The 72,089-nt window shown below is 43.6% G+C and overlaps 1 protein-coding gene across 1 annotated transcript; it reads right to left on the bottom strand.

The window, feature by feature from the left end:
* Positions 1 to 13,969: 13,969 nt before the first annotated feature.
* On the bottom strand, positions 13,970 to 57,254 carry LOC144248359 (3'-5' RNA helicase YTHDC2-like). Its single transcript, XM_077790444.1, has 31 exons — positions 57,080 to 57,254; positions 56,359 to 56,449; positions 55,789 to 55,982; positions 53,990 to 54,189; positions 53,218 to 53,384; positions 50,694 to 50,796; positions 49,364 to 49,520; positions 47,085 to 47,192; positions 45,839 to 45,987; positions 45,314 to 45,449; positions 44,832 to 44,958; positions 43,807 to 43,872; positions 42,844 to 43,022; positions 42,597 to 42,693; positions 42,433 to 42,520; positions 42,251 to 42,331; positions 41,722 to 41,804; positions 40,698 to 40,803; positions 40,441 to 40,560; positions 39,292 to 39,564; positions 38,697 to 38,823; positions 38,048 to 38,253; positions 37,189 to 37,384; positions 35,959 to 36,068; positions 34,227 to 34,513; positions 33,650 to 33,827; positions 31,199 to 31,261; positions 30,715 to 30,760; positions 29,566 to 29,660; positions 15,488 to 15,619; positions 13,970 to 14,017 (listed from the first exon to the last, which is right to left on the bottom strand). The coding sequence occupies exons 1-31, from the start codon at positions 57,252 to 57,254 to the stop codon at positions 13,970 to 13,972; spliced, it is 4,188 nt and encodes a 1,395-aa protein (XP_077646570.1).
* Positions 57,255 to 72,089: the final 14,835 nt, after the last annotated feature.

The raw sequence follows: 72,089 nt of genomic DNA, 5'->3' as shown, positions 1-72,089 counted from the left end.
CCAGCCCCTCAAGGACTTTCTGCTTCACAGGGGCCCACAAGTGGACACAGCACTCCCAGCTCTGGCTGCAGCGCTGCCCAGCCCAGGGGGACGGTCACTGCCCTGCTCCTGCTGCCCCACTGCTGCTGACACAGGCCAGGATGCCCTCGGCCTTCTTGGCTACCTGGCCAGGCACTGGCCACCTTCAGCTGCTCTTGACAGCATGAGCCACAAATTTTCCCATTGGACTAAAAATACAGCATCCCTGGTTCCAAGATTTCCTTCCTGTTCTAAGCAACACAAGACAGCAGTCAAGGACTTGCAGCTTCAACCCCACCTCCAGGTTCCAATGCACTTTACAAAGCTACAGACCACACCAAAAAATGCATACACAGAACCTTGCTCCTTCTACTGTCACTGCCTGCAGGAAGTCGATGGGTCCTGGCAGGACTCCAGCACTCAGCATCCTCAGGCAGCAGCAGCAAGAGCTGGCTGGTCAGAAACTTGCAGCTCTGCCTTGCTCTAAAGACAGCACCACCCACAACTGGCACTTACTGGCTCTGAAGATTCAGGCTCTGCTGTAACCACTGATGGAGCCTCACGCTCATACTCCTCAATTTGCTCCTCTTTGGTTTCGTCACCAGGAGGAGAGGGAGCCAGAACAGACACTGCTGGTGTCTCTGCCATCTGTGGCAAGAGAGAAGCATGAGGGACAGGCTGTTACCTCCAATTTATAGCCTTCTTTCTTCTCACATTTACCACCACATCTTCCAAGGAAAATTGAGAACCCTGGATTAAAATGGGATTCCAAGGCTCTCTCATGTATTAAAATTGGCTAATCCAACTGTACTGCAAATAGTTCTGAATTAAATATTCCACACTGCCTACTAAAAGGTTACAATGATCTATTTGTGTAAATGACCTTTTAATTCTTGAAATCTCTGAGATGCAAAATCGAAACTTGCAGCTCTCCCTTGCAGTAAAGACAGCAACACCCACAACTGACACTTACTGGCTCAGAAGATTCAGGTTCCAGTGTAACCACTGATGGACCCTCGTGGTCATACTGCTCAATTTGCTGCTCCTCTTTGGCTTCTTCACCAGAAGCAGATGGAACTGGGGCAGAGACCGCTGCTCCTTCGTCCATCTGTGGTAAGAGAGAAGCATGAGGGACAGGCCGTTACCTCTCATTTATAATCGAGTTTCTCCTTGGATCCACAAAAACCTCTTCAAAGATGGAATCATCGACTTTGTTATAATTGGGATTCTTAATCACTCCAACCAGATTAAAATGGGCTAACTCAACAGAACTCTATTTGATGAACTCTATGAATTTGATAGTCCTCCCTGGCTGATATCAGCAAGCAACTGTGCCTTCGCGCAAAGGAGCATTTGGCACTTGAGAGCTTCAAACTGGAGAAATAGGAGATACCATGGCCTTTGCAATTGCTGCAGCAGACATGGAAAACTCAAACTGGATCAGAATCCCATCCAGTGCATGAAAAGGGCAGGAAAACTTTGTGCAGAAGCAGCTTTACTTGCTGGAAAGAGAGAAAACAAGCAGGGCCTCTCCTGCTAGCAGAGCAACAAACCAGAAATCAAAAGTGTCCCCTCCTCTGGCAGCTAAAACACTTGGAGGCAGTGAGGGCATGTTTGGCAGGGAAACAGCCCTGGTGGTGAGCACTGTCCCATATGGATCTACGGAAGTGTGCCAGAAGGTCCCTCACGAGGCTCTCGTTGTCCAGGCTGAAACTCCCTCAGCACCTCCTCCTTGGCCTTGTGCTCCACAGCCTTCCCCAGCTCCCGTGTCCTTCCCTGCACACGCTCCAGCCCCTCAAGGACTTTCTGCTTCACAGGGGCCCACAAGTGGACACAGCACTCCCAGCTCTGGCCGCAGCGCTGCCCAGCCCAGGGGGATGGTCACTGCCCTGCTCCTGCTGCCCCACTGCTGCTGACACAGGCCACGATGCCCTCGGCCTTCTTGGCTACCTGGCCAGGCGCTGGCCCACCTTCAGCTGCTCTTGACCGGCACCCCTGGGTCCTTTTGGCCCACACAGGTACCCAGCCACGAAGTTGCCTGTTTGATTTCAAATACAGCATCTCCGGTTCCAAGATGTCCTGCCTCTTCTCAGCAACACAAGACAGCAGTCAAGGACTTGCAGCTTCACCCCCACCCTAGGCCCTAATGCCAGTTCCAAAATCTGCAGGCATCATTGCAAAAGGCATCCACAGGAAATTGCTGCTTCTGCTTTTTGCCACACAAGAAGCCTTCCCAATGAGGCACTTGGTTTCTTTGGCCATACCCGACAAGAATGGCACCCCACATGTTCCTGGACAACACAATCATCTTCATGCAGCTTAGCAAAAGTCAAAAGACAATGTACAAGAGAAGAACTATTGCAGAGAACTGCAGATCACTTCCACAAGCCAAACACACCTTTCCACAAAGGGAAAACAAACAAACCAAGCCCTGCCACTTGCAGCACTACGTCCTGTGCCTTTGGCCACAGCAATGCAGAAGCCCAGAGACAGAACTTCCCTGAGCTGAGCAGCCAGAAGCTCAGCCAGAACCCCCAGCTCTTCAGTGCCTCAAGGTGACAGGTCAAAATCCAATTTGTTGCTGGAGGTCACTGCCTGCAGGAAATCGCTGGCTCCTGGCAGGACTGCAGCACTCAGCATCCTCAGGCAGCAACAGCAAGAGCTGGCTGGTCAGAAACTTGCAGCTCTGCCTTGCACTAAAGACAACACCACCCACAACTGGCACTTACTGGCTCCGAGCTGTCGGGCTCCGGTATGACCATTGATGGAGCCTCGTGGTCATACTCCTCAATTTGCTCCTCTTTGGCTTCTTCCTCAGAAGCAGAGGGAGCCAGGGCAGACACTGCTGTTGCCTCTGTCATCTGTGGCAAGAGATAAGCATGAGAACAGGGCATTATCTATGATTTATAACCTCCTATCTTCTCACATCTACCACCATATCATCCAGGAAAAATTGAGAAACTTTGATTGCAATGGGATTCTTAGGCACTCTCATGGTGTTGAATTTGGCTAGTCCAACTGTAATGCAAATTGCTCTGAATTAGTATTCCACCCTGTCTGCTATCATGTTACAATGATCTGATTCTGTAACTGACAATTTAAATCTGAAAGCTTTGCAATACAAAAGCAAAACTTGCAGCACTGCCTTGCACTAAAGACAGCACCACCCACAACTGGCACTTACTGGCTCTGAACTGTCAGGCTCTGGTGTGACCACTGATGGAGCCTCGTGGTCATACTCCGCAATTTGCTGCTCTTTGGCTTCTTCACCAGGAGCAGAGGGAGCCGGGGCAGAGACCGCTGTTCCTTCGTCCATCTGTGGCAAGAGAGAAGCATGATGGACAGCCATTACCTATCATTTATAGCCTCCTTTCTCCTTGTATCCACAACAACCTCTTTGAAGGAGAAATTATCAACTTTGTTAGCATTGGGAATCTAAGGCACTCTGACCAGAATAAACTGGACTAACCCAACAGAACTCTATTTAATGCACTCTATGTATTTGATAGTCCTTTCTGGCTCCTATCTGCATGCAACTGTGCCTCTGCACAAAGGAGCTTTTGTCTCTTTAAAGCCCTGAAATGGAAAAGTAGGAAACAGCCAGCAAGGCCTTTGCTATTGCTGCAGCAGACACAGAAAACTCAGACTGGATCAGAATCGCATCCAGTGCGTAAAAAGTGCAGGAAACTTTGTGCAGAAGCATCTGCGCTTGTTGCAAAGAGAGAAAACAAGCAGAGCTTCACCTCCTAGCAAAGCAACAAACCACAAGTCAAAAGTGTCCCCTCCTCTGGCGGCTAAAACACTTGGAGGCAGTGAGGGCATGTTTGGCAGAAAAACAGCCCTGGTGGTGAGCACTGTCACGTATAGATCCATGGAAGTGTGCGTGAAAGTTTCTCTTGAGGCTCCTGTTGTTAAGGCTGAAACTCCCTCAGCACCTCCTCCTTGGCCTTGTGCTCCACAGCCTTCCCCAGCTCCCGTGTCCTTCCCTGCACACGCTCCAGCCCCTCAAGGACTTTCTGCTTCACAGGGGCCCACAAGTGGACACAGCACTCCCAGCTCTGGCCGCAGCGCTGCCCAGCCCAGGGGGACGGTCACTGCCCTGCTCCTGCTGCCCCACTGCTGCTGACACAGGCCAGGATGCCCTTGGCCTTCTTGGCTACCTGGCCAGGCGCTGGCCCACCTTCAGCTGCTCTTGACCGGCACCCCTGGGTCCTTTTGGCCCACACAGGTACCCAGCCACGAAGTTGCCTGTTTGATTTCAAATACAGCATCTCCGGTTCCAAGATGTCCTGCCTCTTCTCAGCAACACAAGACAGCCGTCAAGGACTTGCAGCTTCACCCCCACCCTAGGCCCTAATGCCAGTTCCAAGGCTGCGGCTTCATTGCAAAAGGCATCCACAGGAAATTGCTGCTTCTGCTTTTTGCCACAAAGAAACCTTCCCAATGAGGCACTTGGTTTCTTTGGCCATACCCGACAAGAATGGCACCCCACATGTTCCTGGACAACACAATCATCTTCATGCAGCTTAGCAAAAGTCAAGAGAGAATGTACAGGAGAAGAACTACTCCAGAACATTGCAGATCACTTCCACAAGCCAAACACACCTTTCCACAAAGGGAAAACAAACAAACCAAGCCCTGCCACTTGCAGCACTACGTCCTGTGCCTTTGGTGACAGGTCAAAATCCAATTTGTAGCTGGAGGTCACTGCCTGCAGGAAATCGCTGGCTCCTGGCAGGACTGCAGCACTCAGCATCCTCAGGCAGCAACAGCAAGAGCTGGCTGGTCAGAAACTTGCAGCTCTGCCTTGCACTAAAGACAGCACCACCCACAACTGGCACTTACTGGCTCCGAGCTGTCGGGCTCCGGTATGACCATTGATGGAGACTCGCGGTCATACTCCTCAATTTGCTCCTCTTTGGCTTCTTCACCAGGAGGAGAGGGAGTCAGGGGAGACACTGCTGCTGTCTCTGTCATCTGTGGAAAGAGAGAAGCGTGAAGGACAGGCCATTACCCCTCATTTATAACTTCGTTGCTCCTCACATATACCACCATTTCTCCCAAGGAAAACTGGGTAACTCTAATTGCAATGGGATTCTAACGCACTCTCATGGTATTTACATTGGCTAATAATTCAGTAATGCAAATTGCTCTGAAATAAATATTCCACCCTCCTTACTATCATGTAGCAATGATCTCTTTGTAATTGATTTTTTAATTCTTGAAAGCTCTGAAATGCAAAAGGAAAACTTGCTGCTCTGCCTTGCACTAAAGACAGCACCACCCACAACTGGCACTTACTGGCTCAGAAGATTCAGGCTCTGCTGTGACCCCTGAGGAAGACTCATGGTCATACTGTTCAATTTGCCCCTCTTTATCTTCTCCAGGAGCAGAGGGAACTGGGGCAGACACTGATGCTGGTTTTGTGGTCTGGGGCAAGAGAGAAGCATGTGGGACAAGCCATTACCTATCACGTATAACCTCCTTCCTTCTCACATCTACGACCATATCTTCCAAGGAAAAATCATAAACTTCCAGAGTAAAAGATTCTAAGCCACACAGATCAAATTAAAACAGGCCAATTCAACAGAACTGCATATGGATATGTAGCCGATATTCCTCCCTGGCTGCCATCAGCAAGCAGCATTGTCTCTGCAATGCAGAGCTTTTATCTTTTGAAAGGTCTGAAATGGTAAAGTAGGAAACAGACAGCTACGCCTTTGCTATTGCTGCTGCAGACATGGAAAACTACAACTGGATCTGAATCTCATCCAGTGCTGGAAAAAGGAGGAAACATTGTGCAGAAGCATCTTTGCTTGTTGGAAAATGAGAAAATCAACAGGACGTTTCTTCTACTAAACCAGCAAAATAAAAACTCAACCAACAACCAGCAGGGAGTGTCACTGATGACACTGTCTAAAGCACTGGGATGCAGTGAGGGAATGTTTGGTAGGGGAAAAGCCCTTGTAGTGAGCTGAGGGCCAATTTCTAGCTGTCACTGCCTAAAGGAAATGGCTACGTCCTGCAGGACTGCAGCTCTCGGCATCCTCCGCTAGCAACAGCAAGAGCTGGCTGCTCAGAAAATTGCAGCTCTGCCTTGCACTAAAGACAGCACCACCCACAACTGGCACTTACTGGCTCAGAAGATTCACGCTTTGGTGTGACTCCTGATGGAGCCTCGTGGTCATACTCGTCAATTTGCTGCTCTTTGGCTTCTTCACCAGGAGCAGAGGGAGCCAAGACAGAGACCGCTGTTCCTTCGTCCATCTGTGGCAAGAGAGAAGCATGATGGACAGGCCATTACCTATCATTTATAGCCTCCTTTCTCCTTGTATCCACAACTACCTCGTCGAAGGAGAAATTATCTACTTTGTTAGCATTGGGATTCTAAATCACTCCAACCAGATTAAAATAAGCTAACTCAACAGAACTATATTTGATGCACTCTATGTATTTGATAGTCCTTTCTGGCTGCTATCAGCAAGCAACTGTGCCTCTGCACAAAGGATCATTTGGCTCTTTAAAGCCCTGAAATGGAAAAGTAGGAAACAGCCAGCATGGCCTTTGATATTGCTGCAGCAGACATGGAAAACTCCAACTGGATCAGAATTCCAGCGAGTGCCTAAAAACGGCAGAAGAAATTTGTGCGGAAGCATCCGTGCTTGTTGGAAAATGGGCAGGGCTTCACCTCCTACCAAACCAACAAACCAACGGTAGAAAATGTCCCCTCCTCAGGTGGCTAAAACACTTGGAGGCACTGAGGGCATGTTTGGCAGGGGAACATCCCTGGTGGTGAGCACTGTCACGTATGGAACCATGGAAGTGTGCCTGAAGGTCCCTCACGAGGCTCTCGTTGTCCAGGCTGAAACTCCCTCAGCACCTCCTCCTTGGCCTTGCGCTCCACAGCCTTCCCCAGCTCCCGTGTCCTTCTCTGCACACGCTCCATCCCCTCAAGGACTTTCTGCTTCACAGGGGCCCACAAGTGGACACAGCACTCCCAGCTCTGGCCGCAGCGCTGCCCAGCCCAGGGGGACGGTCACTGCCCTGCTCCTGCTGCCCCACTGCTGCTGACACAGGCCACGATGCCCTCGGACTTCTTGGCTACCTGGCCAGGCGCTGGCCACCTTCAGCTGCTCTTGACTGCCCGAGCCACAAATTTTCCCATTGGACTAAAAATACAGCATCCACCATTTCAAGATGTCCTTCCTCTTCTGAGCCACACTAGACTGCCGTCAAGGACTTGCAGCTTCAGCCTGCCTCCAGGCTCCAATGCACTTTCCAAAGCTGCAGTCTACACCAAAAAATGCTTCCACAGAACTTTTCTCCTTGTGCTTTTTGCCTCACAAGAGGTTTTCACAACTACATACTTCATTTCTTTGGCCAGACAGGAAAGAATATTGTCCCCCACAGATTCATGGACAACCAAATCATCTCCTTGCAGCATATGAAAAAGCGAAAAGAAAGGAGGGCTAAAGAAACTGTGAAGAATTACTCAAGTGATGAATTACTGAAGAAAGCTGCAGAGCAATTTCACCAGCCAAACACACGTTTCCACAAAGAGAAAGCAAACAAACCATGCCCTGAGACCTCCAGCACTACCTCGTGTGCCCTTGGCCATGGCCCTGCAGAAGCCAAGAGACAGAGCTTCACTGAGCCGAGCAGACAGGCGCTCACCCTGAGGCAACAGGCTTTGGTGCCTCAGCATGACAGCTCCAAGGCCAATTTGTAGCTGGTGGTCACTGCCTGCAGGAAATCGCTGGGTCCCGTCAGGACTCCAGCATTCAGCATCCTCAGGCAGCAACAGCAAAAGCTGACTGGTCAGAAACTTGCAGCTCTGCCTTGCACTAAAGACAGCACCACCCACAACTGGCACTTACTGACTCCGAACTGTCAGGCTCTGGTGTGACTCCTGATGGAGCCTCGTGGTCATACTGCTCAATTTCCTCCTCTTTGGCTTCTTCACCAGGAGGAGAGGGAGCCAGGGCAGACACTGCTGTTGCCTCTGTCATCTGTGGAAGGACAGAAGCATGAGGGACAGGCCGTTACCTCTCATTTATAACTTCATTTCTCCTCACATCTACCACCATATCTTCCAAGGAAATTTGGGAAACTTTGATTCCAATGGGATTCCAAGGCGTTCTCATGTATTAAAATTGACTAATCCAACTGTACTGCAAATTGCTCTCAATTTAATATTCCACCCTGCCTACTATCAGGTAGCAATGTTCTATTTGTGTAATTGACTTTTTAATTGTTGAAAGCTCTGAAATGGAAACGTTTATGAATTAGCCAGTGATGCTTTTGTTATTGCTGCTGCAAGCATTAGCATGCATTTTCTTTTTGGCCTAGCTAGCTGGCTGTCTACATTTTACTGCTACTGGCCATGCTCTCAGCTTACTCTATAATTTTTAAACACCAGAATCTTGAAATGTTCCTTTTTCACTCACCTCATGATCTGTACTTCTGAATAAATGGATCACTTGGCCTGTAGTGGGCAAGGAAAAATAACCAGATGCTGTCAGACAACTACCTGGGCTGGTGAATCCCCCAGAACATGTCAAGCCAAACAGAGATTATTTTCCTTTCACAGCATCCCTCCAGGTAACACATTTAATTCACACAACCAGCAAGAGATCAGGACAATACTGTTGATTGTGCCTACACTTTGGCCTGTTTTGCCAGTAAATGAATAGAAATATGATGAAGAAAATGCAAATTGTTCTTTAACATTAGGTGCTCCTGTTCTGCCAAACATATAAAGCAGCTTCTTTTATCCTCTCTTTCAGATCCTTTTTCTTTTTTTAACTCAGCTGCTGGCACTAAGTCTCATTAACTTTCTGGAAGATGCCCAGAAAAACTTCCCCAAACACCCCTTGACCTGTGGCATGTCTATTGTGACACAGCACAGCAGCAGCTCCAGGGTCCAGGAGCAGACACTCCCTGCTTTGGAGTTTGCACTTCCTTGCAAAGGGAATCACTATTTTAGCACTCAGTCAAGGGTCAGGTTAGACAGTCAAATCCTTTCATGACAAAATGTAGAATGAAAGAAGCTTTCCCTGAATTCTGGGAACAACTGCAGAGTTGTTAGAAGGCCTTCCAAGAAGGTCTCCAGTTTACATTTTCAAAGCTGTCTTGCTTGTCCCAGCAAACTGAGGAAATGACAGACTCCGCTGCCTCAGACTTTCCCGTGGAGGAAACAGAACCCCTGCAGGTTCCCTTGAAAATGCTGCCCCTGTGGCTGCAGAAATCCCCTTGTAGCTGAACTCCTTGACAGGAGCTTTACCAAACCAGTGGCACACTGGTTCTCTTTCTGTTTCAAAATAACTCAGGCACTAAGAAAGAGTAGGAAGACATACAAAAGCCAGGTTTGGGTACACGCAGGGAAAACCTCTACTTACATGCGAGGTTGGTCAGGTAGTAGCTGGAATAACAAACTCCGTAAGCTGTGAAAGCTGAAACAGTGAGTCCTTCAATCACTGTAGCACTGGTGAAAGCCTGAAAGGCTATGCTGCAACACTAGGAAAAACAAGGCTTTTGTCATTGGGCAGCTCCCACTGACAAATGCCTCAAGCAGGAGGATGCTCTTTTCCTGAGCAAGCCCTCGGGTTGTTCTGACACTGAGGCCTTCCATGCACCAAGACAACCTTCTGCTGTCACCATGACCACATGGCAGCCATGCTCTGACAGCACCATGCAAGCACTCTATATTGGTCTTTGAATTTATGCAGAGCTATAACCAACCTCCAGTACTGCAAGTGTCAAATAGCCAGGGAAGGTCTCCTCTGTCAGAAAGCAGCATGGATTCCCCTCGATTTCCTCCTCGTTGACTTCTCCTCCAGGAGTAGAGGGAGCCAGGGCAGACACTGCTGCCGTCTCTATCATCTGAGGCAAGAGAGAAGCATAAGGGACAGGCCATTACCAATCTGTTTTAATCTGCTTTCTTCTCACATCTACCACCATATCTTCCAAGGAAAACTGAGAAACCTTGATTGCAATGGGATTCTAAGGCACTCTTCTGGTATTGAAATTGGATAATCCGACTGTAAATCAAATTACTTAGACTTAAATATTCCACTCTGCCTAGTGTCTGGTACCAATAATCTATTTGTGTAACTGACCATTTAAATCTGAAAGCTCGGAAATGCAAAGTGAAACTTGCAGCACTGCCTTGCACTAAAGACAGCACCACCCACAACTGGCACTTACTGGCTCCGAGCTCTCAGGCTCCGGTATGACCATTGATGGAGCCTCGCGGTCATACTCCTCAATTTCCTCCTCTCTGGCTTCTTCTCCTGGAGCAGTGGGAGCCAGGGCAGACACTGCTGTTGCCTCTGTCATCTGTGGTAAGAGAGAAGCATGAGGGACAGGGCATTATCTATGATTTATAACCTCCTATCTTCTCACATCTACCACCATATCTTCCAAGGAAAATTGAGAAACTTTGATTCTAAAGGGAGTCTAAGGCACTCTCATGGTATTGAATTTTTCTAGTCCAGCTATAATGCAAATTGCTCTGTATTAGTATTCCACCCTGCCTACTATCATGTTACAATGATCTGTTTCTGTAACTGACAATTTAAATCTGAAAGCTTTGGAATAAAAAAGCGAATCTTGCAGCACTGCCTTGCACTAAAGACAGCAACACCCACAACTGACACTTACTGGCTCTGAACTGTCAGGCTCTGGTGTGACCACTGATGGAGCCTCGTGGTCATACTGCTCAATTTCCTCCTCTTTGGCTTCTGCACCAGGAGCAGAGGGAGCCGGGGCAGAGACCACTGTTCCTTCATCCATCTGTGGCAAGAGAGAAGCATGATGGACAGCCATTACCTATCATTTATAGCCTCCTTTCTCCTTGTATCCACAACAACCTCTTGGAAGGAGAAATTATCAACTTTGTTAGCAATGGGATTCTAAGGCACTCTGACGAGAATAAAATGGACTAACCCAACAGAACTCTATTTGATTCACTCTATGTATTTGCTAGTCCTTTCTGGCTCCTATCGGCATGCAACTGTGCCTCTGCACAAAGGAGCATTTGGCTCTTTAAATCCCTGAAATGGAAAAGTAGGAAACAGCCAGCAAGGCCTTTGCTATTGCTGCAGCAGACACGGAAAACTCCAACTGGATCAGAATCCCATCCAGTGCGTAAAAAGTGCAGGAAACTTTGTGCAGAAGCATCTGCGCTTGTTGAAAAGAGAGAAAACAAGCAGAGCTTCACCTCCTAGCAAAGCAACAAACCACAAGTCACAAGTGTCCCCTCCTCTGGCGGCTAAAACACTTGGGAGGCAGTGAGGGCATGTTTGGCAGGAAAACAGCCCTGGTGGTGAGCACTGTCCCATATGGATCTATGGAAGTGTGCCTGAAGGTCCCCCAGGAGGTTCCCGTTCTCCAGGCTGAAACTCCCTCAGCACCTCCTCCTTGGCCTTGCGCTCCACAGCCTTCCCCAGCTCCCGTGTCCTTCCCTGCACACGCTCCAGCCCCTCAAGGACTTTCTGCTTCACAGGGGCCCACAAGTGGACACAGCACTCCCAGCTCTGGCCGCAGCGCTGCCCAGCCCAGGGGGACGGTCACTGCCCTGCTCCTGCTGCCCCACTGCTGCTGACACAGGCCAGGATGCCCTCGGCCTTCTTGGCTACCTGACCAGGTGCTGGGCCACGTTCCACTGCTCTTGACTGGTACACCTGGGTCCTTTGGGCCCATGCAAGTGCCCAACAACAAGGTTGCCTGTTTGACTTCAAGCACAGCATCCCCAGTTCAGAGATGTCCTGCCTCTTCTCAGCAACACAAGACAGCAGTCAAGGACTTGCAGCTTCACCCCCACCCTAGGCCCTAATGCCAGTTCCAAAGCTGCAGGCTTCATTGCAAAAGGCATCCACAGGAAATCGCTGCTTCTGCTTTTTGCCGCACAAAAAGCCTTCCCAAAGAGTCACTTGGTTTCTTGGGCCACTCCCAACAGGAATGGCATCCCACAGATTCCTGGCCAACACAATCAACTCCTTGCAGCATAGAAAAAATCAAAAGAGACTGTTCAAGTGAAGAACTATTCCAGAAAACTGAAGAACATTTCCACAAGCCAAAGACACCTTTCAAAAAGGGAAAACAAACACACCAAGCCCTTTCACCAGCAGCACTACATCCTGTGCCTTTGGCCACAGCAATGCAGAAACCCAGAGACAGAACTTCCCCGAGCTGAGCAGCCAGAAGCTCAGCCAGAACCCCCAGCTCTTGGTGCCTCAAGGTGACAAGTCAATGGCCAATTTGTAGCTGGAGGTCACTGCCTGTGGGAAATCGCTGGCTCCTGGCAGGACTCCAGCACTCAGCATCCTCAGGCAGCAACAGCAAGAGCTGGCTGGTCAGAAACTTGCAGCTCTGCCTTGCACTAAAGACAGCACCACCCACAACTGGCACTTACTGACTCCGAACTGTCAGGCTCTGGTGTGACTCCTGATGGAGCCTCGTGGTCATACTGCTCAATTTCCTCCTCTTTGGCTTCTTCACCAGGAGGAGAGGGAGCCAGGGCTGACACTGCTGCTGTCTCTGTCATCTGTAGCAAGACAGAAGCATGTGGGATATGCTGTTGCCTATCATGTATAACCTCCTTTCTTCTCACATATACCTCCGTATCGCCCAAGGACAAATAATAAAATTTTAGAGCAAAAGGATTCTAAGCTACACCGATCAAATTAAAATGGGCCAATTCAATAGAATTGTATATGGGTATGAAGCTGATATTCCTCCATGGCAACCATCTGCAAGCAATGTTGTCTCTGTAAGACCAAGCTTTTAGCTCCTGAAAGATCTGAAATGGAAAAGTAAGAAAGAGACAGCTATGCCTTTGCTATAGCTGCAGCAGACATGGAAACCTGCAACTGGATCAGAATATCATCCATTGCTGGAAAAGGGCAGGAAACGTTGTGCAGAAGCATCTTTGTTTGTTGGAAAATGAGAAAATCAACAGGGCTATTCCTGTACTAAGCAAGCAAAACAAAAATGCAACCAATAACAAGAAGGGAGTGTTACTGATGCCAGTGTCAAAAGCACTGGGATGCAGTGAGGGAATGTTTGGCAGGGAAACAGCCCTGGTGGTGAGCACAGTCATGTATGGAACCATGGAAGTGTGCCTGAAGGTCCCTCATGAGCCTCCCGTTGTCCAGTCTGAAGCTTCCTCACCACCTCCTCTTTGGCCTTGTGCTCCACAGCCTTCCCCAGCTCCCGTGTCCTTCTCTGCACACGCTCCAGCCCCTCAAGGACTTTCTGCTTCACAGGGGCCCACAAGTGGACACAGCACTCCCAGCTCTGGCCGCAGCGCTGCCCAGCCCAGGGGGATGGTCACTGCCCTGCTCCTGCTGCCCCACTGCTGCTGACACAGGCCAGGATGCCCTCGGCCTTCTTGGCTACCTGGCCAGGCGCTGGCCCACCTTCAGCTGCTCTTGACCAGCACCCCTGGGTCCTTTTGGCCCACACAGGTACCCAGCCAAAAAGTTGCCCGTTTGATTTCAAATACAGCATCTCCGGTTCAGAGACGTCCCGCCTCTTCTCAGCAACACAAGACAGCAGTCAAGGACTTGCAGCTTCATCCCCACCCTAGGCCCTAATGCCAGCTCCAAAGCTGCGGCTTCATTGCAAAAGGCATCCACAGGAAATTGCTGCTTCTGCTTTTTTGCCGCACAAGAAGCCTGCCCAATGAGGCACTTGGTTTCTTTGGCCATACCTGACAAGAATGGCACCCCACAGGTTCCTGGACAACACAATCATCTCCTTGAAGCCTAGCAAAAGTCAAAAGAGACTGTACAAGTGAAGAACTATTCCAGAAAACTGAAGAACACTTCCACAAGCCAAACACACATTTCCACAAAGGGAAAACAAACAAATCAAACCCTGCCACTTGCAGCACTACGTCCTGTGAATTTGGCCACAGCAATGCAGAAACCCAGAGACAGAACTTCCCTTAGCTGAGCAGCCAGAAGCTCAGCCAGAACCCCCAGCTCTTTGGTGCCTAAGGGCGACAGATCAAAGGCCAATTTGTTGCTGGAGGTCACTGCCTGCAGGAAATCGCTGGCTCCCGGCAGGACTGCAGCACTCAGCATCCTCAGGCAGCAACAGCAAGAGCTGGCTGGTCAGAAACTTGCAGCTCTGCCTTGCACTAAAGACAGCGCCACCCACAACTGGCACTTACTGGCTCGGAAGAATCAGGCTTTGGTGTGACCTTTGATGGAGCCTCATGGTCATACTGCACTATTTGCTTGTCTTTGGCTTCTTCTTCAGGAGGAGAGGGAGCCAGGGCTGACACTGCTGCTGTCTCTGTCATCTGTAGCAAGACAGAAGCATGAAGGACAGACCATTACCCCTCATTTATAACTTCGTTGCTCCTCACATATACCACCATTTCTCCCAAGGAAAACTGGGTAACTCTAATTGCAATGGGATTCTAACGCACTCTCATGGTATTTACATTGGCTAATAATTCAGTAATGCAAATTGCTCTGAAATAAATATTCCACCCTCCTTACTGTCATGTAGCAATGATCTCTTTGTAACTGATTTTTTAATACTTGAAAGCTCTGAAATGCAACAGGAAAACTTGCTGCTCTGCCTTGCACTAAAGACAGCACCACCCACAACTGGCACTTACTGGCTCAGAAGATTCAGGCTCTGCTGTGACCCCTGAGGAAGACTCATGGTCATACTGTTCAATTTGCCCCTCTTTATCTTCTCCAGGAGCAGAGGGAACTGGGGCAGACACTGATGCTGGTTTTGTGGTCTGGGGCAAGAGAGAAGCATGTGGGACAAGCCATTACCTATCACGTATAACCTCCTTCCTTCTCACATCTACGACCATATCTTCCAAGGAAAAATCATAAACTTCCAGAGTAAAAGATTCTAAGCCACACAGATCAAATTAAAACAGGCCAATTCAACAGAACTGCATATGGATATGTAGCCGATATTCCTCCCTGGCTGCCATCAGCAAGCAGCATTGTCTCTGCAATGCAGAGCTTTTATCTTTTGAAAGGTCTGAAATGGAAAAGTAAGAAAAAGACAGCTACGCCTTTGCTATTGCTGCTGCAGACATGGAAACCTACAACTGGATCTGAATCTCATCCAGTGCTGGAAAAAGGAGGAAACATTGTGCAGAAGCATCTTTGCTTGTTGGAAAATGAGAAAATCAACAGGACGTTTCTTCTACTAAACCAGCAAAATAAAAACTCAACCAACAACCAGCAGGGAGTGTCACTGATGACACTGTCTAAAGCACTGGGATGCAGTGAGGGAATATTTGCTAGGGGAAAAGCCCTTGTAGTGCGCTGAGGGCCAATTTCTAGCTGTCACTGCCTAAAGGAAATGGCTACGTCCTGCAGGACTGCAGCTCTCGGCATCCTCCGCTAGCAACAGCAAGAGCTGGCTGCTCAGAAAATTGCAGCTCTGCCTTGCACTAAAGACAGCACCACCCACAACTGGCACTTACTGGCTCAGAAATGTCAGGCTCCGATGTGACCCCTGATGGAGCCTCGTGGTCATTCTCTTCAATTTGCTGCTCTTTGGCTTCTTCTTCAGGAGGAGAGGGAGCCGAGGCAGAGACCACTGTTCCTTCGTCCATCTGTGGCAAGAGAGAAGCATGATGGACAGCCATTACCTATCATTTATAGCCTCCTTTCTCCTTGTATCCACAACTACCTCGTCGAAGGAGAAATTATCTACTTTGTTAGCATTGGGATTCTAAATCACTCCAACCAGATTAAAATAAGCTAACTCATCCGAACTCTATTTGATGTACTCTATGTATTTGATAGTCCTTTCTGGCTCCTATCTGCATGCAACTGTGCCTCTGCACAAAGGAGCTTTTGGCTCTTTAAAGCCCTGAAATGGAGAAGTAGGAAATAGCCAGCAAGGCCTTTGCTATTGCTGCAGCAGACATGGAAAACTTCAACTGGATCAGAATGCCATCCTGTGCGTGAAAAGGGCAGGAAAGGTTGTGCGGAAGCATCCGTGCTTGTTGGAAAGAGAGACAATGGGACAGGGCTTCACCTCCTACCAAACCAACAAACCAACGGTAGAAAATGTCCCCTCCTCAGGTGGCTAAAACACTTGGAGGCAGTGAGGGCATGTTTGGCAGGGAAAGAGCCCTGGTGGTGAGCACTGTCCCATATGGATCTATGGAAGTGTGCCTGAAGGTCCCCCAGGAGGTTCCCGTTCTCCAGGCTGAAACTCCCTCAGCACCTCCTCCTTGGCCTTGTGCCCCACAGCCTTCCCCAGCTCCCGTGTCCTTCCCTGCACACGCTCCAGCCCCTCAAGGACTTTCTGCTTCACAGGGGCCCACAAGTGGACACAGCACTCCCAGCTCTGGCCGCAGCGCTGCCCAGCCCAGGGGGACGGTCACTGCCCTGCTCCTGCTGCCCCACTGCTGCTGACACAGGCCACGATGCCCTCGGCCTTCTTGGCTACCTGGCCACACCCTGGCTCTTGTTCCACTGCTCTTGACCAGCAACCCTGCATCCTTTGGGCCCATGCAGCTCCCCCACCACAAAGTTGCCTGTTTGACTTCAAATACAGCATCCCCATTTCAGAGACATCTTGCTCTCTTCTCAGCAACACAAGACAGCAGTCAAGGACTTCCAGCTTCACCTCCACCTCCAGGCTCCAAAGCACTTTCCCAAGCTGCAAACTACCTCTAAAAATGCAACCACAGAACCTTGCTCCTTGTGCTTTTTGCCTCACAACAGGGCTTCACAACTACACACTTTGTTTCTTTGGCCACAGGTCTTGTCCCCCACAGATTCATGGACAACACACTCGTCTCCTTCCATCTTATCAAAAGTCACAAGAAAGCTGGGCCACACACTTCGTAGAACTGAATAAATACTCAAGTAAGCTGAAGAGCAATTTCACCAGCCAAACACATGTTTCCACAAGGAGAAAGCAAACAAAGCAAACAAACCAAGCTCCAGCACTGCCATGTGTGCCCTTGGCAACAGGACTTCAGAAACCAAGAGACAGAGCTTCACTGAGCCGAGCAGACAGATGCTCACCCTGAGGCAACAGGCTTTGGTGCCTCAACATGACAGCTCCAAGGCCAATTTCTGCCTGGTGGTCACTGCCTGCAGGAAATCGATGGGTCCTGGCAGGACTCCAGCACTCAGCATCCTCAGGCAGCAACAGCAAGAGCTGACTGGTCAGAAACTTGCAGCTCTGCCTTGCACTAAAGACAGCACAGCACCACCCACAACTGGCACTTACTGGCTCAGAAGATTCAGTCTCTGCTGTGACCCCTGATGGAGCCTCGTGGTCAAACTCCTCCATTTCCTCCTCTTTGGCTTCTTCTTCAGGAGCAGAGGGAGGCGGGGCAGACACTGCTGTTCCTTCGTCCATCTGTGGCAAGAGAGAAGCATGAGGGGCAGGCCATTACCTATCATTTATAACTTTGTTTCTCCTCACATCTACCACCATATCATCCAAGGAAAATTGTGAAACTTTGATTACAATGGGATTCTAAGGCACTCTCATGGTATTGAAATTGTTTAATCCGACTGTAAATAAAATTACTTGGATTTAAATATTCTACCCTGCCTACTATCAGGTAGGAATGAATCTATTTGTATAACTGATTTTTTAAATCTTGAAACCTCTGAAATGCAAACGCGAAATTTGCATCTCTTCCTTGCACTAAAGCCAGCACCACTCACAACTGGCACTTACTGGCTCTGAAGATTCAGGCTCTGCTGTGATCACTGATGGAGCCTCACGCTCATACTCCTCAATTTGCTGCTCCTCTTTGTCTTCTTCACCAGGAGGAGAGGGAGCTGGGGCAGACACTGCTCTTCCCGCTGTCATCTGTGGCAAGAAGGAATTATTAGGGACAGGCCTTTACCTATCATTTATAACTGTCTATATTCTCACATCTACCACCATTTCTTCCAAGGAAAATTGGGAAACTTTAATTGCAATTGGATTCCAATGCACTCTCATGGTTTTAAGATTGGCTAATCCACCTGTAATGCAAAGTGCTCTGAAATAAATATTCCACCCTCCCTACTATCAGGTAGCAATGATCTCTTTGTAACTGACTTTTTAATTCTTGAAAGCTCTGAAATGCAAAAGGAAAACTTGCTGCTCTGTGTTGCACTATAGACAGCACCACCCAGAACTTACAGAAGTGTCTGGCTCTGCTGTGACCACTGCTGAAGCCTCGCGGTCATGCTGCTCAATTTGCTCCTCTTTGGCTTCTTCTCCAGGAGCAGAGGGAGCCGGGGCAGACACTACTGTTGCCTCTGTCAGCTGTAGCAAGAGGGAGCCATGAGGGATGAACCGTTACCTATCATTTATAAGAACCTTTCTTCTCACATATAACACTAAATCTTTCAAGGAATATTAAGAAATTTTGATTGCAATGGGATTCATGGTATTAAAATTGGCGGATCCATCTGTAATGCAAATTGCTCTGATTTAAATATTCCACACTGCCTACTATCAGGTAGCAATGATCTACTTGTGTAACTGATCTTTTAAATCTTGAAAGCTCTGAAATGCAAAAGCAAAACTTGCAGCTCTGCCTTGCACTAAAGACAGCACCACCCACAACTGGCACTTACTGGCTCAGAAGATTCAGGCTCTGGTGTGATCACTGATGGAGACTCATGGTCATACTGCTCAATTTGCTCCCCTTCATCTTCTCCAGGAGCAGAGGGAGCTGGGGCAGACACCGATGCTGGTTTTGTGCTCTGGGACAAGAGAGAAGCATGTGGGACAAGCCATTACCTATCATGTATAACCTCCTCCCTTCTCACATCTACCTCCATATTGTCCAAGGAGAAATCATAAAATTCCAGAGTAAAAGGATAGTAAAAGGATTCTAAGCCACACAGATCAAATTAAACCAGGCCAATTCAACAGAACTGCATATGGATATGTAGCTGATATTCCTCCCTGGCTGCTATCAGCAAGCAACGTTGTCTCTGCAATGCAGAGTTTTAGCTTTTGAAAGCTCTGAAATGGAAAAGAAAGAAAGAGACAGCTACGCTTTTGCTATTGCTGATGCAGACATGAAAAACTACAACTGGATCTGAATCTCATCCATTGCTGGAAAAGAGCAGGAAACATTGTGCAGAAGCATCTTTGCTTGTTGGAAAATGAGAAAAACAACAGGAATTTTCCTCTACTAAACCAGCAAAACAAAAATGCAGCCAGCAACAAGCAGGGAGTGTTACTGACACCAGCGTCTAAAGCACTGGGATGCAGTGAAAGCATGTTTGGCAGGGGAACAGCTCCGGTGGTGAGCACAGTCATGTATGGATCTATGGAAGTGTGCCTGAAGGTCCCTCAGGAGGCTCCCATTGTCCAGGCTGAAACTCCCTCAGCACCTCCTCCTTGGCCTTGTGCTCCACAGCCTTCCCCAGCTCCCGTGTCCTTCTCTGCACACGCTCCAGCCCCTCCTGGTATTTCTGCTTCAGATGGGCCCAAAAGTGTTTACGTATATAAAAAGGTAAAAATCTTTCTAAAGTGTATGATGGCTTTAGAATGTACACATAATTTTGAGAAATGTTGGGAAATTTTAAAATAATAAGCAAAATCAGGATCACAAAATCAGGATCGAAATCATTAAGGAAAATTTAAACATTTAGAAAGCTGAGACTGTGAGTTGCTATAGTACCAAACTACTAATGAACCAAGCTGAGACTTCTTTCAGCAGAAAGATCAGAACTGTGTCTAGAAACCAAGACAGATTTCTCTCAGAGCTCAGTTGCTACAACAATAACCTGCCTAGTTCAGAATATGATGTCGCAACATCTGATTAGAAAAAAAATAGGGTTATATCTTTTGGAAAAAAAGAGATTTTAAGTGTTTAAATGAACAGATTTTCACCATGCCAGTCGCTTATGAGAGGGATAATAGTAGGCCAATGTATTAATCACTCTCGCTATATAACTGTTGTTGTTTGACACGGAAAAGGAATTTTCTCGGCAGGAAGAGGTCAATTTGGATATTGACCAATTGAAGGTGGACACGCCTCTGAGAACACAGAGGGGTTAAAAGCAGAATTCCCAGGAGAACTGGCTCTCTTTGGTTCCGGTCAGTGTGCAGTGCAGGACTCTGCCCTGCCCGGCCGTGGCTGGGTGGGGAGGGGAAGGTCCATGGCCTGGCTGAGGTGGGCCCAGGGGTGGAGGGACTGGAACTGGGCTGGCCCCTGCAGATGGAAGGGTGGAGAAATCTGGGATGTCTCCATTCCCCCCAGTCTCTCTCTCAAGAGAGACAGAGAAAGAGACAGCGGTGGTTTTATCAGCATCAGCAGTACGCCGCAGGGAAGGAGAAGAGCGAGGGGGCCGCAAGGTGCCCAGCTGCCTGTGGGAGCCGGAGCCTGGGCATCGAGCCAGCCCTGGGAGTCGGGACTTTTAACCCTTCCTTGAGAAATGAAAGCTTGCTGAAATTTCACTCCTCCTCGGTTTGAAAGAGAGCAAGAGAGACAGCTTGGACCCTGTGATGTTAGAAGGAGAAATTCGAGGTGGGAGGAGATGAGGAGTGGTTTTTTTGGCTGGACTTTTCCTTGTTGGCCATAGACTGAACCGATATTTCTCTTCCAAGAGAGACTGTATTTTTGGAGGATGCCAGTGAGCCAAGGGACCGGCTTCAGCTGGGAAAAGACAGAAGTGGAGCGAACAGAGAAGAGTTAGGGGGTTTGTGGTGGTGTTCCCTGTCCTCAAAGAAGGAGAAGAAGATCTCTGTTCTTGGACCCTCGGCCCCAGGGGAAAATGGGGGGGGACTGTGGTCCCAAAAAATGAAAAACGGAATTGTTCTTTTTCCCCCTCTTGGCAGGCATCCTTGAAAGGAAAAATCCTAAAAGCACTCTGTCCATCCATGCATTGGTGGTGAGAGCACAGTGCATGGAAAGGAGAAGGGTCACCATGGCAAACTTCTTCTCCGGGCGGTGCCATGTGTAACATGGAAACACAGGATGTGGCAGTGTGTTTATTGGGGGGTCTGTGGCACAGAGGAGACGCCTGTCCCCCTTGATGGACTGAGTATCGATTGCCTGCAGGGTGAAGCCTGATTGGGTTTGATTTGTAAATGCAAATGATGATTGCAAAAAAATTATTTCTACAACCCAAACAGCCTCCAACTGTTACTCAAATGCTTTCAACTTACAGTAAAATTAGCACTCCACAGTATCTTGCTACAGTACAAGCTAAAGCCTTTAGAGAACAAATTACTAAATCTCATGATTCACTAAAGAACAAAGTTTAAAAAGCAGTTGAAGAACAAATAAAACTTTTTTAAAAAAACTCTTGCTGCTGTTCAATGAAATTCTACTTAAAAGTCATGCTTCAGATGTGAGAAGCCTAGTCATGTGATAAAGACTTACCCTGATCCAATAATAAAATCTGAAGAATACATTCTGCTAGTCCTCAATATCAAAAAGGGAAACATTATGCAAGAAATTGTCATTCTAAATTTGATATAGATAGTAATCGCCTACCATTAAACTCCAAGCAAAGCGCGACCCACCACGCGGTGAAACAAGCAATAGCAACTCAGAATCCAGGGAATTTTGCCCCCTTAGCCTTAACTAGGAGACCTCAAAGCCAAACACAAGATCTACCTTTACCACCAGTACCACAAGATGTTCCTTCTTATTACCTCCAAGGACAAAAGTGGAGTTAGCAAACTCAAAATTAACATGGTTTTTAAAAAATTTCTGTTATGAATGTATACCTACAGGTCTGATTAAGAAATCACAACAAAGACAAGAATTTTTAATTATTATAGGTTAAGACAACAATACAAGTGTTGGACTGTTAATTTTTCCAGTTATCATTTCAGTAAACTACAATGAAGAGCTAATAGTTTTAGCTCTTCCCCTCAAAGCCCCAACAGTAATTCAACCTAAGACGCCTCTTGCTTTTACAATGGCTTTACCTATAGACATACTCATACAAAATGTATCTCAACAAAATGCTTTGTTAACCAATCAAACGGTGTACGAAGGTGTTCCAGATGTGATTTCTACTCCAATGCTAGATGTCTTCTAAGTAGAACATACTTAGAAGCATGTTTTAAACCAACAAGAACTGACTTGTGGCCTAACTCATCGTGGTAGAACAATTTATGTTACAGGCATACCAGATACGGTGCAGGTGTCTCTGTAATTTCTCTCCTGTTTTAGCCCAGTAGCTAACACTTAATATCACCTATGAGAACACTCACAAGGATCAGCGGAACTACTGTTTGTTTACAAAGTGAATCCATGATTACTATTACAAGTCCTGAAAGGAAGATAGCTGCTGTACGTGCCTTTCTATCAAGAATTCCTAGAAACTGGCCTCTCGTCATCATCGCTAGAAAAGACTGTTTCTTCAACATGCCTCTTCATCCTGAAGATGGCCCAAGATTTGCCTGCTCAGTTCCAGTCATCAATCAAAGAAAGCCAATGCAAAGATATCACTAGGAATCTTTACCAATGAAGGGATGAAGACTTCTCTAACAATTTAACAATATTTTGTCACACAAGTACTGTGCCCAACTTGACAGAAGCATCCACAATCCACGATTCTACACTACATAGATGATCTACTCCTTGCAGCACTGACACAGACAAAGATGAAACAAACTCGTGACAGTGCTGTCACTGAAATCCAAAAGACTGAACTAGAATTTCTACATCTAAGATACAAGAAATCCCACTCTTAAAATATCTAAGATAAAAGATAACAAAACAATTTCACCACAAAAGATACAACTTCAAGTCAACATCAACACTTTGCAAGATTTACTTTGCAAGATTATGCTCCCAAGAAACCTTTCTTCCTGACTGCTTTGAGACAGAAGCTACAACTTTATAGCCTCATTTTTCAATGAGCTCCATCTGAGAAAGATCCATTACTAATAGTAGAATAAATTTTTCTTCCCTACAAGTCTCCAAAGACAATTTCTACAACCCTAGAGATAATAGCACAAATTGTAATTAAGGCCAAAGCAAGAATATTAACCTTAACAGGAAAAGATTTTACAGTTCTATATTTACCTTTAAATAAAGATTATTTCGATTAGGCATGACAAAATTCAGATGATTTACAAAATGCATTCTTAAATTTTTCAAGTGTTTGTGCTATTCATTATCCAAGTCACAAATTACTACAAACAAAATTGAGTTTCAAAAAAAAAAGCCCTTGCTAATGAAGGGCCTTTAAGTAAGACAACGCTCTTCGTCAAGAAAAACACATAAATCAGTAATTTAAATCAAACAACAAAAAATTAGAAATCAAATATTCAAGTAGTCAAAAGTTCTCCTCAAGTAGTTAAACTAGCTGCTGTTGTTAAAGCTTTTCAGCTATTTTCAAAGCCTTTCAATTTAATTACACATTCTACCTCTGTTACTAATGTAGGTAAAAATATAGTTTTAAAAGATACTAGTAATAATAATTTATATTGTTAGCTTTCATATCTTCATAAAAAATTACAACACAGAACTAACCTATATTATATTTCTCATATTAAAACCCATTTATCTTTACCAAGATGTTTAGCAAAAAGAAATACAAGAACAAAAAAACTGACCATAGTTATCTCAAACACATTAGCAAACATTTTTGAGCACGCAAAATTGAGTCATACCTTTTCCATCAATATACACAAGCACTTGTACAGACATTTCGTATCTCTAAATCCCAAGCTAAATCTGTCATTAACAGTTACCCTGATTGTCAGCTTGTGCAAACCCCTGTTTCTACAAGAACTGTTCATCCACAAAGTTTATAAAGTCTACAATTATAACAAACATCACTAAATACCCTTCTTTGGAGAGATTTAAAAATATTCATGTTGCAGTAGATTCACTATCAAGTACAGTTTTTACCTCTATCCACACAAGAGAACAAGTAATCGTGCCTATCAACATTTTTTACAAACATTTACTTCATTAAGTGTACCACAATAGACCCACATATCTATCGCAAAAAGTAACAGCATTCCTAATAAATTAAAATGTTCATCACTCCTTCCATATTCCCCACTCCCCCACAAATCAAACAACTGTTAAAAAGACACATCACACATTAAAACACATTTAGATCAACAGAAGAGGGGAGCAGAAGTAATACCACAGATAAAATTGAGTAAAGCTTTATATGTTTCTAATTCTTTAAACAGTTCTTTTGCAGAACCAGATCCACCAATTCTTAAGCATTTTACAAATAACACACAAACAAAACTAAAAAAAAAAAATCCTCCTGTTTTAATTAAGACCATAAAAAAGACAACTTAAAAGTCCTTTCCAATTAATAACTTAAAGCAAAGAGTATACTTGTATTTCTACAAGCACTAGAAAAGCAAAGTGAATTCCAATAAAGAACGTCAAACCATACAACACACCAAAACACACTAACAAACCCAAATACAAAAGAAAAATTACAAATAATTCACAAAACCTCACCAAAAACAATTAAAGTCAGTCACAAATTTAACTTTTAAATTGAGACCTTAAAAAAGTCAAAATTTATCAGAACCTAATACAAGATACTAAACCTAACTTTACCCAACATTAAGAATGGTTTAACTTAGAATTATAGAGCTTAAAACAAACAAAAACAAAAGTACCTTCATATAAAAAGTTTGTAACTTTTTTCCTACATGAATAAATATATGCAGTAGTAAAGCTATGTAACACAAAATAATAAGTGACGAGTCAAAAGCAGTTTATTTAAAAAAAGAGAGGGGGATATGTAGGAATATATAAAAGGTAAAAGACTTTAGGAAGTGCAAAAAGGACCCAGAAAGTAGACATAAAGCTGAAAAAGGCTGGGAAATTTCAAAACCTTCTCATGGGAATCTAGGAAAATATATTTATATTTATCATAAGGAGCAAGAAAGAACAAGAACTTAGTGATAGTTTGAGATGTCAAAAGTCCTAGATATATGCTTTGCAAAAATAGAAAAAGTTTCAATCTTACATAATGAATTACCCTATACTGTTTGAGGTTCATAGAAGTCCTTCTGTTAATGTTAAACCCACATGGGTCCTGTTCTTATTGAGTAGGGTATAATGACTCTGCACCTTTTCTTTTATGTTATTGGTTCAAAGCATAAGTAGAAAAACGCTTTGCATAAACTGCCATCTTGCCTTTGATCTAGATTTGCATGGATGTTCGTTTCTCTGTGTCTCTGGCCTTTTGCTTGTATGATACAGACATAATAAATGCCAAGTCAGCAACCAGTCCGGGTCCCATCCTGTTTTGTGAGATGCAGACCGACCGGGCAGAAAGTGGACACAGCACTCCCAGCTCTGGCCGCAGCGCTGCCCAGCCCAGGGGGACGGTCACTGCCCTGCTCCTGCTGCCCCACTGCTGCTGACACAGGCCAGGATGCCCTTGGCCTTCTTGGCTACCTGGCCAGGCGCTGGCCACCTTCAGCTGCTCTTGACCGGCACCCCGGGCTCCTTTAGCCCACGCAGGTACCCAGCCACAAAGTTGCTCATTTGACTGCAAATACCGCATTAAATTGTCCTTCTAATTCTACAACCACATCTTCTAAGGAAGTATCATGAAGTTTGATAGGGATAGGAATCTAAGTTGCTTTGACTTCATTAAAATGGGCTTATTCAACTCTGCAGGAAGTTGCTCTCTCTTAAGTATTCATCCCTGTCTAGTGTCATCAAGAAATGTTCTCTCTGCAAAACTGAGTTTGTAGGTCTTCAAGGCTCTGAGTTGGAAATTAGGAAAGATCCAGCTATGCCTTTTTATTTGTTGTGGAATGCCTGAAAATGGATTTTCTTTCAGCCTGCATGCCTGGGCCACTACAGCCTACTGGTTCTGGCTAAGCACACAGCTTACTCTGCAATTGCTAAACAGCACAAACCTGAAATGTTCCTTTCTCACTCACCTTAGGACCAGCACCACTGAATGCATGCTTCAGGTGACCTGTAGTGGGCAAGGGAAAATGAACCAGACGTTGTGAGAAAATTGCCTGGGCTGGTGAAACCCACAGAACAAGCACCACAAACAGAGAGTTTTCCCTTTCACAACATCCCTCCAGCAGACACATTTCATTCACACAACCAGCAAGAGATCCAGATAATATTCTTGGGCATGCCTACCCTTTGGCCTGTTTAGCCATTAAATGAATACAAACATGATGAAGAAAATGCAAATTGTTCTCTAACACTCAATGCTCCTTTTCTACCAAACACATAACACCTCTTTTTAAAATCCTCTCCTTCCGGTACCTTCTTTTTTTTTAAATCAGATGCATGCACAACTTCCCATTAACTTGCTGGAAACAGTTGCCCAGAAAAGCTTCCCCAAAATTCCACTATGATGTGGCAGGCTCTATTGTGACACAACACAGCAGCAGCTCCAGGGTCCAGGAGCAGACACTCCCTGCTTTGGAGTTTGCTCTTCCTTGCAAAGAAAATCACTATTTAACACTCAGTCAAGGGTCAAGTTAGACAGTCAAATCCTTTCATGACAAAATGTAGAAAGACAGAAGAAGCTTTCCCTGAATTCTGGGAACAACTGCAAAGTTTTTAGAAGGCCTTCCAAGAAGGTCTCCAGTTTACATTTTCAAAGCTGTCTTGCTTGTCCCAGCAAACTGAGGAAATGACAGACTCCGCTGCCTCAGACTCTCCCATGGAGGAAACAGAACCCTGCAGGTTCCCTTGCAAATGCTGCCCCTGTGGCTGCAGAAATCCCCTTGTAGCTGAACTCCTTGACAGGAGCTTTACCAAACCAGTGGCACCCTGGTGCTCTTTCTGTTTCAGGCACTAAGAAAGGGCTGGAAGACATACAAAAGCCAGGTTCAGGTACACCCAGGGAAAACATCTACTTACGTGCCAGGTTAGTGAGGTAATAGCCAGAATAACAAACACCATAAACGGCAATAGCTGCAGCAGCAACTTTCTCAATCATTGTAAAATCAAGGCTCTTGCCAGTGGGCAGCTCCCACTGACAAAAGCCTCAAGCAGGAGGATGCTCCTGCCCTGAGCGAGCCCTAGGGCTGCTCTGACACTGAGGCCTTCCGTGCACCCAGACAACCTTCTGCTGTCACCATGACCACATGGCAGCCATGCCCTGACATCACAATGCAAGCACTCTATATTGGTCTGTGAATTTAGGCAGAGCAATAACCAACCTTCTGTACAGCAAAAGCAAAATATCCGGGGAAGGTCTCCTCTGTCACAAAGCAGCACAAATTCACTTTGTGGCCAAACCCTGTTGTTCAAGGGATCCAAGAGTAACTCCAAGAGTGCACCAAGCACCTACAGCCTGTGCTGCAACTGAGCACTCAGATGGTAACCTAGCAAAGGAAACCAGACCAAGAAAATGGCCCAAAGCATTGCACATCTGAGAAACAACCCTCACTTTTAAAAATTTAATGGTTTATTATATCTTAACAAAGGACTGAATAAGGAAAACTTGCAGCACTGGGAGTCTCTATGACCATTACATAGATCAGCTCAGCTATAAAATGGATGCTCTGCCTTTTATACCCTTGATCCCGCCAAAGTTTTGTCAAAGTTTTGCCATCCACTGCTGGAGATTCCTTTCTTACATCTTGACTGGAGGTCAGGTGTTGTTATGCCACACCTCCTGGTCACAAGCCGGCCCTCCCCAAAAGCCCTGACTACCAAGGCCATTGCAAGGGGGAGGGGAAATAGGACAATGGGAGGATATATTACAATAACATCACTATACATTTTTACATCCACATAGTATCTACCCCCTAATTGTGAGAGCCAACTGTTACATGACTCATCTATAACATACAGAACCAGGAGAGAAGGCACTGTTGGCATAACAGCTGAAACAATTCCTAACAAATCTCCCACATATCTGCACATTTATTGGATATGCCCAAGGCTCCTGAGGATGTACATCTCTGACTTTATTCCCCTTTGGAAGCAGTCAAACTGGCAGTGTCTGCCTGCCAGCAGGAGCTGCTCTGAGCTGGGAACACGCCTGGTGGTGCTGATTTCCAGAGGCTTCTGTGTGCCAGGAGAAGATAAGGAAGGAGCAGATTGAAAGGTGCTGGCGCTGCTGCTGCTCTGTGCCAGAGAGCCCCGGCTGGGCAGGGCACGGCGCTGCAGGCTCTTTCTCCTGCCAGAGCTGGGCACACCTGGGAACAAGGCATGGCAACTTGTGGGGACACCAAGGGCTTTGTGGGGGCTGCATTGCTCGGCACACACCCAGGCCACCTGTGGCACAGAGTTCTGGTGCATAAAAAGATAAAGCAGAGAGAAATAGCTGGGAAAGGTTTCATTTTGACCTTTCTTACCTGCTCAACAGAAGTGGCAAAATGAAAGTTACAGAGCAGGGCCTGATCCCTTCTCCTGCAGGAGGGGCCCTGTACTGGCTCCTGCCCAGGGCTGGTGCCCATGTGCTAACATTCAGCCGAGTGGGAGCAGAGCTCCTGGGGCTCTACAGGGATACACCAAGCCCAGCCCAGTTACCTGGTACACATGCAAAGCTTCAGAAAAAGATTAGAGTGGAAAAATGTAACTGTCATGATCACTGTATTTTACTATGTTTACATGCTGTATAGGACCGCAGTTTTATGTATTTGTGGTATTTTCACACATTTTAATCTCAGAAATACTGTCAGATACACTTTGATTCCTAATGGAAAGTCTTAAACTATTAATTTAGCTTATAAAATGAAGTTACTGACATTAAATTATACGTACTTTGTAGTGTAGAAGAACACAGTAATAGTGTGAGTAATTATGATTGCTTAAGCACAATTGGCTTGGGTCTGTACAGGAATGTGAAATTTTGCAAGAAGAGAATATTTTCACTAGGTTTTGTAAAATATTTGAGAAACACTTCTTGTTTGAAATAATATGTTTCTAACAACCTCTTACGTAGGAGTTTGAGGAAGGTTCTTACTTTTGAGAGCAGTACAATTTTACATTTTAAGAATAATGTAAGCAGCTGATGAACTTTAGAATTATTGCAGACCACATTTAGTCTTTCAGAAAGTATTAGTGATATATATCTGATTCAATGCATCTTTTAGCCAGGTTTTGTCGGTGTAGGAAAGCCTGGTTGTAAAGCTCCCATTGTTGCCATTACAGCATTTATGTGCTGTAAATCATGTAAAAGTCTCCATTTTCCTAATTTCTTTTTTATTACAAAAATAGGGGTATTCCAGGGGCTGAATGATTCTTCAGTATGACCCACTTGCAATTGTTCTGTGACTAATTCTTGCAGGGCAGTAAGCGTTTCAGTAGTAAGGGGCCACTGATCAACGCAGACAGGTTTATCTGTTAACCATGTCAAGGCTACAACTGGACATTCACCACCCTGCATCACAGTGGCTCCTATTAAAAATCCATAGCAATTCTGTAATAATAGTAATTAAAAATCACAGTAATTCTGAGGGTCTGATGTTAGCTTGTTGGCCATCAGGATGTTCCACATTAATTACAATGGCTGACAAGCCACCTGTTGTAGAACCACCCAACCCCATCAGTCCAAAACTTGCACGAGTGAGAGACCACGATTGAGGCCAACACAGTCACGAGAGTATTGTAGCATCTGCTCCAGTGTCAATCAAACCTGTTACCGATACGGTCCCTGGATGATATCCACTGGCTGTGAGGATGCACGTCTTTTCTGGATGGTTCTCCGTTACTTTCTCAGTCCGGAACACTTGAGGTACTTGCCGTATTGGGAACAAAGCTCACAAAGGCTACAAGCTGAGTGATGCAAGTTCCTTTCTGAATAGTAATAGGGCACTCATCAATTCATATCATAGCATGACTCTGTCCTAAAAAATCAACAAGTCCTAAGTGCACATGAATACATTTAAGTGTAGTACTTGATACCCCTGTCAGAAATGCACTCAATCCACATCCTATTGGGCCATAGGTGTCATGGGGCACTTTGCAGATTTGTCAAAATAGTTACTGTGTCGGTGGTGGGTACATCAATCCCTGTGGACCCACTTGTTGCTCCTGAATACTGTTTGCAAATGGGTAGCTTTACAGTGCTGGGAAGGCCCATAATTGCTGTTAATGGTCGTCAGGTTATTTGTGTCCCCACACACCCCTTTGTGTTCTTCTTCCCATTTCCCTGCAACAGCTGACCATTTGCATGATACTTACTCTTACACAGTGCCCAAATTTAGCACAATGATTGCACATAACATTGCTGCTTGCATTTGACTTAGATGTTATTTTCTGGGTATTACACTGTGCCTTTACATGCCCTTGCTGTCCACAATTACAGCATTTCGGTGGTGGTCTTAGAACTGCAGCAAGAGCTGCCATTTTATGCTCTACTGAACCAACTTTTGAGCAAGCAGTAACCATTTCAGACAATGTGGGCTCCCCAGGTAAGGTGTCAATAATCGTTCTGCAGTCTGGGTTTGCACTTTCTTTCACCAATTGTATACACAATCTATGTCACAAAGGTTCATTATCTACCTGTTTTTCAATAGCTGCAGCAAGCTGTTCCACAAACTGCAAAAATGGTTCTCTCATCCCTTGTTGTATCGTAACATATCTCTGTTTTGGAGCTGCCATTTCCATTGTTTTAATTAAAGCACTCATGCCTATTTGCTGAGCTTGTGTCAAAATTGAAGGATCCCACCTTGCCTGCAAATCTGGGTTAGCAAAAGGCCCAGTGCCCAATAAGGCATCAACACCCACAGCATGACGAGTCGTGTTGAGGCAGCTGCATATTTGTTAAAGCTGTGTGCTCAGCCACTCACCTCCAAGTTTCTTGAAACACACCATACTGTACTGGTTGGAATAAAACTGTAGCAAGATGCATGATGTCATAAGGTACAAGCATACTGCATTAATTACATGTATTAATTGCATTACCTCTGAGGAATTAATACCAAACTGAGCCACTTTCAATTGGAGATCTTGCACAACCTTCCAGGCAAAGACATGATGACTGTCATCCTGCCCTGTTCCAGGAACTGCTTTAAAAACTGGAAAAGCCATAGGATTATCACAGGCAACACTTGCCTTAATTCTCTCCTCCTGAGCTACTTTTGGGGCACCAAATCTTTCTATTAGGTCCCAATTTTTTTATTCAGCTGCTTTCTTCCTAAGAAATTCCCAAAACTTCTGAGACTGTCATGGAAGCACAGTTACTTGACACGGAGGCAAAGTCCATGGGGCAGTAGGGCTAGATTTATTAGAAGCTGAACTGCCAACAGTTCCCTGCCCCAACTCAGGCGTTACTGCGGGTGACTCTTCACTTGATTTGCTGTCACTGTCCGGCAGTGGAGGATACGACCTTGCAAACTGTTCATGCAGCTCAGAGGGGGGCGGGGGGCAAATGGCTGGGCTAGAGTGGAGGGGTGTAGGTCTTAGATTCAAAGAAAAACCATAAATTTCTAACCAGGTAGAAGCTTGAGAAAGTGTTGAGAAAGAATGTAAATAAGTTCTTTATCTCTCTTGTTGTTAACATTGTTTATAATTAGGTTTTACTACTGTATGTCATCCACTGCACAGCAATAGGGTGAGATGTTTTCACTTCAGAACCAATAGAGTTGGTCTGCACAAAGCTCTGTATAAAAGAGCGATGTATTTTGAAATAAATCAGTTATAGTCTCAGCCTTCTGAACAAAGTCTATTCATTCCCATCCTGCCTCAACAGCGTCAGAGGGGAGCAGGGGGCAGACAGCTGGGTTTGTCTTTCTGCCAAAGACATTTCAGCTAACTGGCGCAGTGGTGCAGTGTATAGAGGCAGCGCTGAAAGCTGCTGTGCAGGTGTGAGATAAAGAGGCTTAGGAGTCTGAGAAGGAGATACTTTGGCAGTCTGCCTGGAAGCCTTAGCAGTGTTCCCAAAAGTTTCAGCATTCAGCCCAGAAGCTCTGGCAACTTTCCTGGAAGCTTTGCTAGCCTGCCTGGTAACTTCCATGGGCACCTGCACCTTCTTCAAGGATGTATTCAACAAGTCCCCCATCTGACTCATCCCTCCCATCAGAGTCCTTTATCAACCCCAAATCTTCATCCACGTTGTACTCTGCTTGTTCCCGCTGTTTTCCATTCCTTTAATGCCTCAAAAGGCGATCTCCAAGTAACAACTAGATTGACAATAGTTTTATTTCCTGGTCAGATGACTTTCCACAGCTTGTCCCTGACTTTTTTCCAACTTTTAACACTAAATGCTGTGTCAGGATCAGTGGCAAAATCCTATGATCTAGCCCACAGCAATATACTACAAAGGGCATAGTCTGAAGTAGTAATTCCCTTATTTCTTAACAAAGCTTTCTATGTAGCCAAAACAGTCTCTTCCTCTTTAGATTTATCTCCCATTATCACTAGTTGTTGCCTCACCTGCTTCCAGGTGTCTTGATAGGAGAAAATCAGGTCTGGACTTGCCTGTGGCTTCCACCCGCCACTCTCAGCTGCACCAGCGCCGCCTCCCCCGCTACTCCCCAGCGGGTCAGGGCTGCCAGTCGCTGGGACCCCGCGTGGCTCCAGACCGACCACGCTGCTCAGGCTGCTGCTCCACGCGGTGGGCACCAGCTGTCACTGGTATATACACTGCATCGTGAGGCGGTCGCCACACAAAGCACAGACCACAGGCGGTCTCAGATGGCAACTCTTTATTACCGAACATGGCTGACCTTTTATAAACTTTCTAGTTGTTTATACTTCTTCTACCCCAACTATTGGCCACAAAAAATCAACATAACACCACTGGTGAACAGTAACATGACTTTAGTTAACTTTCCAAAAATGCTTTATCTGGCTGCAGTTCTCTCCTTATCTTTCTCCAGTTCTTCTCTTCTCTCAGCCTCCTTGGTAGCAGCCTTGGAGAGAGCTCTTGATCAGCTTCTTCTTGCCTCTCAGCTTCTTTTCGCTCCTTCAGCTAACAGGCCTGCTGTTAGCCCCTTCCACAGTAATTCATCCATGAGGGGCAGGAAACAAGTAGAGCAGAATAGGATTAAAAAGCCTAGTGATTAATTAGAATTGGTTAAAGTCTGACAGACCTTGAGATGACACCAAAATTAATCATCCTAGAGTGTAGCCTACAGCACACTACTCGCATTTCTATATTCAGGAAACATGTTTTCTTCCTTTTACGCTATCTTAATTTAAAAGCTGAAAGATTCAAGAGGAATTACTACATCCTCCAATGAGTCCATGAAGTTTCCTCTGAATGATCTCCTTATTATTACTGCAGTCTACTATTCAAGTATACAGGGACAACTGTCACAGTAATCTCATTAAAAATGTGTGCTTTGTTAAAATAACCATCACAAAAATCAGTCCTAGTAAGGCAGGTAAGACCGAATCAGTATTGATATTGAAAATCTATTATGGATGCAGAGAAAGGCAAAATCCAAAAACTTCAGAAGTGTGTATATAATATACTCATTTAGTTGAAAAAAACTTATACATGTTTATTAGAACAAGTTTGGGGTTTTTTTTAAATCTCATTTTTTCTACTTTGGATAGCTTTACCTCAGCAGTCCACAAATTATTTTTGCTGTATTAAACTAGTGAAACAAGGATATTTAGTCTAGATTTTTAAATTCCAGAAGAAAGTATTATGCAGTGTTACAAATGAAAAGCTCCGTTAGGTTCCTAATTTATCAGTAAAATACCTAACCGCAGAATGGTATCAGCAAGAAATTCTATTACTTTGGAAGAGCAGGGTGGTATGTTAGAGAACTCTACCTTTCCAGACACTGGAGAAGAAGGAGTAGCACAGGGGCTGGAATAGCTACTGCTGTCTGCAGGCTTCACTGAGGACTGAGCTGATCTATCATCTGAGGACTGTCTGGAGAGCAAAATGTCTTTTTCTTTGTACTTCTTTGGCTGGTGGAGTGCAGGAGAAGTAGATTTCACTGAAGCCCTACAGAGGACATACCTTGAGTTTCACAAGCAGTCACTGAACAATTTACATCGACCTGTCAGCCTACTGCATGACCACATGTATTACAGCAACTACAAAATCTATTAAAGCCTAACTAAAAACTCATACTGACCCTTCATTGCTTTTTAATGCTACTGTTAAACTTCTTCTGCTACTTCTCAAACATCACAATTCATGGACAATATTCCTGACTGCTCTCTCAAACAGCAGCCCCAGGTATGAAATACTTCTCTTTGGGATTACAATGCAGCATACAACAGTAGAACACCTTCCCACTGTACTTCCGCTGTTTCCACCTCCTATTACTAGCAGAAACTTTAGTGATACTTGTATACATAAACTGCAACCTACAGTGAGGAGAAGACCTCAGCATCTTACTTTTCAGCATGAGAGGAGTCAGACAATTCTGTTTCTGTTGAGCTTTTTCTGCTGCTGGTTGACTTCCATGTAGATGCCAAAGGAAGTTCTTCACAAGTCAAAGGCCTTGGTCTCTGGCCAATTCCTGAAGGCTGCTGCAGACCTGCAGACTGTTCTTCAGCACTCAGAACAGCTGTAATTGCTCTTACAGTTGTTTCATCAACCTGAGACCGCAGCTTAGGAGCTCGCATACGACGCAGAAACAAGCTGTGCCACTTCTGCCTGAGTTGCAGCAGCATACCAGCAGCCTGTAATAAATTCCAATCCTGTTAAATACGGATGAAAATTAGATCACACAGGCAAGAGAACCCTGTCTTTTCCCTATCAGGCAGCACCTGGCATTCTAATATAAACAGGGCCCACAATTAAAGGCAAGACTAAGGTCTTGGGGAAGGGGAATAATCCATATTTAAACTAAGATGTTAATTTGCTTTCTTTTCCTTGGGTACAAGGTCATTTTGGAAACATTTCATTTAGCTCTGTACTAAACTTAGCTTTGTATTGTAATTCCACAGACTTTTTTTTTTCCTTCTTTTCTTTCAAGAAAACCCAGTTTTTTCATGCTTTATGCCCTTCCTTGCAAGTCAGTCTCTACTCATGTACTCTTCAGTCACAGATGATGGAAAAGAGTTCTAAGTGATATTTTTCTTACATAGACACCTGGTCAAATGTAATGACTAAATTCAGACGACTATTGTCTAATTCTGCTACCAAAAATGCTTCCATTACAATAAATTTTAAAAAAATCACTCTTCTGGACGTGACTAGGAGAGAGAGTATTATTATTAGAGTTGGTAAAGTTGTGTGTTTCATGACCCATAAACTGCCTCCTACCACAGCCATAGCTCCTCAATGACATAAAGACTTCTATTTCAAAGAGGATTTGAAATTTATCCTTCCAAAATCTGACAGCAACTTTCTCTCAGCAACTTCAGCTTCAAGTGCTCCTTTTTTGATCCGATTTTGGTTATCCTCTCAGAGAAAGAAGAACACAATATGCCAATGTGACTGTTCTCTCAGCTCCGGTTCAGATTTTGGCTTATCCCAGCTTGTGCTATGGCCTGATGGAGCACCATGCAGGCAGGACAGGAGGCCAGAAGGAGCAGAAGGGCCCTTATGCTGTCACTGTCACCTGCAGCTTGCTGTCCCTTGCACCCATCATTTTTTGTCTGCCAGTCTCTTCAGAATCTGCCGACTTGTGGAAAGGGACAAAACTGCCAAGCTCAGATATGAAACATCATATTGCCCAGAAAGTTTTTGAAACAGACCCAACAGCATCTGGATTGCTGAGGCTTTCCTGCTCCCTTTTGTGAGAGACAGGACACCCACACCAATATGGAGGAAGAGGGATGAGCACTCTCACTGTTGACTTAGGTGACTATTCTCTTTCTTTCTGCTGACAGGTAAAAGAAGAGAAAGGTATGGGTGACAGGTGATCAAACACTGCAACTTGGATTTTGAATACACAAATTCATGCAACAGACAACTCTGTGCCAAAGGGGATTGAAGCCGTTTAATTCTTAATGAGCTTGTGAAGTAAAGGTTAAATCACAGAGTACCTAGTTCGAGAGACCCAAATGGACCATGACATTCTTGGAGAAAATTCTTGGCTACTCAAATGTTACAAAAACCTTTTCACATCTTTTTACAATTCCTCTACATGAAGCAAACCCAGGAGTAATTTCTTACTTACTTCAGGGTCCAGTTTGAGATGGAGCCATTCATCCAGCTTCAGCAGTGCCAGATCAGCAGATGTCCTGTCCTCATTCTCACTGTCGCTGCTATCATTAGATACCCCTCCCCCTGAATTAAAGACAAAAGGTTCATTAGAATTTCCATTTTTTTCTACTATTATTTCTATACAAAAACCCGCGTACTACTGTATTACCAGCAATATTTTTCCTTCTAAAATTGACTTTAAATGTAAACATTTGTAAAACTACCTCTTCTTTTCTGCAAATACACTGCAAAGTCTTTGCTCCAGATAGCAGCAATCAAGTAGCCAGACCTGCTGAAGGTCCTACACCTGCTGAAGGTCCTACTATGTAAAAACCTGGATTGATACGATGTGACCCAACTCATGTACCTTCACCAGTATTCACAGGCCACTATACAACTTTTGCCTAAAGCTGTTTGCAAAATCACACATGCCTCTATTTCCTAGTAAAACAGCAGAGTTAAAGACCTAGTAAGAAAAAAAATATATATATGGCTATTAATTAGGATTCTTTCTTTTTCTTAAGTGCAATTCAGTCAGCATGAGCACTACTCTAAGGTTCACAGTTTAAAAGCAAGACAGGAAAGCTTTAGAAATAAGTTGGACTTTTAGTTTGATTCAAACTATGACAACTAGAAGCAGTTATTTTTGCTTCCATTCAAATAGGACTTAATTTAAATGAGAAGAAGGAAATGTATATATATTCCCTATTACTTACAGTTAATAGTACAGTTAACTGAAATTAAAAATTATCAGTAGAACATATCTTGAAAATGTATGTGTTAGCCAGAAGCAACATGACTTGTTTGCCATACTGATTGTTTCTAAATTATTCTGTTTGAATCATCTGGTTCAATGTATCAAATTAAGTAGTCTGTAGAAAAAGAACATGCATACTACACTTCTCAGTACCAGTACTACAGTTCTCATTAGACATTGTGGCTGCATTCTTTCCTTACAAACTATACTGCAGTTTCTGAGACCCTACAACTGTGTAATTTATGGACTTGAATAGGTAAGGAATCCCAAAATGAAGAGATTTGTTACAGAACCAACAAACTCTTCCTGAATAGCTACAGGAATTATAACAGGCGCTGTTTCCAGAATCAGACAATACATGTATTAAATATTACTGAAAAATAAGCTCTGCATGTCACACGCTGATGTATACCAAGGGGAACATCCCAAATCCAGACTCCAGTGTACTTCGAAAGGATGAAGATGCCTGCAAGGCATTACTTGGCAGTCTGGCTGGTCCACAGAAGAGGGCCACGGTGACAGGTGTCACAACAGAGCAGCACCTGATGTTTGCTGTCTTGTGAGCTCTCGTCATTTCATCATATATAAGCCAGTCTGTGGGGAGGGCCTGGATGGCTGCAGCTTGTCCATTTGCTGGGGCAATCTGTGCAAGAGCAGGTAACTGTAATTAATGTAAATTTGAATGTATTTCTCATTTTATCTGGAGACACTGTGGATGCCTCAACCTGGAAGTGCCCAAGGCCAGGCTGGGTGGGGCTCTGAGCAACCTGGACTAGTGGAAGGCGTCCCTGCCCGTGGCCGGGGTTGGAATGAGATAAGCTTTAAGGTTTCTTCCTACCCAAACCATTCTCTGATTCTGTATTTTGAGAATTAAATACATCTACAATTATATACATATAAAAATATACATGCACATAAAAAAGTGTGAGAGAATTCAATCAGATTCATCAATTATCCTACCATGATAAAACAAAATATGCTGCTTTAAAAAGAAATGTTAAAAAAAAGTATCAGAGAAAAACTTGCTTTTAAGAATAGGGATCATTATATCTTTAAAACAATTTTATAGCAGGGCAGGTTTTTTTGCCTTTTTGCCTTGTTCCATCTAGAGAAAGGACTAATTGAAAGGATGGAAAAATGAATCAACTCCAATTCTATCAGCTGGGTAGAACAGTATTTTCTAAAGCTGTAGTGTTAAATGCCTATACTGCTTTTGAAGTACTGACAAATAGGAAAAGACATTTCTAAAACACGTGACAGCTTTTAGTGCCCTTTTTTTTGAACTATGAATTCCAAGTGTCTTTACCTTTTTATACTGAGACTGACCAAGAACAGAGGTAGGATGAAATCGCACTTTCTTCTCCTTTGGTTCCGTCAACACCAGGCTGTCTCTGTCTACATGCACAAGATTGGGATACATCCCGGCCACTAAGGCACCTTTAATTACAGCCCAGTTCTCAGAGTTAGCATTAACATCTCTAATATCAGCTCCTCCTCTGGCTCTCACAAAACCTGACAAATGAAAGAGACAAAACAGTGCCATGTTACCTTGTGTTTGCCTCTCAAAAGGAGTCAGAAACTAAAGGTGAAATAAATGACTTCTTTGTTGCATTTTTCACCACTGCCAACCTTAACAGCACCAAGAAGAAACCATTACACTGAAATCCTTCCTGATAAGGGGTTTCATACTAACACAGAATACCACTATTTTCTACAATATAAAGACATTTCCTATGGGAATAATTCATTAAAACATGAAATGCAGTGGCATGTGGAGATGAGGGTGCTTTCAGTTAGATCAGCCACAATTCCTCATCTGCACCATACCCTGCATGAATGTGTGCATGACGGTGTATTTCAAATTAAGGAAAATTACACCAGTGAACACGATTTTTGTTACAATTTCTATATGCTTGACTTTAAAACAATGTTAAAATGGTTTCCAACTTCTCTACCTGAGGCTCTAAGCTGGCCAAGCACCTGTGTTCTCATTCCTGCAATGATTTCCATTGTGGCTTGGGATAGGAAGTTCTTTTCACAGAAGGCTCTCTCCCATCCGTCACTGCGTGCCTTCTGCCATGCCTGAAAATGTTTTTACATTTGCCTATTAATTTGAAGGACTTAAACTAAAAACTTCACTTTCTTTAAAGATTACATTTATGTCAATAAAATGAATGCAAAACCCACTCTAAAAGTTAATGTATCAAACCAGATTATTTTTTCTGTTCAACAATTAGATTCTCTTTATGTGCTCACTCCAGTGATGATTATGTCAAGTTAAAACAATAAATAAAGATCATTACATTAAGATCATGATTCAAAGTTCAGTGTAGTAGGATGCAAAGAGGCACATTGTTGAAACATTCCAAATTTTCTAAGGTTTGAAACAAAACATACTACAAAAAGGGTTCCCTCAAAAATTTATGAGTCCAATCCACAGGAAAGGCACTAGGCAAAAAGAAACAGTTCGCCACTCTACATCCAACTGGTACATCTGCATTTTGCTTGGGTGATGTGCTGTGATTAGTACTCTCTGAAATGAAAGACTACCTGGAAAGCCCTGAGCAGGGCCATGTGGTCACTGAACGTCCCGGCAGCAAAACGCTTCCTGCACAGCACGGCTGCACGCTTTTGGGAGGCCAGCGTGGGCAGCACAAAAGGGTCTTGGCAGGCAAGAGCACAGGCAATGGTCAGAACAGGATCCAGGCACTTCAGAACTACAGCATACAACACCATTTTACCGAGGTGTGGCTCTACAGGTAATTCAGTCAGCTGATAACCAAGCTCAGTGAGATCTTCCCAAGGGTCCATGGCATCTATGGTCTGTTCATAAACAAACAAACAAACAAATAAAGGAGAGGGGGATGGGTACAGTGGACAAAATCAATTTACAGTGAAAGCAAAAAGGATGTGAATAATGGACATTAACTAGACTTGTTTCCAAACTCTAAAGAAGCAAGTCAAACTATTAACAGAGACAAGACTTTGAAGCACTCTCTTCCCTTGACATGGAAAAACACATCCCCACGCACAAAATGAAAACAGACAATAAGCAAAACTTCAAAACATCCTTAAGTAATTAAAAACAGCTTCAGTGCGGTAGGGGACTTGGGGAAAGCCCCCCCGAATATGCCTTGGGAGGAGGCTGTTGTATAGATTCCCGCCTCCAAGCTGCCCAGCAAACCTACCACTCCCCTTATGTTATGTAACTGTCAGTTATGCCCATCTTTATGTCAATCATTTTTGTACTTGCCTTTAGTTCTAGAATGTTCCTAAGTTCTCTGTTTGTAATTGGTTCTTCCCCGGTTATCGCCCCCTTCCCTCATCCCCATTTGCTGTACCCCAATTATTCCATCCCAACTCCTCCTCCGAACCCCATTCCTATTGGACCCTTTGTACCCTCCTACTTGCCACCTGTTATAAGCCCTACCCCGCCCCTTATTCGGGGCTCTCGGAGCCTGCTCCCTTGCCGAGCGGACGGGTTGCGGATCCTCCCTGACACCCAGCCCTCAGCGAATAAACAGCGCCTGAGAGACAACCTGCCGTGGTGCACGCATTCTTATTACCACCGTATCGGCGGAGCCTCCGTACCGGAGAGGCACGACCGATACACTTCAGTACAAACTGAAGTCAGTAAACTGCTACACTACAAATTTGGGATCAAACACAATTACCATCTAAACCTATTCCTTTTCTGACCTTAAGCATATGCACAGCATTTCTCACAGTTACAGCAGGCGGAGGATCAGGAGCTTTCATAAAAAAGTCTACAACTGGACAATTAATTGGAGCCAGAAATTTTGTGTACAAACAGATCTCCTGCAAGGTAAAAGGCAGAACAAAAAAAGATTACCAAGATTTGGAAGCAGCTGCCAAACACATGATTTGTTGCAATTAACGGTATGGTTTGAGGACATTGTATTTTTTAAAATTATATTTTCTAACTGAACATGCACCTGAAGCGGCAGTCTTAGAAGTTCTGGAGATTGAAATTCCAACATATTCTGAAATCGGAGCCTGCTGAAGAGACGAAAGCAGACCCCAGGCTGACAGCGCCCAGCCCTTGAAAATTAAATATGGGAAGTTGTGAAAATGAGGATTTCTTTCTAAAAACAAAACCAAAAGCCAACAGACACAGAAACTCAGAATGAAAAAGAAGAAACACTACCATGAAGAAAGTGTTGTTAAGTCACATGCAAAGTGAAAGTTTTCTAATTAATTATTTTTGAGAGGGTGGCAATTTTTTACTGTAATTTTAACCCAACACTGAGAAATCTGGAGAAAGAAAAACAAGGCTTTTCTAATGTAAAGTGCTGTGGGTCTTTTGCTAACCTAAGACCAGTCCAAATCTCAATCATCTTTGGTTGTAAGGAACCAGTTGCAAACTTTCTTGCTTCCCCTCACATCCCCTAAAAAGAAGTGATGCTTGGAGTAAAAGGTAGAATAAAGATGAAGTAACTTGTGAGTGAATGAGGGACAGCAAATTCTCTCAGTCATATACATCTATGTGCATACGTGCAGCTTAATGCCAATATGATTGATTAAACAGGCATTTGTTGCTACATAAACTTCTGAGCCCTCACCCGCAGTGCTGGGAAGAATATAATCATGGCCTGTTAAGTCATGGATAGCTTGGAGAAAGTGAAATAGGCAGTCCTCTGCCCATAGACATGATGTGAAAACACCCCACTGGACATTGTGACTGCGGGTGCTACGTGGGAGAAAGAGGAAGAACAAATTAATGGGGGGAAAACAACCCAGACCTTTGGGAAATGCCTGAGCATCACTTTTCTACAACTTGGGAGATTATTCCAAGGAAATACATGCTGACGCCTACTCGTCTGCAGAGAACCAGTGTTGGCCTCTATGCAACACAACACCGGAATAGGCCAGAAACAATTACTGTGTTGTGTGGTTTATTCTAAACATAAAGGACTGTGGATATCTGCAAAATGGAAACTGCTATGAGGCATTTATTACCTGCCTTTTCTCTGGATAGCACTGGCTTTTGAAATCCACCCCATTTTTAGCACTGTAGCACAACTCACTGCATCAAAAGACTTCTAGAAAAACAAAGGAATACAAACTGAAAACTCAAGAGGATACATGAAATACAAGTTACTAGTTATTTAGATTACCAACAGAAGTTTTCTAAAAAGTATGAAAGAGTAAGATATACAGCAGCTTCTGACACAAAGGTACCTTCTCAATTTCAAGTGAATTAATGAGGGTATCTCCTTTCTAGTATCTTAATGCTCCACAATTTTTGAAATTCAAGATTTTCACGTTTTTTTAGACAGATAGCTTACAGTATTTGTCTTAAAACAAATGCATGTTGAAACTTTTCAGAAAGGACTGTTGCCTGACAGGCACTAGCTCTCAGCTAGTAAAAGCTTTTTTTCACTTTACTGTAAAGTAATAAATAAAAAAACAAAAGTTCTCCAAAATTTATGCACTGTGTGTTTTGTGTGTTTTAGAATCACACTAGGAAAATTTAAGGCAGTCCTACCTCTTTCACCTTGCCTGAGTCAATGACAAACACCACATCATTGACTGTTATGCTGGTTTCTGCAATATTAGTAGAAAGAATCTGCAAAGAAAAAAAACCCAAAAGCACCAAAACTATCATAACTGTAAAAGCAATGGCAAAATAGGTCATTGTGGCATTGGAAAAAGTCCTCTAATACTTGCAATTTTGCGGATGCCAAAAGGTGGACTTTCAAGCACTTTCTTCTGGTCCAAAGTCTGCATACTTGAATGAAGCATGAAAACTTGGTATCTAATGCAAGACAAAAGGGACATTTTAAGGATCCTTAAAAGAAGCAATGAAAAGCCACAGTAACTAAAGGTTTTACCTGTGAGCATTATCAGCAAATCTCTTGTCATCCAAAACAATGCGGTCCCTCAGGCTCACTACCTCATCATACCCAGGAAGAAATATTAAAATTGCTCCTAAAAAAGGAAGTGGGTTTGCAAAGTTAAACAGAAAATTCAAATACATGTCAAACAGCACTCAGAAGGTTTTAACGTTTGTGGATTGCTGAAAAAAGAGCATGATTATCAGAAGTCAAATCCACAACCACTGGTTAGGTATTTACCTACCTGCATCAGAACTATGACAGATGCTGTCAAGTAAGTGCATTATCAGATCCAGATCCACTTTTTCACCATCAAAACTGTGATGGTAAGCTGTCAGTAGCTCTCTGTCCTCTGCACTAAGGTCACTAGCACTTTTTTGGACCAGGGAATTTTCATCCATGTTTCCAAATCCGAATGAAGCGCTGTAACAGGAAAATACACCAGAATCAAGGCTGCCCCTTAGGGTTTGCATTGAGCCATCAATTCAAACTTAGATCGAGACCAACATGACTATTGGTCTTGAATTCTGATGTTTAAGTGTAGCAGAAGGGAATCACCATACTATTACTGTTTACTGATTCCAATGTTAACCCAATGAAGGATGCCACTTTATTTATTAGTGTTAACTTTCGTTTTCTTCAACTTCATTGAAACACAACCATAAGCAAAGGAAACTATAAAGATACTTCTCGTTTATCTGTTCAAGTAAAAATATTTAAGAGATACGTCTTCTCCAAAAATTTCCCACTAGCAGAAACTACACTAAGAGAAATTATAGTAGAGATAATCTTTACAAAACACTACCTTCAAGTATGATAACTGTAAGTGAATCAGAAAATCATTCTTGAATGGCCTAGTGTACACATTACTTCTGTAAATTCTTTTTAATATGCCTATTGCATATAAAAGATATGGATAAAAACACATTACAGATTTGTTTCCAAAATAAGCATGTGAAAGTAAAATGGTACATAGTATAGAATTAGCAAGTTGTGTAAACATAAACAATATGCTATTGAGTACAAACTCTTTTGCTGTTTATTTTTTTAAATATTCCTATTCTTAAAAAAAGGTATTGCTATTAAGTCCAGATTTTAGAGCATGAAAAGCTAAAACCTGTTCTGATTAGAACACAAATCTCAAATTTCCCATCACAACTCTTTGTATATCATATACAACTCATTCTGCAAAACAGTTACAGCTTACCTGTAGGATTCCAACAGATGAACAACCTCTGTCTGTCCAAAGTGCCTAGCCCAGTCCACAGCCATCCTGAAATAGTTGCACAAGTATTTTTATTAGACTTTTCACTTCAAAAGATGCATATGAAGAGCACATCAAGAGAGGCAATTGACATCACACTTTTGTACCCATTTCTGTATTGACATCAGTCCTGTTATTGCTGGATCTGCAACTTCCCATTTGAAAGTGCTTGAATAGGTGTTAACAGCTGACTTTTAGGTGACTACAGTTCTTTACCACAACAGAATGTCAGTTTTACACAGGAGCAAACATGCACGAGGAAGTGAGGAGGAAGAAGGTGCCATTCCTTTAAAAATGGTGCAGAGATCAGACCTGCCTGTTAGCAGTATCCTTGAAGTCATCTCAAAAAGTCACACCCCAGGCATAACATCTGGCTATTTCATGTCTTTCAGAAGCTGTCCTCCTCACTATGCAGTTCACTGTTTTATCTTTAAACTGCATTTCTTCCCCAAGTTATTCAAATGTTAGTACCAAATATCAGACCCCTGGAATCCTAATTCTTATCATTCCATACTACAATTATTTACTGTACTTCCCTGTTTACATGAAGAAATACTCCATGACCACAAAACCTGAGCTTCTACAGATTCACAAATATTTTTACATTCTACGATATATTTAGAAACATAACAGAAAGATCTTCTGATATGTGTAGCTCCATGAAACTAGAATTGCCAAATATTTTGGTCCAATTCAGTAGATTACAGTTGTTCTACTAACCAGTATCTTACATAAGACCTACTGAAACAAAGTTTATAGCTCATCATCAAGACCATGTAATTAAGAATTCAATTTAGAATTTACAGAAAACAATGTGATTATGAGGAGTTAGAAATTGTTGAGGCTGTCAAAATCTATAGTTCTTACAGCAGTGTGATAAGTTAGCAAATTAATTTAGATGTTAAAGAATTTTCTTTCTCTCTCCTATATTGACAAATAAATCTATCTTTTGGTTTCTCTGTTTTTACCAGCCATTAGATGATTTGCAGTGGATACTTGCTCCCATGCTGATCAACTGTTCTACTTGACTCAAAAAGCCTCTCCCTGAAGAAATCATCAGAGCAGTCGCACCAGTTTCACTGTGCCTATAATCAACTGAGAAGTAAAAAAAAAAAAAAAAAATCCAGCAAACCCAGTAGAAATGTTATTTTTTCATCTAAATATAGTACAAATACTGCTTTCAAATTCCAGTCCAAAGAGAATTTGTTTCCTCACTTTATCTCTGAATTTAGTTCATATGAATTCTACACTGTTTTAGAAACACACTTCTGTCAATACTTCAAAACAACAACTAACTAAACATCTCATTATTTTTGCTAGCCCTATCATTTTTTCAGTCGGCATCAGAATTCAAAGGTAACACCATTTGAACCTGGAGATAAAAGTAGCCATAAAAATCTAAGTACGTCTGAGGTTGCTTTTTTCTTATGTAATAACACATGAAACTTACCACTGACATTTTCAGTTAAAATAAGATTTAACAGCTGAGCAAACGAATCAGTATCTTCATGCAACCACATGTCAGAAAGACAGGAATCCATTTCTTTTACTATCCACGGTTCAAGGCAATTCACATCTTTTTCAGTCTGAAAATAAAAAACAATATTGAAAGCTTAATCTTTTCCAAGAGTTGTCTTTATTCTCATACATTACCCACAAAGAATTGCAATGGTTATTTTTCCCAGCAGCAACAGAAACCCAGCACTCAGGTATCAGTTCATGCATTGATTTTGTCATACGCAAGTACGAACACAATGGCAGTCGAGCCATTTGATCTGAGGAAAAGCTGTGTGCAACCACCCGAACTGAAGAGCACAATTCAGCTAGAGCCGTTCATCCTCATCAAGTAATCTTTAAAATACGTTAATGTCCTGAAAGACTCGACAGAACTTTAGAAAACAGATTTTAAATGGCTAGTAATACAACACAAATATAAACACCTGTAACATCTCTTCTGACAAAAGAAAAAACTTACCAGTTGATTAAATACTGTGTCACCACCATCATCCAACCGTTTGTACTCCTCATTTGTCCTTGGAACCGATTTTTGTCTCCGAGATGTCCCTTTGTTAGTGTTATCTTGAGCTGAACACCACTCATCAAGAGTGTTCTTCTGTTTCTCTTCTAGAATGCAAAGTATTCACCAAGAAAGTTTTAGAGTCATATTTATTATCCATTGTTTTCTACTAAAAAAGTTAGTTACAGCAGGTTTTACCAAGTTTTACCTATTCAACCTCTTTTATTTAGTCTAGAATGCTACTACCAGTCCAACATAAATGACATGTTTAAGGGTACCCAAAGTGCACCACTGCAAACAAGGGCTATAAAAACAAGGTAAAACCCAACACTTTGGTGTTTAATCCCCCAAACCTCCATTATTCCAAACTACTGCATTCAAAGTATCTCCCGTAAGTAATCACCTTCCACACAACCTCAGACCAGATCTTTTTCCACAAATGGAATTCTGAAGACAAGTGATACAGTCCCTGCATGTAACAACTTACTTTTCTACACTAGTGGAAGAAACATCAGCAAACACCAGTGTCCTAACTGAACTTTTCTGACCCCAGTGATCAGAGATGAGCACTGTGATCAATACCCAGTTAGGACTGGATATTGAACGTTATAGCTTTGGGGTTTGCATTTTTTACTTTTTCTTTAAATAATCACTGGGATCATTACTTTCAGTTGCCAGGAAAACTTCTGAAGCAGTATCTACTTAATCAACTTAAAACCAATGATGTTTAGCTCAAGAGTGTTAACACTTAAAAAAATACATCCATGCCTGAAGAAAGCAGTGAAAAATGTTACTGAAGGGAATACCTTGTCCATTTAGTGCAAGATGTACAAAATCATGCCTGCTTTAATAGCTGCACTTTAATTTGCACCCAAAGGTACAGAGCATCCTATGCTTCTTTAGTATTCATGTGGGCAGAGCCCCCAGTTATATATAACTCTACAGCATAATAATTAGAAAAAGATGACATTTATCAACTGAGTGAAAACAGAATGCAACCACTGAATTAAAGTGATTTTTTTTTCTTTAATTGCATAAACTATTTCCATAATGTAAATATTGAGAGCTTAAAGGTACTTGTTGTCATCTGATCACACTCATTTAATCTCCTGACTCTGGAATTTCAACAGAAAATAATCCTGTTAATTGTTTGTTCAATCAATGATTCTCATTGCCAACCCTTAGAATTAACAAGTCCACTGACCTTGCTGCTTCTTTTCTTTGTACTTCACCATCTCTTTGTTTGTATACCCAGTGCTTCGTAAAATGTCCTCCAGAAACATCTCTTTAACTTCAAAAGGTCTCCCTTGGAATAAAATAGAAAAAATCTGTAAAAGATCATCTATTCACCAGCTTCACTTACAGAATTAATTTTTAAAAAAAACTACCTTCACTGGAGTTCATTTTTCTCAAAACTGTACAAAATAAAACATTTCCAAAATCAAATGCCACCTTGTTTCGCCTCAACCTCTTCAATTTTATGAAGTGCTCCAGCAGGAGATGTTCATAAGATTGACAGTTATTAACTACAATTTTTTTTAAATGAGAAAAAGAAAACAGCCGTTTTTGTTTAGGCTTACAAACAAGAACTTGCCATGTAAGTCTGCCATCTGGATTAAAAATGTAATTCATTAATAAGCAATTAATACAGCTTTTTGCAAGGTTCCACACAGAGACAGTACATCTTTGTACTGAACTACTTTCTTTTCATGAGAATCATGTGAGAAGGCAGCCTTATCTCCATGTCCTCAACTAATTCAGCAAAGCTGAGCTTTCTTTACTGAATACTTCTGGACAGATGAGACATCCCAGCGGCCTTTACCTTCTGATAATTTATCCCGATTTCTTTTTCAACAGGACTGTTTTCTAGACCTTATCTGTCGACATTGCAGGATGCTTTTTGCATGGAGATTAAAATCTCTACATTTTGATTTCTTCTTCCTTAACCTGACTCAGGAACACTCAGGATTTTCCTTCAGAAAGAACAATCCACAATTCCCATACTTTTAGAAGCTGTCACAGAGGAAGCCTTCCAACACTGATCACAAACTCTGTGTACTACAGCGATCCACAGCTACCAAATGTGGTTTCTGTGGTCAGGATTTTGTATTGCTGAAGGAGACTCAAACCTTGTATATTACATTAACAGACAAAGCCACTTCTTTTAATTCTTAAATTAACCAAAAAAAAACCTCAAAAAAACAAACGGGAAAAAAACATCTTTTGTATTGTTATTGGCCTGTTACATAACCAGCACAAACACTGTGGTAAACTGGAGAGATTGGGAGAGATTGCCAGCAGATTTTCCAACACAAATTGACCGATCTGAAAGAACAGGAAGCTGCAAAAAGACTAAACTGGAAAGTCATACAACAATCACAACTGAGGCACTCCCTTGTAAAAAAAATTCAGAGCACATGAAATCACGTGTAATTTCCAGATTCCTGTCTCCAACAAGCTGCAAACCTTATTCAACTGGGCGGAAATTCAAAACTGAGAACTAAACACTTCCATCTACAAAAAAAGGAAGGAAAAAAAGGTTTCCTCCTCACAAACATTTGCTAAAATAAACCAGTAAGCAATCCCATTTCCTAAAACCGTTGAGATTTTTTTAAAAAAGGCTGACATGCAGAGAGTCTACCTGATTGTCAGATAAAGCATTTCTCTTAAAAGCTACTTTTCAAAACACATTAAAGTTGGACATTACTGTTGAAAAAGTAAGAGGATTGCAAGGTGCCAGAGGAGGTCACCCATGCAGAAAACCTGCAAACCAGGAGGGTGGGGCAAAAACCACAAACCCACAAAAACCCCCCATCTCCCACGCATTTACATTTTGCTTTTACTAAAGATCAGTCAAATGAAATTAAACCAGCAAATAATGGTAACTTTTCTTTGCATTTGAATGTAGTCTAACTGCAGGTAACTGAGTCTGCAAACAAACTAAGCGAAACTGGATGTCTTTTCTGAATATTTACCCAGATGAACAACTACTAATTTTCCTTAAATCAGAGAGTCATGTGATTCTTTTTTCATGTGAAACCCAATCTGCCTAAGCCTGTATTTCTGAACCGAACTTGTACAGTTATCTGTGTTCTATCCAGTAACCAGTAACAACCTTCACAAAGCCTGAAGAGTAAGATCCTACTGGAATGCACTGATATATATCACACTCATGTAGCTCCTAAGTCCTGTATCAGCATGAAGACAGAATTTCAATAACCTCTTCCTACTTCTTCAATTAAGAGTGGAGGGGGGCAGGATGTACCTGCATTTACAGAACTCCCAGGGACTAGAACACTTCACTTTGAATGAGGTGCAAACAGTCAAGAAACAAGAAACCTGCAAACAGAAAGAACAAGGATTCCTGTAATTCTCAGTGTATTAATCATGTGCCTTTCCTCAGAATAATTTGCTACAGTTTAGTAAGATCTGTGAGTCTCAGGGCAGGTATACTCAGACTTAAGAGTTAAGATCAAGACTTACTATGTATTACTGGGCAGCTTCCAAAATACCTAATAAAGAGATTTGTGTCTAGAGCAGCACTAGAGAGAATTAGTTTTAAATTATTCTGGTTTTGCAGCACATCTCTCAGTTTTATTAGCAAGAAGTCGCTGAACCTATCCCTCTCATGTACTTCATCCTGTAACAAAAGGGGAAAAAAAAAAGAGATGAAAAACCATCACAGATTCAGGATCACAACTTCTGACAAAAACAAACTTCTCTAAAAAAAAAATACATGTTTTGGTGGCACATTACAGAGGCCTTAAAATGTGTGAGTCTAGTTTAAGTAATAGGTTTTTTTAAAAAAAACTATCCATAAAGAAACAAAAACGCCTCAAAAAGTTTTTATCCACACTGAGTGCCTTGCAACACTGAAGCTGTAAACACCTTAACTTTAGAGGCTAAAGTGTGTATCTGAAACCTCTCTGATTTTGTATTTGAAGCCAAATTTCAAGAAAACACCACAAACTACAAATCTTATTTTAATAAATTCTCACTTCACCACTGATAAGCATTTAAAGAAATGTATGACACCACAGAATCAGAAAAACAGACACATTGATTAGACAAGTCATACACAAAGCCTGTAGGTTAAGGCACATAACTGATTAATCATCTTTTTCATTCTTCTGTTTTGATTTATATTATGAATGAAGGAAACAAGGACTCAAAATACAAAGTTTGTAGGCTGACATCAAGAATGTATAGATCATTCTCCTGCTTTTTTAACTTTGATAAACAGGCAGGCACCTAAACTTACCTTTTCATCTTCAGTACTTAAATCTTGCCAAAAACATTCTAGTTCCCTTTACCTATTCAATTCCATCACAGGAATATTGACATAGTCACAAATGAACAATCTGAATAATTTGCTAGCAATTAGACTCCACATTACCTAGAAAACTCTGGGCAAACAAATGGACTGAAAACCTGTATTGCTAAAACAAATGGTAAGAGAAATTCTGACACAATCACATTGAGCCACATCAAGGTAAGCCTCCCTATGGATTTTCTGCTGACCACAGAAGTTCAGAAAAATTTACACTTCTGTCCTTCTCCACTCCTCCTGATTCCACACTTAATCATTGGCATGGAAATAAGATATTTTTACAGGAAAAATGCAAACACACAGAAAAACACCAAACTGCACAAAACATGCATTCTACTCTTTGAAGTCTTTAAAGTTGATTCAGATTCTACCAAACAAAAACACCTACAGTGCTCCGCAAATTTAAGTAAAACAAATGAGGACCTCATTTTCCAAAGCAATACATATTGCTCCACCCCACATGAAAGACCACAGGATGCTCACCACAATAACATGGGTCACGGTGGAGAGAGTGCTGTCTCCTGCCATCAGCGTGCCAAGGAGCATGTCATTAGTGCAGAATGTTACCAGCGTCTTTGGAGAAACCCTATGGATCACATCACAGAGACAACTCAGGGGTTTGCACCATTTAAAGCTTTCCATGGATCAAAAAATTAAAGCAGCTGCTGACCAGAAGAGAAATTACAGTTCTCTCCTCAAAAGATTCATGCGCACCACTTGTTTTTAAACTGTGCCTTTTCCCAGACATTTCCTAACAATTTGTAGTGCTTGGCGCCCCAAAACTCTGGACAATGGACTAATTGGAAGAATAAGATTCAATTTTAATAAATAAGGAAGTAAAAGTAAACTGTGAAGAAAGCCTGCACGTCATTCATTTTACTAGAAAATTCCATGTGGAAAACCAGGTTCCAATTCCTCAGCCTGTGCTTGGATATAGCCTTTGTACTTGTCTACACGTGGTGGGATGAGCCTGTCTGGACGCCAGGTGCCTACCCAAGCCACTCTATCTGTCCTCTCCATGGGCAGGGGAGAGGAAACACAACAAAAAGACTCCCAGGCTCCAGAGAAAGACAAGGAGAACGTGGGTCTCTCCCACGGGAAAGTGGGCTCTCCACGAGCTTCTCCAATATGGGTCCTTCCCATGGGCTGCAGTTCTCCAGGAACTGCTGCAGCACAGGTCCTTTTCCACAGGGTGCAGTGCTTCAGGAACAGCTTGCTCCAGTGTGGGACCCCACAGGGTCACAATCCTGACAGCAAACCTGCTTCTGTGTGGCTCCCTCCCCGGGGCCACAGCTTCTGCCAGGAGCCTGTTTCAGCACAGACTTCCCAGAGGATCACAGCCTCCTTCAAGCATCTACCTGCTCCAACACAGAATCCTTCACAGGAGGACCCCTGCTGCACCGCGGACCTCCACGGCCTGCTGGGCCACAGCTGCCTCACCATGGGCTGCACCATGGGCTGCCCTGGCACCTGGAGGATCTCCTCCCCTCCTGCACTGACCTTCCTGTGTGCAGAGCTGCTTCTCTCACATGCTTTCACGGCTCTTCCTGAACCGCTGCCTCTGTTGTGCAGGTTTTCCTCCCCATTCCCCACTGTCCCAGAGGCACTGTCACCATCGCAGATAGGCTCAGCCTTGGCCAGAGGCAGGTCTGTCTTGGCTGGCACCGGCTCTGTCACACACGGGAGAGGCTTCTGGTACCTCCTCACAGAAGCCTCCCCACAGCTCCCAAAGCCTTGCCTTGAAGACACAACTCATTACAGCTGACTAAATCACAGGGTCATCTGCTTGATCCTCTGGTTTTTCAGGAGGTGAAAATACTGAAATGTTACAATTCTATACCTGGGACACAGTTAGCTGTCCCAATAAAAACAGCAATTCTCACTACTCCCTCTGCTACTGCCATCCTAAAAGAGCTGAAAAGTTCCTCTGTACTGTACTCTACCGCTTTTCTCTGGAAGACAGTTAAGCAAACCTCTCTAAACATCTCCACTCCAAATTTCTTTTGTCCACAGCTCAAAATATTGTTATCTCTCCCTTTCAGTGTTTCCCTGGAGTAATTGTATTGATTTTTCTCAAGCTGGATTTTCTGCACTGCTTCCAGTAATTCTACCATTTTCACCTGACTTTGCTCTTCTTCTGCCAGCATAGTACTTCCATTTATGAATCATCCAGCTTATTTGTGACACATTTTCACCAGCTCTTCTAATCTCTTAATATCCTTGTGAGCTTTCATACACATATTTGAATTCTTATTGTGGCTTCATTGTTCAAGTGCTTTCATTTTCACCAGCTATGTGTTATCTTTGTTCACTCAAGCAACACAACCTTTGGCCATCTTCTGGTCACTCATATCTCAACTGCTGGCCCTTCCCTGAAATGTCATTTCGCTACATGGTGCAAAGATGTCAAAACCCCAAACAATCCATTCATGCTCTGCTTTACCGACAAATTCATCAAGTGATACTGAAATCTCTTACTTTTACATCACTTCATGTTTTAAACACAGAAGCTGAAGAAGAGTACATTTAATCCAGACTAGACTGATAAATAATGCTCAGCTTCATCAGTCACATTCCAATTGTTTTGTTTTCCCTTTTATGGCTCCTATCAACTCTCACTACATAACATTACTTACAGCATGCTGGTTTTCACACCTACCTTCAAAGTTTGCAGACCTTTTGGATCCACACATGTTAAAAGCAGAGAGGGGGGAAAAAAAAAGAAGAAAGTGTAGACTTGATCTGAAAATCAGACAAGGATTTCCATGCCTACACTCCGCAGAAGAAATCAACAGAAAATACCTGAGATTCAGTTCTGTAAGACAACCTTCTACATGAAACTGCAAAACACAGGAAGAAAGCCATCCTTTTCACTCTTACGTATTCCTTACCTGCAGTAACGTATCCCACCTGTGAGGCTGCAACACAAACATACTGCGGTTTCAATGTACACAAGATTCACAAGACCAACACAAGATCAACCGACACTTAGAAGTACCATTGGTACCTGCTCTCTAACCGGATCTGGTAACCAATTGTCTGGCCAATCTTCTCTCTTCTTTCTGCTGCCACTCTTTCAGCCACTGCAACAGCTGCTAAACGTCTTGGCTGAGTACAAAACACACGACAGGGAGTTCCATTCTTGTAGCAGTCATCAAGGATAAATTGAGGGATCTGTAAAGAAGTGGTTCAAATTTGCTCTTTGAGAAAGTCACAGCTTTGTTAGCACAGGGAAACCATTAACTGCACATCAATATTGCACACTGCAAAAGACTTTTCATTACAATTATCACAGCAAGCATATCTGAATCAGCAGAAAATAAATTCCTAAGTATAACCTATTTAGGTTTTTTTAAAAGAAAAACCTTACAGTGCCTCCCTCCTGCTTCAGAGAAATCTAAAAAAAACCAAAGCCCTGTAGATAATCTCACATTTTAACACAAAAAAATAGATTACTCTGGATACTAAGAACAGAACTAGCCTTAGAAGAAAAAGAGTTCTACAAACATCACAGCTACTTTCCCTTCAATATTTTGTATTATTTTAATGAGAAAATGGTATCTACCATAAAATTCTAAGGAATCATTTATGCTTCTAGTACCTATCTAGAGGCTTAGTGTTTCAAAAGCAAGAAAATAAACTGGAACAACATTTTCAATCACACAGGAAAAGGAAAGCCTTAAAATAGCATCAAAATACCCCATATCACAACTGTTACACAATTGGCATTAGTTTAGAATAAATACTGTTATAGTTTTTATTTCATTGAAGCAACATACCTGCGTCGTTTTTCCCCATCCAGTCTCTCCTATAATCAAAACAATTTTATTGTCCTTTATGGTTTGGACAATTTCTTTCTCTTTTTCAAGAACTGGTAGTGACTGCCTGAAGGAATCAAACTCTGATTCCCCTCTTTTCCCTGGGACCTGGGGGATACCATCATTAAGTCGACCACTTATTTTGTTTACTTCTTTCTTTTCTGTGAAGACAAGTTAAAAGTTTATTTATGCAGACACAGAGGAAGGTCACAAAAACACTGCTCAAAAATTGTACTTAAAAATTAACATTGCTGGCTTTTTATGCATCCCTCTGGGTAAAGTGACAAACCCATCACACATTTAGAAGTCATATTTATAGCATGTCCTGCAGTGCTTGGAATAGATATTTTGTCAAAACAGTTATTACTTTCATAGGTATTTTGAAGAAAACCAGACTCTTCCAGAGCATTGCTCCAAGTCAAAATAGCCTACAAAGAGCAAAAGGAGAAACAAACTAAACCAGACCAGCCTGGTGTATTTTGGTGGCCTTTGTATCTGTGCCCACATTTCACACCTGCAGTTCCCTCTAGAAATACACGCTGACAGAGTTAAACCTTTAAGCTATTCCACACGTTTGCCTGAAATCATACCAATGCAAGCATGCTGTATCAAGAGCCCTGGCCCCCACACAGCAGTGTGATGTGTTAGAAAGCAGTGTCTAAGTAGCCAAAAAACGGGCACATCTTCTGAGGGAGCTACTTCACATCCATCATTGCAAGTGCTACTCTATAATTCCTTGAGAATTATTCTCTGGCAGAACGAAAAGCTTGCTGTAAACTCAGTTATACATGTGTATAATATGTATATTATGTAATGCCATTAACAGATTCATATACTAAATTTCAAGCTCTGTTGTACCAAGACAGACTAAGAAATCAGGAGAACTAAAAATACATTCTTGAGATGCAGAGAAAGGCAAATATTAGACTGTTCATTAACTTATCCCTTACACTCCTAAGACATTGCATTTCAGTACTTTTATTACAGCTTCCCTCTGTTCATATAACAATCCCATTAAACAACAAAAACAATTGGAATTAACAGCAAAGAAAGCACGTCAAGAAGAGACACCACGTATCAAAAACATGCAATTAAACAAGGCATACTGGTACAAATGTTTTCTGTTCACTACACCCATCTCTGCACACAGAAACACAGTGCAATTCTTCCACTTGTAGCTGCTAAAGCAATAATCTAGATGAAAACCTTGCTTTAAAAATAAAAAAACAAGATTTCAACAGAAGTTTGTCTCTCAGTGAACTCTTCCATATTCAAGAAATCAAGTCTGGACAGTAGTCTCTTAAGGACCAAATCTATTTTGTAGAGATGAAGAAATAAAAACTGAAATTCTTCATTTATCAAGGACACTAATTTCTATAAGCAGAACAGACAACCTCATTTTCTCATATAGGCGTTCTTATGGCATCACAGTAACACTGACTCTTCAACCCCACCTCACAGTTACTTCTGTGAAGCCACATTTCAAAATGTGCTTCCAAAAAGATTTGGCTGGAACTGGCTCAAAGATTCTAAATTAACACAACACAAGGTGGACATCTCAATGTGCATGATATGACTTCCCAAGTTCCTCACAGCACCAGTTATAAAAGACCTTAAAAGTAAGGAAAATTAATGCATTTGTTCGAAGGTGTCTGTTAGGACACCAGAGGGGACAGAGAGGTTTGTTTTGTCACTGGGTTGCAGGTGGTTTCGAGTGGTGTCGATGGACAAGTCCAAATCAGAACACATGCTGAACGTACCAGATTCAACAGCACAGGCACTTCCTCGCTCTGTCCTTGGCAGGAGCTCCGCGCGTTCCTTATTTGTGACGGGAAAGCGCTGAATTAGGCTCCGGACGGCGTGTTTCGTACAGAGAGCCAAGTCACAAGTCATGACTGCGTGTGCCTCTGACACATCCTTCTTCCTTACAGTCAGGTATCGATTGGCTCCTTTTCTGTCAGGGGGGAGGGAAAACTTATTTTAGGAAAAAGGAACCTACTCTAGCTTAACTTTTATCTGTCAGGGTATGAGATGCTAAGCAAAATCTTTAGAAAAAAAAACAGAAATCACAGTGAGAACCTTTTTTAATGGAGCCATTAAATCCACAAAGTATAAAATCAAGCTGTCCCAAAATGCATGTCACAAGCTTTTCCAAGCATGCATACAGCAATGAACAAAGATGCTCATTTCTGTAGCTACTTTTACACTTTTTTCTCTAATACTCTTCCTTGCAACACAGTTGGGTATGTTGAAAACATCAATCAGGTTATCATTAGTCTTGAAATTCTATCCATCTGCACCAAAGAACTGAAAACTGTACCCCGACTCACCCCTTGCTTTTAGATACCAGTCCAAGAGACTGACAGAGCTGGTGAACAAATGTTCTTTCAGTACTAGTGAAACTAGAAGGAAATTCCATCTCTAGAATGATAAATAAGAATGAAAAGACAGTAACAATGCAACAGGCAGTAATCTTGACATCTCAACGTTACAGAACACAGAATTGTTAGGATTGGAAGGGAGACCACCCAGTGCAACCCCCCTGCAGGGTCACCTGGAGCAGGTGACACAGGAACACATCTAGGGTTTGGGATGTGTCCAGAGGGGGAAATTCAACGCTTTCCCTGGGCAGCAGTTTCAGTGCTTTGCCACTCTCAAAGGAAAGAAGTTCTCCCTCAAGTTCAGGTGGAACTTCTTCTCTTTTAATTTATGGCCATTGCTCCTTGTCCTGTCACCAAAAAGCCTGCACCGCCTTCCTGGGACTCATCTCGGAGATATTCATATGCATTAGTGAGATCCCCTCTCAGTCTCCTCTGGGCCAAACAGGACCAACTCCCACAGCTCTCCTGATGAGAGACCTCTCATCTCAGTGGTCTCTGCCGGACCCGCTCTATCAGCTCCCTGTCTCCGTGCTGGGGAGCCCAGAGATGGACACAGCACCCCAGCCGTGCCTCACCAGGGCCGGGCAGAGGGGCAGGATCCCCTCCCTGACCCGCTGCCAGCGCCCTCCCCACACCCGCAGCTGCCCCCGGGCCGGGCCGTGCCGCGCACCCGCCTCGTCCCCGCTCCGGAACCGCTCCAGGGCCAGCTGCGCCGCTATTGCCACCACCTCGTCCACGCCGGCGGCCCCGAGGGGCTCGGCCCGGGCGCGCACCGCGGCGGCGGCAGCCCCGTCCCCCGCAGCCCCGCCGGGCTGCCGCCGCGGGACCCGCCCGTGTCGCGACATGGCCCCGACACGGCCCCGCGCGGCCCCGCACGGCCCCGACACCGCCCGGACCCGGGGCCGCAGCCGCTCGGCCCGAGGGCGCCGCCGGGGCGGGGCGGGGCCGGCTGGAGCCGCCCGCAGCCGAGCCGGCCCCGGCGGGAGGAAATTGGCGCTTGTGCCGCCGCTCGGGGGGCACGGCTGCCCGAGGAGCGCGCTGCGCGTGTGGCTGCGGGCAGAACGCGGCCCTGCTCCCTGTCCCGTCATGAATTACCTGCTTTCATGGCATGGCGTGAAACGGAGCTGTGGCGAGGGTCATCTCGGGCCTCAGCCTCCTCACTCGGTAAAGTGTTGCTTGCCCTGCTTTTCCTGCTGTCCTTGGACTCCACGCTGAAGACACGAGCTAGAAACTTAACCAAATCCACTTGGGCCTGACACAGGCCTCGGTACTGAAGGCTGCTGCTTCGGAAACATCATTAGGTCAGAAGGAGAGTACCTGGAAGAAGAACAAACTGCACAGAGCTCTGTATAAAAGAGCGATGTATTTTGAAATAAACCAGTTATAGTCTCAGCCTTCTGAACAAAGTCTATTCATTCCCATGCTGCCTCAACAGCGTCAGAGGGGAGCAGGGGGCAGACAGCTGGGTTTGTCTCTCTGCTAAAGACATTTCAGCTAACTGGCGCAGTGGTGCAGTGTATAGAGGCAGCGCTGAAAGCTGCTGTGCAGGTGTGAGATAAAGAGGCTTAGGAGTCTGAGAAGGAGATACTTTGGCAGCCTGCCTGGAAGCCTTAGCAGCTTTCCCAAAAGCTTCAGCATCCAGCGCAGAAACTCTGGCAGTTTTCCTGGAAGCTTCGGTAGCTGGCCTAGAAGCTCTAGCAACTTTCCTGGAAGCTTTGCTAGCCTGCCTGGTAACTTCCATGGGCACCTGCACCTTCTTCAAGGATGTATTCAACAAGTTCCCCATCAAAGGCCCCATCTGACTCATCCCTCCCATCAGACTCCTTTATCAACCCCAAATCTTCATCCACGTTGTACTCTGCTTGTTCCTGCTGTTTTCCATTCCTTTAATGCCTCAAAAGGCGATCTCCAAGTAACAACTAGATTGACAATAGTTTTATCTCCCGCTCAGATGACTTTCCTGACTTTTTTTCCAACTTTTAACACTAAATGCTGTGTCAGGATCAGTGGCAAAATCCTATGATCTAGCCCACAGCAATATACTACAAAGTACAGGGCCCCTCCTGCAGGAGAAGGGATCAGGCCCTGCTCTGTAACTTTCATTTTGGCCACTTCTGTTGAGCAGGTTAGAAAGGTCAAAATGAAACCTTTCCCAGCTATTTCCCTCTGCTTTATCTTTTTATGTGCCAGAACTCTGGCAGGAGAAAGAGCCTGCAGCGCCGTGCCCTGCCCAGCCGGGGCTCTCTGGCACAGAGCAGCAGCAGCGCCAGCACCTTTCAATCTGCTCCTTCCTTATCTTCTCCTGGACACAGAAGCCTCTGGAAATCAGCAGCACCAGGCGTGTTCCCAGCTCAGAGCAGCTGGTGTTGGTGGGCAGACACTGCCAGTTTGACTGCTTCCAAAGGGCAATAAAGTCAGAGATGTACATCATCAGGAGCCCTGGGCATATCCAATAAACATGCAAATATGTGGGAGATTTGTTAGGAATTGTTTCAGCTGTTATACCAACAGTGCCTTCTCTCCTGGTTCTGTGTGTTATAGATGAGTCATGTAACAGTTGGCTCTCACAATTAGGGGGTAGATACTATGTGGATGTAAAAATGTATAGTGATGTTATTGTAATATATCCTCCCATAGTCCTGTTTCCCCTCCCCCTTGCAATAGGTTTGGTCATGGTTTGTTCCAGTGTGCCCCCATACTGTATTGGTTTCTCCCTGAGTTTTCCCGCCTTTCCCCAAGTGTCGGTTTCCCTGGAAGGTGCCGAGTCAGTCCCCTGCCCCCTCCCAAGTGCCTTGTCTGTCACTCGGTGCCCCTTCCCCTACCTCTGGAAACTTCCATCCAGGGCACCGAGTGATTGGATGAGGTCCTGGGTGAACGCAATTCCACACCTGGGACCTCTACCCTGTCCATCCCTCACTGGATCCCCCAGATGTCAATCCCCACAGAGTCACTCCTGACTGTTCCCCACTGGCTGATCGGCCCCCCTCCATCTCCCTGTGGAACCTGTTGCCAGCACCTCCCAGTTGCAGTTGTTGGCTGGCCCCCTCCGGTGCTGTTGGGTCCACAGGACCTCAATAAACATCGGGTTATTGCCCCCAACAAGTGCCTCTCCTCATTTCCTCGCCGTTGGAATCAGCAGCGACCTCCGGACCCACCAAGCACTCTCCAAAGCCCCGCCGGGTACAGCGGAGGGTGCTTCACTCGCCCTACTCGCCCCGCAGGAGAGCTAGCCGGGGCTGAGGACAGGGGTCTGGGGCGGGGAAGCGGCAATTTGGCGCCCACCGGGAGCCAGAAGAGAGCCTGACCCCACGGAGAAGGACCCTCGGAGTCCAGGAGACCCGTGGATTTATCCTTTTGGCCGTCAAATTAGCCCGGTGGGAGCAGACCCACGTTTTAGTGGGCGGCGCTCCCGGGGAAGGCACCGGCAGCTCCGGCCGGCACCACCGGAGTCGGTGCCCCCTTGGGCGTGTCTGCAGCCTGGATTTTTCGTTTCTGCCTGGACGTGCCCGGACCCTTTTTGCTGGTGAGTGAGGGGGTCCTTGGGGCTTAGATTCCTGCTTTTTTTAAGGGTTTTCCTTTTCTCCCCAGGGTTGGGGGGAGGGATTCCCTCTTTGGGGGGGGTTTTCTTGCTCCCTGGGTGTCGGGGAAAGACCCCACATTCTTTTGTTATAGCTCCCTTTCCCGGGGTGTGGGGAGCTTGAAGGGCAGGTGGTCTAACTTGTTCAGGGTGGTCTTTCCTTTTTTGTTGTAATTCTCCTGGCTGTAGACTTTGTGGCACACCTTAAAATCTGTCAGCATGGGTGCAAAGCTGACCCTGCCACAGAGGAGACTGTATTCCCAAGTTGTGGGCATCCTAGTTGGGGGGGATAAAAAGTTTAAAAAATCAGATGTTCAAAGGTTTGTCCGGTGGGTGTCACAGAGCTTCCCAGATATTTCTTCAACCATATTACACCAAGTCCCTTTCTGGGACCAGGTTGGAAGGGAAATCCTCAAGCAGAGGGATCCTTCCTTGTCCAAATTTAATTATTTGGCACTGCATATTATGGATATTATTAAAAACAATTATAAAGCTCTGCCACAGCCATGGGCTGACAAACCAAACCCCAGTTCTAAAAATCCTACCCCTCACTTCTCTTCCTCTTTCCAAAAACCGGGGATTCTTAGACAGGCATCCTGGCTATGTCCACAGGCAGACTCTGGCCCCTCTGAGAACCCTCAGGACCCTTACTAGGACAGTGCTGGCACTGCTCTGGACTCTCCCAGTTCCCCTGTTTCCCTGCAGTGTACAGTCCCATCCCATAGACATTCTGTAAGCTTTAGTCTCCCTGATTCTGTTCCCAACCCCTTATCCCACAGTTCACAAAATGGTTTCCCCTCTTCTCAAAGGACATAAGATGGCAGGGACCGCATGGCTTTTCCCTCCACATGTGCTCCTTCTTTCCACAATCCCTTTCCGGCCTCTTCCCGAAACCCCTTCCACTCCCCAGATTGTCCCTCCCACTTCTCTCCTCCACCCACCTCAGTCACCTCCCCTGTTGAATTATTTAACATCTCGTCCCCCAGCTCCGCCTCTGGGGGAGTTTTCCATCAGCCGCTCCCCCTGGTCCTGACTCTGCCTCCTCCTCCTCCCCCGGTTCCCACGCCTTGGGGTCACGTCAGGGCGGCGGGGGGGAGCGTGGGAACTCTGGCCTGCCCCATTCCCTGCCTGCCTTCTCTGCTGCCCCTGTCACCTTCACCCCACGGCAGGGGGGCAGGCCCCTCGCATGGTGCTCCCCCATTCCACAAAAAGCCATCAAAGACCTCTGCAAGGTCCAGAAGGAATTTGGCCGTGAAAGCGAGTTTTTTAGAGGGATGTTAAAGGCAACACTTGCCAGAACCAGTAGGCTGTAGCGGGCCAGGCATGCAGGCTGAAAGAAAATCCATTTTCAGGCATTCCACAACAAATACAAAGGCATAGCTGGATATTTCCTAATTTCCAACTCAGAGCTTTGAAGACCTACAAACTCAGTTTTGCAGAGAGAACATTTCTTGATGACACCAGACAGGCATGAATACTTAAGAGAGAGCAACTTCCTGCAGAGTTGAATAAGCCCAATTTAATGAAGTCACAGCAACTTACATTCCTATCCCTATCAGACTTCATGATACTTCCTTAGAAGATGTGGTTGTAGAAGTAGAAGGACAATTTAATGCGGTATTTGCAGTCAAATGGGCAATTTTGTGCCTGGGCAGCTGCGTGGGCTAAAGGAGCCCGGGGTGCCGGTCAAGAGCAGCTGAAGGTGGCCAGCGCCTGGCCAGGTAGCCAAGAAGGCCGAGGGCATCGTGGCCTGTGTCAGCAGCAGTGGGGCAGCAGGAGCAGGGCAGTGACCGTCCCCCTGGGCTGGGCAGCGCTGCGGCCAGAGCTGAGAGTGCTGTGTCCACTTTCTGCCCGGTCGCTCTGCGTCTCACAAAACAGGATGCGACCCGGACTGGTTGCAGACTTAGCATTTATTATGTCTGTATCATCCAAGCAAATAGCCAGAGACACAGAGAAACGAACATCCATGCAAATCTAGATCAAAGGCAAGATGGCAGTTTATGCAAAGCCTTTTTCTACATATTCCTTGAACCAATAACATAAAAGAAAAGGTGCAGAGTCATTATACCCTAACCAATAAGAAAAGGACCCATGTGGGTTTAACATTAACAGAAGGACTTCTATGAACCTCAGTCGATATACAGTAATTCATTATATAAGATTGAAACTTTTTATATTTTTGCAAAGCATATATCTAGGACTTTTGACATCTCAAACTATCAGTAAGTTCTTGTTCTTTCTTGCTCCTTATGATAAATATAAATGTATTTTCCTAGCTTCCCATGAGAAGGTTTTGAAATTTCCCAGCCTTTTTCAGCTTTATGTCTACTTTCTGGGTCCTTTTTGCACTTCTAAAGTCTTTTACCTTTTATATATTCCTACAATTCCCCCTCTCTTTTTAAATAAACTGCTTTTGACTTGTCACTTATTTATTACTTTGTGTTCCATAGCTTTACTACTGCATGTATTTATTCATGTAGGAAAAAAGTTACAAACTTTTTATATGAAGGTACTTTTGTTTTTGTTTGTTTTAAGCTCTATAATTCTAAGTTAAACCATTCTTAATGTTGGGTAAAGTTAGGTTTAGTATCTGTATTAGGTTCTGATAAATTTTGACTTTTTTAAGGTCTCAATTTAAAGGTTAAATTTGTGACTGACTTTAATTGTTTTTGGTGAGGTTTTGTGAATTATTTGTAATTTTTCTTTTGTATTTGGGTTTGTTAGTGTGTTTTGGTGTGTTGTATGGTTTGACGTTCTTTATTGGAATTCACTTTGCTTTTCTAGTGCTTGTAGAAATACAAGTATACTCTTTGCTTTAAGTTATTAATTGGAAAGGACTTTTAAGTTGTCTTGTTTATGGTCTTAATTAAAACAGGAGGATTTTTTTTTTTTAGTTTTGTGTGTTATTTGTAGAATGCTTAAGAATTGGTGGATCTGGTTCTGCAAAAGAACTGTTTAAAGAATTAGAAACATATAAAGCTTTACTCAATTTTATCTGTGGTATTACTTCTGCTCCCCTCTTCTGTTGATCTAAGTGTGTTTTAATGTGTGATGTGTCTTTTTAACAGTTGTTTGATTTGTGGGGGAGTGGGGAATACGGAAGGAGTGATGAACATTTTAATTTATTAGGAATGCTGTTACTTTTTGAGATAGATATGTGGGGCTATTGTGGTACACTTAATGAAGTAAATGTTTGTAAAAAATGTTGATAGGTACGATTACTTGTTCTCTTGTGTGGATAGAGGTAAAAACTGTACTTGATAGTGAATCTACTGCAACATGAATATTTTTAAATCTCTCCAAAGAAGGGTATTTAGTGATGTTTGTTATAATTGTAGACTTTATAAACTTTGTGGATGAACAGTTCTTGTAGAAACAGGGGTTTGCACAAGCTGACAATCAGGGTAACTGTTAATGACAGCTTTAGCTTGGGATTTAGAGATACGAAATGTCTGTACAAGTGCTTGTGTATATTGATGGAAAAGGTATGACTCAATTTTGCGTGCTCAAAAATGTTTGCTAATGTGTTTGAGATAACTATGGTCAGTTTTTTTGTTCTTGTATTTCTTTTTGCTAAACATCTTGGTAAAGATAAATGGGTTTTAATATGAGAAATATAATATAGGTTAGTTCTGTGTTGTAATTTTTTATGAAGATATGAAAGCTAACAATATAAATTATTATTACTAGTATCTTTTAAAACTATATTTTTACCTACATTAGTAACAGAGGTAGAATGTGTAATTAAATTGAAAGGCTTTGAAAATAGCTGAAAAGCTTTAACAACAGCAGCTAGTTTAACTACTTGAGGAGAACTTTTGACTACTTGAATATTTGATTTCTAATTTTTTGTTGTTTGATTGAAATTACTGATTTATGTGTTTTTCTTGAGGAGCGTTGTCTTACTTAAAGGCCCTTCACTTAGCAAGGGCTTTTTTTTTGAAACTCAATTTTGTTTGTAATAATTTGTGACTTGGATAATGAATAGCACAAACAGTTAAAAAATTTAAGAATGCATTTTGTCAATCATCTGAATTTCGTCATGCCTAATCGAAATAATCTTTCTTTGAAGGTAAATATAGAACTGTAAAATCTTTTCCTGTTAAGGTTAATATTCTTGCTTTGGCCTTAATTACAATTTGTGCTATTATCTCTAGGGTTGTAGAAATTGTCTTTGGAGACTTGTAGGGAAGTAAAATTTATTCTACTGTTAGTAATGGATCTTTCTCAGATGGAGCTCATTGAAAAATGAGGCTATAAAGTTGTAGCTTCTGTCTCAAAGCAGTCAAGAAGAAAGGTTTCTTGGGAGCATAATGATGGGCTTGTCTTCTTTGGAAAGTTTTTGTGACTGTTTATGGTGAGTTGAGCTTCAGGTGTTAAAACCTTGGGAGATTTAATGTCACAGTTTTCTCTCAGTAGATCAAAAAGTGGAGCAAGTTTGTTGTTGGTAATTTTCAGAATTGGTTTGATCTAGTTAATTTCTCTTAAAAGTTGCTGTAAATCTTGCAAAGTGTTGATGTTGACTTGAAGTTGTATCTTTTGTGGTGAAATTGTTTTGTTATCTTCTATCTTAGATATTTTTAGAGTGGGATTTCTTGTATCTTAGATGTAGAAATTCTAGTTCAGTCTTTTGGATTTCAGTGACAGCACTGTCACGAGTTTGTTTCATCTTTGTCTATGTTGGTGCTGCAAGGAGTAGATCATCTATGTAGTGTAGAATTGTGGATTGTGGATGCTTCTGTCAAGTTGGGCACAGTACTTGTGTGACAAAATATTGTTAAATTGTTAGAGAAGTCTTCATCCCTTCATTGGTAAAGATTCCTAGTGATATCTTTGCATTGACTTTCTTTGATTGATGACTGGAACTGAGCAGGCAAATCTTGGGCCATCTTCAGGATGAAGAGGCATGTTGAAGAAACAGTCTTTTCTAGCGATGATGACGAGAGGCCAGTTTCTAGGAATTCTTGATAGAAAGGCACGTACAGCAGCTATCTTCCTTTCAGGACTTGTAATAGTAATCATGGATTCACTTTGTAAACAAACAGTAGTTCCTCTGATCCTTGTGAGTGTTCTCATAGGTGATATTAAGTGTTAGCTACTGGGCTAAAACAGGAGAGAAATTACATAGACATCTGCACCGTATCTGGTATGCCTGTAACATAAATTGTTGTACCACAATGAGTTAGGGCACAAGTCAGTTCTGGCTGGTTTAAAACATACTTCTAAGTATGTTCTACTTAGAAGACATCTAGCATTGGAGTAGAAATAACACCTTGGTACACGGTTTGATTGGTTAACAAAGCATTTTGTTGAGATACATTTTGTATGAGTATGTCTGTAGGTAAAGCCATTGTAAAAGCAAGAGGCGTCTTAGGTTGAATTACTGTTGGGGCTTTGAGGGGAAGAGCTAAAACTATTAGCTCTTCATTGTAGTTCACTGAAATGATAACTGGAAAAATTAATAGTCCAGGACTTGTATTGTTGTCTTAACCTATAATAATTAAAAATTCTTGTCTTTGTTGTGATTTCTTAATCAGACCTGTAGGTATACATTCATAACAGAAATTTTTTAAAAACCATGTTAATTTTGAGTTTGCTAACTCCAGTTTTGTCCTTGGAGGTAATAAGAAGGAACATCTTGTGGTACTGGTGGTAAAGGTAGATCTTGTGTTTGGCTTTGAGGTCTCCTAGTTACGGCTAAGGGGGCAAAATCCCCTGGATTCTGGGTTGCTATTGCTTGTTTCACCGTGTGGTGGGTCGCGCTTTGCTTGGAGTTTAACGGTAGGGGATTACTATCTATATCAAATTCAGAATGACAATTTCTTGCATAATGTTTCCCTTTTTGATATTGAGGACTAGCAGAATGTATTCTTCAGATTTTATTATTGGATCAGGGTAAGTCTTTATCACATGACTAGGCTTCTCACATCTGAAGCACGACTTTGTAGTAGAATTTCATTGAACAGCAGCAAGAGTTTTTTAAAAAAGTTTTATTTGTTCTTCAGTTGCTTTTTAAACTTTGTTCTTTAGTGAATCATGAGATTTAGTAATTTGCTCTCTAAAGGCTTTAGCTTGTACTATAGCAAGATACTGTGGAGTGCTAATTTTACTGTAAGTTGAAAGCATTTGAGTAACAGTTGGAGGCTGTTTGGGTAATGTAGAAATAATTTTTTTGCAATCATCATTTGCATTTACAAATGCTAGGTTTTGGAGAATATAAGAATGAGCTGCTTTATCAGGGCGTTATCTTTCAACAGTTTGTGTTAACTTGTCTAAAAATGTACCATATGATTAATTTGTTCTTTGTGTCATGGTCGAATATGCTTTAAGAGGAGTACCTGTTGATTTGACAGAAATGAAGTTTTTCTTGCAGCTTGTTTAGTATCTCTCAGCACTGCCCTAGGAAAAAAGTTCCTGTTTCTGGTTTATCATATGGCAGTTTGCTAGAAAATTTAGCTTCTGAAAATTTTTCATATGTACTACGAACATATTTTTCCCTTAAAACCTTAATAAATATCTTCTGCTGGAGTTCTCATAACATAAATCGTGAATTAGTTAAAATCAGTCTTGCCACAATGCAACAATCAGTTGGCATGAGTTCATAAGAGTAACAAAATACTTTTTAACACATAATTAAAAATAAAGGGAGTTAATTCTGCTTTCTTTCAAAGTTTGATTTCACTCGTTAATGTTATTGTCATGGTTTGACACTGGCACAATGCCAGTTCCCCCATGAAAATTCAATCTTTTAATTGAATGCTGTAATGCAATCGAGAGCAGAGCAAAGCAGGCCAAAGGTTAATAACAAGAAAAAAACTTTATTAAGCTACTACTATAAAAGGGAAAAAAAAAAAGAGGAAAAAAACCCACACCAAGATCAGAATGAAAGCCATGCAAAGTATTCTTTCTCCCACCACCCAACTCTAACAAACCACAGTGAGACACAATCTGGACCCCAATCAGGTTTCCACCCTGCAGACAATCGATACTCAGTCCATCAAGGGGGACAGGAGTCTCCTCTGTGCCACAGACCCCCCAATAAACACACTGCCACATCCTGTGTTTCCATGTCACACATGGCACTGCCCGGAGAAGAAGTTTGCCATGGTGACCCTTCTCCTTTCCATGCACAGTGCTCTCACCACCAATGCATGGATGGACAGAGTGCTTTTAGGATTTTTCCTTTCAAGGATGCCTGCCAAGAGGGGGAAATACAACAGTTCAGTTTTTCATTGTTTGGGACCACAGTCCCCCCCATTTTCCCTTGAGGCCGAGGGTCCAAGAACAGAGATCTTCTTCTCCTTCTTTGAGGACAGGGGACACCACCACAAACCCCCTAACTCTTCTCTGTTCGCTCCACTTCTGTCTTTTCCTACCTGAAGCAGGTCTCTTGGCTCACTGGCATCCTCTCAAAAAACAGTCTCTCTTGGAAGAGAAAAATTGGTTCAGTCTATGGCCAACAAGGAAAAGTCCAGCCAGAAAAACCACTCCTCATCTCCTCCCACCTCGAATTTCTCCTTCTAACATCCCAGGGTCCAAGCTGTCTCTCTTGCTCTCTTTCAAACCGAGGAGGAGTGAAATTTCACCAAGCTTTCATTTCTCAAGGAAGGGTTAAAAGTCCCGACTCCCAGGGCTGGCTCGATGCCCAGGCTCCGGCTCCCACAGGCAGCTGGGCACCTTGCGGCCCCCTCGCTCTTCTCCTTCCCTGCGGCGTACTGCTGATGCTGATAAAACCACCGCTGTCTCTTTCTCTGTCTCTCTTGAGAGAGAGACTCTGGGGGAAATGGAGACATCCCAGATTTCTCCACCCTTCCATCTGCAGGGGCCAGCCCAGTTCCAGTCCCTCCACCCCTGGGCCCACCTCAGCCAGGCCATGGACCTTCCCCTCCCCACCCAGCCACGGCCGGGCAGGGCAGAGTCCTGCACTGCACGCTGACCGGAACCAAAGAGAGCCAGTTCTCCTGGGAATTCTGCTTTTAACCCCTCTGTGTTCTCAGAGGCGTGTCCACCTTCAATTGGTCAATATCCAAATTGACCTCTTCCTGCCGAGAAAATTCTTTTTCCGTGTCAAACAACAACAGTTATATAGCGAGAGTGATTAATACGTTGGCCTACTATTAACCCTCTCATAAGCGACTGGCATGGCTAAAATCTGTTCATTTAAAAACTTAAAATCTCTTTTTTTCCAAAAGATATAACCCTATTTTTTTTCTAGTCAGATGTTGTGACATCATTTTGTGAACTAGGCAGGTTATTGTTGTAGCAACTGAGCTCTGAGAGAAATCTGTCTTGGTTTCTAGACACAGTTCTGATCTTTCTGCTGAAAGAAGTCTCAGCTTGGTTCATTAGTAGTTTGGTACTATAGCAACTCACAGTCTCAGCTTTCTAAATGTTTAAATTTTCCTTAATGATTTAGATCCTGATTTTGTGATCCTGATTTTGCTTATTATTTTTAAATTTCCCAACATTTCTCAAAATTATGTGTACATTCTAAAGCCATCTTACACTTTAGAAAGATTTTTACCTTTTTATATGCGTAAACACTTTTGGGCCCATCTGAAGCAGAAATACCAGGAGGGGCTGGAGCGTGTGCAGAGAAGGACACGGGAGCTGGGGAAGGGTGTGGAGCACAAGGCCAAGGAGGAGGTGCTGAGGGAGTTTCAGCCTGGACAATGGGAGGCTCATGAGGGACCTTCAGGCACACTTCCATGGTTCCATACGTGACAGTGCTCACCACCAGGGCTGTTCCCCTGCCAAACGCTTTCACTGCATCCCAGTGCTTTAGACGCTGGTGTCAGTAACACTCCCTGCTTGTTGTTGGTTGCATTTTTGTTTTGCTGGTTTAGTAGAGGAAAATTCCTGTTGATTTTCTCATTTTCCAACAAGCAAAGATGCTTCTGCACAATGTTTCCTGCCCTTTTCCAGCACTGGATGCGATTCTGATCCAGTTGTAGTTTTCCATGTCTGCATCAGCAATAGCAAAAGCGTAGCTGTCTCTTTCTTTCTTTTCCATTTCAGAGCTTTCAAAAGCTAAAACTCTGCATTGCAGGGACAACGTTGCTTGCTGATAGCAGCCAGGGAGAAATATCAGCTACATATCCATATGCAGTTCTGTTGAATTGGCCTGGTTTAATTTGATCTGTGTGGCTTAGAATCCTTTTACTATCCTTTTACTCGGGAATTTTATGATTTTTCCTTGGACGATATGGAGGTAGATGTGAGAAGGAAGGAGGTTATACATGATAGGTAATGGCTTGTCCCACATGCTTCTCTCTTGTCCCAGAGCACAAAACCAGCATCGGTGTCTGCCCCAGCTCCCTCTGCTCCTGGAGAAGATGAAGAAGAGGAAATTGAGCAGCATGACCACGAGGCTCCATCAGTGATCACACCAGAGCCTGAATCTTCTGAGCCAGTAAGTGCCAGTTGTGGGTGGTGCTGTCTTTAGTGCAAGGCAGAGCTGCAAGTTTTGCTTTTGCATTTCAGAGCTTTCAAGATTTAAAAGATCAGTTACACAAGTAGATCATTGCTACCTGATAGTAGGCAGTGTGGAATATTTAAATCAGAGCAGTTTGCATTACAGATGGATCCGCCAATTTTAATAGCATGAATCCCATTGCAATCAAAATTTCTTAATATTCCTTGAAAGATTTAGTGTTATATGTGAGAAGAAATGTTCTTATAAATGATAGGTAACTGTCCATCCCTCATGGTTCTCTCTTGCTACAGCTGACAGAGGCAACAGCAGTGTCTTCCCCATCTCCCTCTGCTCCTGGAGAAGAAGCCAAAGAGGAGCAAATTGAACAGCATGACCGCGAGGCTTCAGCAGTGGTCACAGCAGAGCCTGACATTTCTGTAAGTTCTGGGTGCTGCTGTCTATAGTGCAACACAGAGCAGCAAGTTTTCCTTTTGCATTTCAGAGCTTTCAAGAATTAAAAAGTCAGTTACAAAGAGATCATTGCTACCTGATAGTAGGGGTGCTGGAATATTTATTTCAGAGCTATTTGCATTACAGGTGGATTAGCCAATCTTAAAACCGTAAGAGTGCATTTGAATCCAATTGCAATTAAAGTTCCCCAATTTTCCTTGGAAGAAATGGTGGTAGATGTGAGAATATAGACAGTTATAAATGATAGGTAAAGGCCTGTCCCTAATAATTCTTTCTTGCCACAGATGACAGCGGGAAGAGCAGTGTCTGCCCCAGCTCCCTCTCCTCATGGTGAAGAAGACAAAGAAGAGCAAATTGAGGAGTATGAGCGTGAGGCTCCATCAGTGATCACAGCAGAGCCTGAATCTTCAGAGCCAGTAAGTGCCAGTTGTGAGTGGTGCTGGCTTTAGTGCAAGGAAGAGATGCAAATTTCGTGTTTGCATTTCAGAGGTTTCAAGATTTAAAGAGTCAGTTACACAAATAGATGCATTCCTACCTGATAGTAGGCAGGGTAGAATATTTAAATCCAAGTAATTTGATTTACAGTCAGATTAAACAATTTCAATACCGTGAGAGTGCCTTAGAATCTCATTGTAATCAAGGTTTCCCAATTTTCCTGGGATGATATGGTGGTAGATGTGAGGAGAAGCAAAGTTATAAATGATAGATAATGGCCTGTCCCTCATGCTTCTCTCTTGCCACAGATGACCGAGACAGCAGCAGTGTCTGCCCTGGCTCCCTCTCCTCCTGAAGAAGAAACCAAAGAGGAGGAAATGGAGGAGTTTGACCACGAGGCTCCATCAGGGGTCACAGCAGAGACTGAATCTTCTGAGCCAGTAAGTGCCAGTTGTGGGTGGTGCTGTGCTGTCTTTAGTGCAAGGCAGAGCGGCAAGTTTCTGACCAGTCAGCTCTTGCTGCTGCTTGGCTGAGGATGCTGAGTGCTGGAGTCCTGCCAGGAGCCAGCGATTTCCTGCAGGCACTGACCACCAGGCAGAAATTGGCCTTGGAGCTGTCATGTTGAGGCACCAAAGCCTGTTGCCTCAGGGTGAGCATCTGTCTGCTCGGCTCAGTGAAGCTCTGTCTCGTGGTTTCTGAAGTCCCGTTGCCAAGGGAACACATGGCAGTGCTGGAGCTTGGTTTGTTTGCTTCGTTTGCTTTCTCCTTGTGGAAACATGTGTTTGGCTGGTGAAATTGCTCTTCAGCTTTCTTGAGTATTTATTCAGTTCTAAGAAGTGTGTGGCCCAGCTGTCTTGTGACTTTTGATGAGATGGAAGGAGACGAGTGTGTTGTCCATGAATCTGTGGGGGACAAGACCTGTGGCCAAAGAAACAAAGTGTGTAGTTGTGAAGCCCTGTTGTGAGGCAAAAAGCACAAGGAGCAAGGTTCTGTGGTTGCATTTTTAGGGGTAGTGTGCAGCTTGGGAAAGTGCATTGGAGCCTGGAGGTGGGGGTGAAGCTGGAAGTCCTTGACTGCTGTCTTGTCTTGCTGAGAAGAGGCAGGACGTCTCTGAAATGGGGAGGCTGTATTTGAAATCAAACAGGCAACTCTGTGGTGGGGGAGCTGCATAGGCCCAAAGGATGCAGGGTTGCTGGTCAAGAGAAGTGGAACAAGAGCCAGGGTGTGGCCAGGTAGCCAAGAAGGCCGAGGGCATCGTGGCCTGTGCCAGCAGCAGTGGGGCAGCAGGAGCAGGGCAGTGACCGTCCCCCTGGGCTGGGCAGCGCTGCGGCCAGAGTTGGGAGTGCTGTGTCCACTTGTGGGCCCCTGTGAAGCAGAAAGTCCTTGAGGGGCTGGAGCGTGTGCAGGGAAGGACACGGGAGCTGGGGAAGGCTGTGGAGCACAAGGCCAAGGAGGAGGTGCTGAGGGAGTTTCAGCCTGGAGAACGGGAACCTCCTGGGGGACCTTCAGGCACACTTCCATAGATCCATACGTGACATTGCTCACCACCAGGGCTGTTTCCCTGCCAAACATGCCCTCACTGCCTCCAAGTGTTTTAGCCACCAGAGGAGGGGACACTTTTGACTTGTGGTTTGTTGCTTTGCTAGGAGGTGAAGCCCTGCATGTGTTCTCTTTTTCCAACAAGCGCAGATGCTTCTGCACAATGTTTCCTGCCCTTTTCACGCACAGGATGGCATTCTGATCCATTTTGAGTTTTCCATGTCTGCTGCAGCAATAGCAATG

The sequence above is a fragment of the Lonchura striata genome, chromosome Z, assembly GCF_046129695.1.
Source record: "Lonchura striata isolate bLonStr1 chromosome Z, bLonStr1.mat, whole genome shotgun sequence".
NCBI classification, from domain to species: domain Eukaryota; kingdom Metazoa; phylum Chordata; class Aves; order Passeriformes; family Estrildidae; genus Lonchura; species Lonchura striata.
Note: the sequence above shows the minus strand (reverse complement) of the source record. Positions and strands in the feature narration are given on the sequence as shown.

Excerpts from the sequence above, each read along its gene's own strand:
- LOC144248359 (XM_077790444.1), bottom strand. The coding sequence starts at position 57,254 with ATGTCGCGACACGGGCGGGTCCCGCGGCGGCAGCCCGGCGGGGCTGCG. Across the intron at positions 38,824-39,291 it reads CCCTGCTCAGGGCTTTCCAG|GCATGGCAGAAGGCACGCAG; the intron begins GTAGTCTTTCAT and ends AAACATTTTCAG. Across the intron at positions 14,018-15,487 it reads AGCCTGACATTTCTGAGCCA|GCACCAAAGAGCTGGGGGTT; the intron begins GTAAGTGCCAGT and ends TGTCGCCCTTAG.